At 42.5% G+C, this 60,948-nt stretch overlaps 4 protein-coding genes, 1 long non-coding RNA gene and 1 pseudogene across 12 annotated transcripts; 1 reads left to right on the forward strand and 5 right to left on the reverse strand.

Annotated features, from left to right (window-relative positions):
• LOC108931507 (cAMP-specific 3',5'-cyclic phosphodiesterase 4B-like) overlaps positions 1–6,274 on the reverse strand; it is a 10,007-nt pseudogene extending 3,733 nt beyond the window's left edge.
• A 1,540-nt stretch (positions 6,275–7,814) lies between these two features.
• On the reverse strand, positions 7,815–14,634 carry LOC114912038 (uncharacterized). Its single transcript, XR_003798042.1, has 3 exons — positions 14,415–14,634; positions 8,096–8,260; positions 7,815–8,009 (listed from the first exon to the last, which is right to left on the reverse strand). It is a non-coding gene; the product is annotated as an uncharacterized LOC114912038 (long non-coding RNA).
• Positions 14,635–18,085: 3,451 nt separating this feature from the next.
• Positions 18,086–23,883, forward strand: fastkd1 (FAST kinase domains 1). Of its 8 annotated transcripts, none has more exons than XM_018741509.1 (15): positions 18,086–18,439; positions 18,812–19,274; positions 19,415–19,483; positions 19,587–19,712; positions 20,002–20,400; positions 20,673–20,783; positions 20,873–21,004; positions 21,254–21,743; positions 21,951–22,062; positions 22,165–22,293; positions 22,444–22,575; positions 22,702–22,815; positions 22,996–23,140; positions 23,356–23,470; positions 23,587–23,883. In XM_018741509.1, the coding sequence occupies exons 2-15, from the start codon at positions 18,940–18,942 to the stop codon at positions 23,686–23,688; spliced, it is 2,511 nt and encodes an 836-aa protein (XP_018597025.1). In that variant the 5' UTR covers positions 18,086–18,439; positions 18,812–18,939; the 3' UTR covers positions 23,689–23,883. The 8 variants fall into 8 exon arrangements, with proteins under 8 accessions (XP_018597025.1, XP_018597023.1, XP_018597027.1 ...); XM_018741507.1 differs by having other exon boundaries at positions 18,815–19,274; XM_018741511.1 differs by having other exon boundaries at positions 18,860–19,274.
• Positions 23,884–24,130: 247 nt separating this feature from the next.
• klhl41a (kelch-like family member 41a) lies at positions 24,131–28,271 on the reverse strand. The gene is made up of 6 exons (XM_018741537.2): positions 26,842–28,271; positions 25,996–26,153; positions 25,287–25,394; positions 25,008–25,193; positions 24,703–24,849; positions 24,131–24,416 (listed from the first exon to the last, which is right to left on the reverse strand). The coding sequence occupies exons 1-6, from the start codon at positions 27,949–27,951 to the stop codon at positions 24,305–24,307; spliced, it is 1,821 nt and encodes a 606-aa protein (XP_018597053.2). The 5' UTR covers positions 27,952–28,271; the 3' UTR covers positions 24,131–24,304.
• A 611-nt stretch (positions 28,272–28,882) lies between these two features.
• Positions 28,883–36,531, reverse strand: LOC108927893 (Bardet-Biedl syndrome 5 protein homolog). The gene is made up of 12 exons (XM_018741515.1): positions 36,144–36,531; positions 33,882–33,964; positions 33,719–33,784; positions 32,435–32,484; positions 32,192–32,319; positions 31,866–32,001; positions 31,178–31,273; positions 30,929–30,991; positions 30,567–30,701; positions 29,970–30,053; positions 29,711–29,734; positions 28,883–29,617 (listed from the first exon to the last, which is right to left on the reverse strand). Exons 1-12 carry the CDS (start codon positions 36,203–36,205, stop codon positions 29,516–29,518), a joined length of 1,029 nt encoding a protein of 342 aa, XP_018597031.1. The 5' UTR covers positions 36,206–36,531; the 3' UTR covers positions 28,883–29,515.
• Positions 36,532–38,109: 1,578 nt separating this feature from the next.
• LOC108927895 (collagen alpha-1(XXVIII) chain-like) lies at positions 38,110–60,687 on the reverse strand. Its single transcript, XM_029256718.1, has 36 exons — positions 60,546–60,687; positions 59,492–60,078; positions 58,428–58,448; positions 58,233–58,292; positions 56,139–56,192; positions 55,821–55,865; positions 55,614–55,640; positions 55,473–55,517; positions 54,865–54,909; positions 54,716–54,769; positions 52,145–52,213; positions 51,990–52,058; positions 51,730–51,798; positions 47,667–47,735; positions 46,757–46,825; positions 45,643–45,711; positions 45,465–45,533; positions 44,651–44,722; positions 44,282–44,350; positions 44,121–44,192; positions 43,642–43,710; positions 43,492–43,560; positions 43,338–43,406; positions 43,154–43,222; positions 42,852–42,920; positions 41,418–41,486; positions 41,220–41,288; positions 41,009–41,089; positions 40,804–40,839; positions 40,670–40,706; positions 39,815–40,372; positions 39,345–39,544; positions 39,123–39,128; positions 38,769–39,003; positions 38,285–38,476; positions 38,110–38,148 (listed from the first exon to the last, which is right to left on the reverse strand). The coding sequence occupies exons 1-36, from the start codon at positions 60,685–60,687 to the stop codon at positions 38,141–38,143; spliced, it is 3,612 nt and encodes a 1,203-aa protein (XP_029112551.1). The 3' UTR covers positions 38,110–38,140.
• Positions 60,688–60,948: the final 261 nt, after the last annotated feature.

The raw sequence follows: 60,948 nt of genomic DNA on the forward strand, positions 1-60,948 counted from the left end.
TTTTGATCTGGTCATGTTGCACTTCAGCAGGTCTCTGCTACGGAGGCCAGGTAGCCAAATTGAAGAATTCTTTAATAGAACAGGTCACCTCAGACACACATACCTGAATGGCATCTCACTAATTGGAAACCCTGACTTTAATTACCGTGCTTGCTAGAGGTTCATATACTTTTTCCCTCCTTGATCTTGAATATTTAAACAATTTGAATTACACACACAGACGCCGTTTGTACCTGACTCTTCTCCACAGATGCGGTGTGTCTATCACACATAGCACTGATATCCATGCTGATATCACACATAGCACTGATATCCATGTTCGCTCTCCTTGTCCCCGTCTGAAGAATTTTTCCATGATACGTTCGGTGCGCTGGTGGTACACAGCCAGTGGCTTCGTGGGATTGCTGAGGTCTGCACAGTGCACCATGATCCTCAGTACCTGCAGTAAGACCCCACCACAGGATCCCGGTGGTTATTACAGCCTTATACACATTAACCCTAATACAGACACACACTCGTACAAGACCATAGTAGTATTGTGCATAGCACAATAGCATAGCATAGTAGTTATTGTGATTTACATATATAAATACAGAAACATGAAATGTCTGAATGACTTTTATACACATACCAAGAGCAGAATGTTTACTTCAGTCTTATAACAGTTTTGAAGTTGTTTCATTCAGTTCCATTCCGTCCAATTCAACGTATTTTTATAGAGTGCTATTCTCATCATAGAGCACTGAACAAAGTTTCAAGTCAAGAAACAATACAGTATAACAGGGAAAATTGTAGCTAACTCTCTGGAAGAACCAGCTAGCAGCTGAGGAGCAGAAAACAAACAAAAAAAAAGCTCCCATTGCAAAGAAGGGGATGCCAAAACGTGCCATGCACACATAGAGCACACTCAAGAGGTTACAGCATAGAAGCCCATACTCATTCTCTGTGGTTACCGTAGTCCTCAGTCTACTGGTCTATTCTTACCTCTATGCGGTGAGTGTAATGGTCCAGTAACAGCACTCCTCAACTTGTCACCTTTTTATTCTCTACCATTGTTTTCAGATTGGCTAACAGACTCATGTGTTTAGACATACCAGTTGCGAGGACCTACACGGGGAGCAGAAAATTAGTTTTTCAATTAACTGAACCAGAAGATAATCCAAACCAGCATCTACAAATGCTTTCATGAACATGTCAGTGCCCTCTGCCCTCTTTTGCTGGGTTGATGTTGGTCTCTTAAGACATGATATGCTGTTCGGTTCTGTGCTATGTGTTTTGGTGAAATGAGTTGGGTGTCCATTACTTTATTCCCTATTCCACCAATCTTTCAGTAGTGTGAGTCCACTACGAGTCCAAAGTGACGGCACTCTGATTCCCAGGAGTTTCACTGGTTCCTTTCTTTGGGGCTGAATCCTTCAGTTTAGCAAAGTAACCCTCTTGACAGGAGTCTGTGGTTTGTTAGACTCACGCATTTTTCAGATGCGATTAAAGCCTTCACCAAGAGTTTTGGTTTGATATGATGTATTATCAGCAGTCCTTGCTTGTAATTTACAGTATGTGTTACAAGAAAGTCATGCCCAGAGTCCAGTATCGCACTGTTGTTGCGTTGATTTGTTGTGCTCTGTTTATGCACATTGTAGAGTTACACTTTTCTACTGCAGTGACTCACTAGTGTTGATGAGGAACTGGTTAGAGACTCCAGGGTGATCCATATCATGAATGGCAGCTGCAAAGAGAGCAGCGAGAATCTCGAGATCAGTAAAGACTGCCTAACAAAGGGGGGGGGGAGAGAAAGAGAGAGCAAAACACATTCACACATGTTCATTCAGGGGGTCCTCTTTAAAAGAAGCACCAACATGGCATGTGCCTACAGGTCCTTCCTGGTGGGTGTTTCAGTTCTTCATAAGAAGTTATTGGTCTGCTAACGACTCTAGTGAAAAAAACTAGAAGTGTGTGATACCGCATGGACTGCAGGCAGAGTGTTTGCCCCAGCAGAGATCACGAAAGAAAAAACATCAGGTGGTATAGCGGACATCATTGTCCACGGCGGATTGTCCCTACTGTGGTGCTCTAGACAGCCATAGAAGAATAAGGTGTCCACCCGTCACATCCGGACACTCGTGAGATAAAAAAGGAGCTCGCTGTGTAAAGGCACATACTGCTGTTGTGTGGTGCTGGAAAGCGTTTTTGTCCAACATTAGAATATTAACATTTAATGAGATGTTTGCTCACTTTGAGGGCAGGCGTGGAGCGCAGGGCATGAGTGGACTGCGTAACATCTGCTCCACGCAGACTGTTGTGGTAGGACACACTTGCGTTGTAGTGGTCCTCTACGGTCATCACACAAGCCATCAATGTGTCCTCTGGCATTCGGAAGGTCTTCATGACATCCCTTTCCTTCTCACAGCCATGCAAACACCCACAGAGCCACGTAAACTTGGCCAAGGTCCATTGAAGATGTTGGAATGAAACATATGACTGCAATCCCAAAGGTCTGAAGGAGCTCTTTCTCATCCTGCTCTCTCTGAAGTACTGACTTTGACAGTGAGTCAGTTTATATATTGAACATAAAATGAAGTACATCAGCACAGACAAGCAAATGCTGATAAAACTAACTGGCAATTGAAAAATAGAAAATAAATCAATAATGATACAAATAAAATTGTAGCTGGAGCAGATGGACATCCATTCAAGTTGACTTGAGGCCTGCCTTTGACTGGTCATCTTGCAAATCTCCACACACACCTACCTGGAAGATGGCAAACATAATGCAGCTAAGTGGCCGGTTACAGGACAGCTGAGCCACAGTGAAAATGTTGAAGTTGCATTTATCCAGATTTCCCAGTTCCTGGAGAAGTTAGAAAAGTGAAACTTGTCACCACTATTTAAAAACTCCAAGTATCACCTAAGGGGATGATGAAACAGGGAAGTGTCACTGTCACGTCCCACGGGGTCACTGCCCCTCCTGGTCAGAGGCGGCGCCACTCGGTGCCGCTAGGTAACGCTCACGTATCACCTCACAGTCTCATAAGACACGGAGGTATAAAAGGAGCCAGCGGAGCAGAACTACTTGCGGATTCTTAATCAGCGGTTCTATTGTGCTCTCTTGGCAATTCGTAGTCTCTTGTTCCCTCAGTCTGTTTCCTAGGTGTTCATGTTCCAGTCCCGAGTGCCCGTCCTGTCAGTTCCTGCCTCTTGTTCTCCAGTCCTGGTCCAGTGTTCCAGTCCGGTATTTCGTCACGTCTCGGGGTTGCGGTCACACTCACAGAGTAGCGTTTCACTGTTCGCCGTAGTTCAAACACTGTGTGTTTCCTGGTCTCGTGTTTCCTGTTTCACTTCCACCGAGTGTTTTACAGTACGCACAGTGCACTTTTAACATCACACTGCACGTGAGGTCATTTTACGTTTCGTCCATGTTCGGACGTAATAGCAACGCGTGTCCGTGTCGGACTCCTGTCCGGACGCTACAGTCACAATAAGCAGACGGCCACGGATGACTCGCATCGGCTTCACCTCCATCAGTGCAGCCACAGCAAGTAGTGCAACGAAAGATGGGCCAAGTTTAAGTTACAAGAGAAGTCTGCAGATGTTTTATCCTTCTGCGAAGGAGGAATTTGAAAGAATAATGCAAGTGTGAGAAACAGGAGTCACAGAGTGAATGTAATAGTCCCACAGAAGCCGAAGACTGTTCGTTTCTGTGTTAAAGCACAATAAATTGATTTTTCTCTAATTTCAATGTGCTCACCAAGTCTGACACACACACACACACACCTACCTACCTTATCCTCCAGGTGGATGCACTGTAGTACTGTCATGATATGATACTGGACTTAATACGTCTCAGTGCCTGTGTGTGTACTCGTGTAGTGGTATCCGTCTCTGTGAATAACTGTGCATGAGCACCTACCTGTGTGTGTTATTTAGTAGTGACACATGAATGTTGGAGCTCACCTGGGCCAACACATTTTCATGCTTGGTTTGGACCCCAGATCGAGGCAGAGTTGCCCTGGAGTCTTGGTGCAAAACCCCAACTCCACTGGTCTGACATGCTGCTGAGTTCTACTCCTTCTGGTTGGGGGGCAGGAGTTCCACCTCATTCTGCTTGTCTGAGGGAAATCACATGTACAGGTACGTAGGGTCAGTAGAGGTTGTCACACACACACACACACACACCCAGTTTCAGTAAGGTGTGTTTTTTTTTTTTTTTTTTTATAGCTTCATCTTTTAAACTTTCAGTGGAGCATTGAACCACGCAGCATAAAAATCTATTTGTGCAGAAGTCAGTCAACAAACGTTTGTTGCCACCACAGGAAGAGGAAACACAGGCGGAATGATCCACAGAGGTAGTACCAATTGAATCTCTGGAAAGTCACGCATTTGTAGTAAAGTTACTTTTCGTTGCATTCAGTGTTCAGAAAAAGAGAAAACTATATGTATAAAAATATAACTGATCAGAAGATATTAGCCGTGATATTAGATATTAGCTGCTTTAAAAATTAAAGGGTGTGTGTCTGAGTGGGTAAATATAAGCAGACAGGCGAGTAGCTTTCAGGCACAGGGGGGCTTGGTGTCACAGGAGTCCTTGTCCAAGTGCAGCAGCTGCACTCGCCAAGGAATGTGCTGGACATGTCCTCGGACACCTGGACTCCAGAGCGACTCATCTCAGACAGGTGGGAGAGCTCTCGGTTCAGCATCCGCTTAAACTGTGGGCGGAGTCAATCAGGATGAGAGAGTGTGTTTGTTTTGTGCTCTTTCTCTCACAGTAAATACACACACACAGCCCTGTGAAGTCCATTGTTCATGCTCATTCTCACAGACCCACAGCATTTCATAACCAGTCTCCATGGCAACAAAAAAAGTTTCCCTGGCAACCAAATCTTCACATTGTTCAGGATCAGTGTTGGTGTTTTGGAAAAACACCACAGGGGTGAGCAGATGGAGAGACATGACACACATCCTACAGAAGTGAGACTCGGAGAGAGACACCACACACGGTAGCACTCGGCGGGCATCTCTAAGAAAGTGCACAAAGAGTGTCCAGCTGGACAGCAGCGGGAAACGCACCACACACAGCTGGGTGTTAATCTAAGTGACGCTACGCACAGAGGGGGGGCAGTCTGAGTGAGAAAACACACACAGTGGAAGGATGACCGCAGGTCACATTTGGGGGGTTGTCACACACTCTCACATGGTGGTTGTCGGTGCTGCGGTACGAGTATCAGTCAGCACAGGTGAGATCTGCACCTTGGTCGAGGCCATGTCGCTGACGGAGCGGTGCGTTTGGATGGTCTCCAGCTGGTCCAAGCACCAGTCCAGCTCCTCCAAGGTCTCGCGAGCCAGCTGCTGGTAGGTCTCCTCTGTGAGGTCACATGACTGTGCTGATGTTTGTGTGTGGATGAGTGCGAGTGTGAATGTGAGTAATGCAAAGGGTATCGAACTAAACGTACCGGAGAGCACTGTCCTGGGAGTGGTTTGCTGCATTCCCAGTGGAGACCTCCTGCATGTTACAACAGGGATATGTGAACAGCGCCACTTACTGGCCATTGTGAGGAACGCAATATTATTTTGAGGCCCACACAAAGAATCATACTTTCACAGTTCAGTGACACAATGCTACTCACACACACTCTGTCAAACACGCTCTCACACACTCACAGACTGTCACAGAGGAGGTGGTAACATGGTTCTCACTGACTGCAGTGACAGTTTAGATTGGCAGGTTTCACCAAAAGCGAGACACCAACTTGACCGTAGGTGATGAGACGCTGGCGAGGAGGGCAAAGTTGATCCTTACAGATCGCAGACTTGCCAGAACCTGGAAAGAGAGGAGAGCCCGATGAGTGATTGTGAGCGATGCTCTAGGCTGGATGAGTCGTCCTCAGGGGTAAACCCAGCTGGAATTCAGGGCTCAAGAACCGAGGGACTCGGATCACCGACTCCGTGTGCAAAACAGCTTCACCTGAGCAAAAGGGGTGACAATGAAGTCTTCTGTGAGCCTGAGGAGAGGAACGACAAGAACATAAAAGTCAAGCGTGCAAACAACAATTAGTGAATAAAACGAAGTACATAAAATTTCCTCCCACAGTGCAAAGACATTCTGTTCAGGTGAGCTGGGAACTACAAACTGACCTTTCTGAACATCAGCGCATGTGTGAGAAACGTCCAAAGAAAGGTCAAGAATGAGGAAGGTGATGACATGTGAAGGTACAAACAATGGGACTTCAAAGTCACAGTGAAAGAAACACACAGTATTGGAGGAGAAGTGATTACTAAGCAGGGGGCGCGGTGGCGCAGTGGGTTGGACCACAGTCCTGCTCTCCAGTGGGTCTGGGGTTCGAGTCCCGCTTGGGGTGCCTTGCGACGGACTGGCGTCCCGTCCTGGGTGTGTCTCCTCCCCTTCCGGCCTTACGCCCTGTGTTACCGGGTTGGCTCCGGTTCCCCGTGACCCTATATGGGACAAGCGGTTCTGAAAATGTGTGTGTGTGTGTGATTACTAAGCATTTTATGCACAGGCTCCTCAGGTTTTGGATGTCTGAGCCACAAATTGCTAAAGGCAAAAACATCTTCCAGTTTATTTGTGATTGCACTTTTCTTTAACTCTTTTTTAAAAACATCTATGGAGGAATAAACATGACCTGCGTTTACCCTCTGAGCTGAGAGATGGCAGTAAAGAGCAGCCAAATGGAAGAGAAGTGCGGGACACCTGAATTCAGCTCACTTCCACAGTGTTTACAGCTCCTGTCTAGGGATCCTGAGTGTCAGCGATCAACAGCAAGATGAGGAACGCTACGTACGCTTATGGGATCAATCAATCAGTCATTACCTGGCATTCAATGGGAACTTGTGGAGGTCACATATTTTTATTTACATTTATTCAGTTAGCAGACACTTTTCTCCAAGGCGACGTACATCCCAGCAAAAATACAATGTGTTCATTACATTAGGAGAAAGAGACACGTGATTCTTAAGTACAGTTAGTTTGTTTCTTTCCACCATATGAACCAATGTTCAGTCATATTTTGAGTCATTGTTAAATTCTGCAACGGAGTGTCATCACATGCAGAGTGTACCCTGCCTAGCCTTGGGCTCTGTGCTTCTGGAACAGGCTCTGGACCACCGGGACCCCAAACTGGCCAAGTGGTTAACAACAGGAAAGGTGAAGTGGATCATTTTTCAATTGGAACACAGCTTGAAGTCCATCCAAGATGCCATTCACCAACATTATAATTACTTGTTAAACACTGGCTTACAAATTGTTATGTTCTAGAATGCCCAGGAGGGGTGGGCTACCACTGGCCCGTGGACCCCCAGAGGTTTTTTTCTCCCTCAACTTTCAGTTGGGAGTTTTTGTTCCTTTCCCCGGTGGCCAGTAGGTATACTTATAGCTCTATAATAAGTTCTTCATTATGGCAGCCATTAGTTGACCGTCTTCTTTGTTTGGATCCGTTTTTCTTGCCTTATGTCTGTATTAAAGCGCTCTGTGTCACTGCATGAGAAGAGCGCTTAATAAAAAAATAAAATAATAATAATAAAAATACTAATGTCTCTAAAGGTTTTTTTTTTAACCTATTATAGCTATCTGAGACATTTACAGAAACCAATCAGCAAATCAATCAAGTGACACCTCAATAACAATTAACCTTCCATGGATTGTGACTCGGTGGTGAAAAATGACTTTGGACTTACAAACAAAAAAGACTTCCGAACACACATGGAGCCCCAGTTGTGTTTGCAGCTGTGAGTTCCGAGGACTAGTCAGTGAGCTTGTGAGATACACAGTGCGTTTAGAGACTGTGCAGAGATATGGAGCGGGAGCCTCTTACCCTTCGCTGGTAAGAGAGGAGTTGTAGGACATGGCCCTGGGAGACGGGTCGTAGTCGGAGTCCGAGCGGTACAGGAAGGACTCGCGCCGCTGGCTCAGTGGGAAGTAGGGGTGCAGCAGCAGACCTGGACTCGTCTGCAAAGCCAGAGGACTCCGTTCTTGGGATGGAACATTGTCCACCTCCAGGCTGTGAGAAACACGCAACTTGTGAGACCAGGGAGGGACTAGTGGAAACATTCACCTGGCCAGGTGCGCCTCCCGCATGGCTCCTACCTGTCCGAGTCGGCGTGAGCGATGGCGATACGCGTTCTGCCGTCAGACGATACATTCGGGATGGAACTTACGTCGGACAGGGACTCGATTCTTTCGAAAGACGCCGTCTCGGCTACCGTTGTTTGACTCCTTGCTCTGGACGCTCTGCATGCTCTGCCTCGCTCTCTAAAGGAGAGATGTAATGCTGCACGCTGTATGAAGGAGCAGGAACTAACAAAGACAAACTGGGTGAGAAAACTGTTGTGTTGATGCTCTCATACACAAGTAGAGACTGAAACAGGGCATGGTGACCCAAAGCTGGAAAAAAGATAACGCGTTTGCGTCAAGTGCGGAAAACAGAATAAGGTTCAGGTGTTTGCAAAATCCCCAGAAAAGAAAAAGCCCGAGAAAGCGGAGAGTTCCAACCCTAACCCTAGCTCCAACCCTGACTGTCACATCCTGAGCTGTGACAGGCATGCCGGTAGCAAAGAATCAGTAAGATGCCAGCAAAAATACCATTGAAGTATTGACTCTTGCTGTTGCTGCTGCCTGTTCACATGCATTTCACTTTGTGCTGTTACACTGTTTGTTTTGGTCCAGTATTTCACTTAACATTTTCTGTTTGAACCAGGTTTGCTGCTGGGGGAAAGGCCTACCGGTATCCGTTTGTCCTTAACTATTAACATTTCTTAAATTAAACTACGACAAGTACATCATGCAGTTTTCAAGGATCATTTCTGTAGTTTCTTTCCTTAGCCTTCAGCAGTTTAACATTTTTCTTGTGCTGGTTAGCCTGTATTGCAAACCAGATGGACTGAACCGCTTGGGGTATTTCTAGGTGGGAGTCCTTGGGCTCCCTAGGGGTGATTTACTGTGTAATGGGATAAATGTTTTTGTATACTGTAAGATAGGGATATTTATAATAGACAAATGTTTCATATGGTTTGTATGGTTTTCTATTTATGTTGGGTGTTATTCTTGAGAATATGCATTTTGGAATTAGTTGTTGAGGCTGTTATGGTGTAGCCAGAAGGGCGAAGTTTCTGCTATAAAGCTTGTATTTGGTCACTAATTAGGAGACTCACGCAGACTCATGGGGGAGACATTACTCTGCAACAAAAAACTAAAAAAATTCTCTGACAACACATGCGATTCTCCCACAACTGGACACCCCATAAACACACACAACTCCTTTACACACCCCCCAGCAACGCTTCATTCACCAGCATCATTCCACCATGCACAAACACACCGAAAACAAAACTGACATGTTACAACCTGGAAGAGAACACATGTTGCCAGAGCAACCAAAATACAACTGTGCAAACGAAGTCCATAACTCTCCTCAGCCTAACCTTAACCCTAGCCCAAGCTCACACCCAAAGACGTGCTCCGAACCTAGCCCTAGCTCACACCGTAACCCAAGCTCTATGTGTAGCTCCAGCCCTAACCCTAGCTCCAACCTTAGCCCAAGCTCCAACCCTAGCTCCTGCTCTATCCATAATTCCAACCCTAAAACTAGCTCCAACCCTAACCCTAGCTGCAGCCCTATCCCTAGCTCCAACTTTAACCCTAGCTCAAACCCTAACCCTAGCTCCAAACCTAAAACTTGCTCCAGCCCGAATCATAGCTCAAACACTACCCCTAGCTCCAACCCTAACCCAAGCTCTATACTGAGATCCAGCCCTAACCCTAGCTCAAACCCTCACCTAAGCTCTATCCCCAACTCCAGCTAAAACCTTAGCCTCAACCTTAACCGTAGCTCCTGCCCTATCCATAGATCCAGCTCTTACCCTAGCTCCAACCCAAACCTAAGCTCCAACTATAACCTTTGCTGCAACCCTATGCCTAGCTCCAAATAACCCATTTTATTATACCTTCATCCCCTAATAACATTACGTGACAGACAGTACAAAAAAAAAAAAAAATGGAGGCCTGGATGAAAAGTAACATGTATATACTCCAGTCCCATTATGAAGGCATAATACACACACAAAAACCAACTTCTGACTTAGCCAGTGTGGCAGAATGGGAGGTGGTGGTGAAGTTGGCAAAAAGTAGATACAGACACCAATTAAAAGAAGAAACATTGATCAGAACGATGTATATCCTGGGTCTTAATAAATGAACGGAAAACAGTGAGGAAAAAGACAGGGTCAGAACAGTAACCTGTCTGAGGCCAGCAAACAGCCACCGGACATACGCACAAGTAAGAAACATGGAACAGAACAGAGTAGGAACGGGTAGGACAGGTAAAACAATAGCAGAAGTACATAGGGAAGCAGACACACCACCTAGGGCTCCACAGGATGGACAGACAGAGCGGGACAAAAGGAAAAACAAAACAAACAGAAAGTGGCTACAGTGAAGTAAATAAACAGAATGACAAAGGGAAGGAGACGGAAGACACAGGCAAGGGAACGGGAGGAAAGGGACAGAGACGTAGAGGACCTATAAGAACCAGCACCAGCGTAGGGTCCCAGGAGGTAGCAATAATTGAGGCCCTCCCAGAGAGCAGAACAGCTGTGGAAAAACAGACAAGCGGGGAGGGAAACAGACAGACTACAGTGGAAAGGACACACAATTTACTGAAAGTAGAACAGGCCATAGGCGGCAGTGCAATACTCAGTACAGAAAGGGGTGTGGAACAGGAGCAAACAGATAACATAAGAAACATGCACAGGAGCCGGAGCCCCCCCCCGCCCGTCAATTCGGAGGAGGAAGAACTGGTGCCACACACTGCAGTAGCACTTCAGATACCTGCACAACACTCGGCCACGGAGAGGAAGATTGCAGAGTGGGAATCAGAAGTAAGGGAACCGACCGTAATTATAGGGGATAGGAAGAATCGCAGGCACCACGCCGAACGGGGTTCAGGTAGACAGCTACCCAGAGGCCAACTTCTTTCACATAGCCAAAATATTAGGAAAAAAAAAAAGACAAACATACACCTCCAGACATAACAGGTAATATTAGCTGCAGGACTTCATAACCATCTGCAACAACCGTACAAGACAGCTATCGAGCGATTACAGCACATGTGGAGGGCGGCAAGGGAAACTTTCCCGAATGCCTCCATACACACGCCCCTGATACAATACTCGGACACGTTACCCAGGGAGCAAAAGAACACACTGGACACCATCAACAGACACACTGAGCAACACGGGAGTTCATTACTGATGATCAACAAACTTCTCTTCAAAATTGACCGTCTTAACGTAACACGGTGGACAACAGGAACAGTGCATTTGACCGTCAGACACTGGCTGGACCAGTTAAACTTTTAAGGGTGGAGACGTGCGACAAAACACAAAGCACACCAACATTATCAACTTGTCCAAAACGTTCACCCTGACAAAACCGGAAGAGGAACTTCTGGAGAGAGGCCTCACTTCCATTCCCACACCAGATGGACCAGATTTGGGGGAACTCCTCAGGGACATCCATTCATACAAGAGAAAATTAAAACTATTAGACCACTTCAATTTCCAACAAAAGAAACGGCTAACCCCATTTACCAAATCATCTAAATAGGAACCAAATTTGAAACAAGTCAGTCCCAATATTCGGAAATTAATCAAATACAACAATAAAATAATACGATCCATCACATACACACACACACACACACACACACACACACACACACACAACCAAAAACGTAACCTCAGCCCACCCTTAAAGGGGGCAATACAGACACTAAGGAAAAACAAACATATAGTTTTTAACCCGGCAGGCAAAGGTTCTGCAATCGTAATAATGGACACACAACAGGACAAATACGAAGCCACTCGACAACTAAGTAATATAGAATACTACACTCCGCTCCCGCATCCACTGGGACCGGAAACAAGTCGAGATTTTAACACAGTTATAAATCAAACAGTACATAACAAAAAAACAAAAACATTACTTAACGGGACCTGAAATTCTGCGGGACTGAAATTTCTACCTCCTCCCAAAAATACACGCAGACCCCGAAACATGGATGATCCCTGGAGAGATCCCCAAAGGAAGACCTACCGTGTCAGACTGCAATAGTGAAACGTACCATATAGCAAAGTACATTGGCAGCTACCTGAACCCTCAGTCCCAGCTACATCCCAGCTACCTGAAAGGCCCCATACGACTTCATTAGCAAGCTGGAGAACGTTTCTGTTCCAGAGGATGCAATTTTATTCACTACTGACATCAACAGCCTGTACACAAACATTGCCACAGATTTGGGCCTAGAAGCAGTAAGGAGACTCTTCAACAAGTATCCAGACCCGAATAGACCAGATGTGGAAATACTAAAACTACTGGACATAAGCCTAACCAGAAACGACTTTGTATTCGACTCCAAAAGCTACTTACAGATCCAGGGCACAGCAATGGGCAAGAAATTTGCAGCACCTATGCTAACATATACATAATATATGGCAGACTGGGAGCAAACATTATTTGACGAATGCCCAATCAAACCACTTCTCTACTATAGATGTCTAGATGACATTTTCACAGTGTGGCACCACAGCCTCACAGACTTCAACACTTTCACAGCTATAATGAACACACACCACCCAAAAATAGCAGTAAAACAACACTGGGACACACGGGAAGTAAACTTCCTGGACACCACTGTATATTACAGTGAATCTCAGAATGGCCTTAAATCTCAAAAAACTAAAGTCTTTCTCAAAATAACAGACAAACATTTTCTGCTACACAAATCCAGTTATCACCCTAAGCACACATTCAAAGGAATAATAAAACTGCAGCTGATCAGGTTCCACAGAATCCGTTCAGAACGAATTCACGACACGGTGGCTCAGCGAGTAGCGCTGCCGTCTCTAACCCCAGCTCCAGGCAAAACCTTAGCCCCAAGCTCTCGTGCCTGGGTGGTGTGACAGAACGTGGGTTTGATCCCTGCTCAGTCTGTATGGAGTTTGCATGTTCTCCGTGTCTGCGTGGGTTTCCTCTGGGTGCTCCGGTTTCCTCCCACAGTCCAAATACATGCTGTTCAGGCTCCCCCTTAGTGTGTGTGAGTGTCACAGAGTGAGTGCTTGTAAGTAGTGTATCTAGTAGCATAGTCACCTTGGTGAATAAGGTGTGTGGGTTAGTACACTACATAATGTTCGTTGTAAGTCGCTTTGGAGAAAAGTGTCCGCTAAGCAAATAATTGTAAATGTAAATCATCGTGCTCCAAAATGTCATACCTCTGATAAAGTACTCTCAACAGCAAACTAAAAAACTGTTTCACTGAAATCAAGGAAGGGTATCCAGCCCACCGCTGCAAAACACACATACATTGTCTGAAGCGCTCGTCCCATACGGGGTCCCAGGGAGGCCTAAAGCAAGTCTAACCCAAGCCTAACCCAACAAGCCAGCCATCCAGCCAACCCACTAACAATACATTGTCTCACACACATTGTCTGAACCGCTTGTCCCATACGGGGTCACGGGAAGACGGAGCCTAACCCGGCAACACAGGGCGTAAGGCTGGAGAGGGAGGGGACACACCCAGGACAGGACCACACGCCAGTCCATCACAAGGCACCCCAAACGGGACTGGAACCGCAGACCCACCGGAGAGCAGAATCCGGTCCCCATTGCACCATCATGCCCCCCACTTGCTATAAACTGATTTTTTTTTTAAAAAAAAGTTCACATTTTTTTCCCACAAACTTAAATGTGCAGCATAGTTTATAATACACAGTACGACAACTACAGCGGAGCCTCAGAACTCGAATGCTTCGGAACACGAACTCTTCGACTGGGCGAAGCCTGCAGTGCTGCGGCACCACGCCCCCGTGCTGTAATTTTTTTTAAAAAGTTCACATTTCTTCCAAGAACTTAAATGTGTATACATTGTGTAACACGTGGTGTAATGTTTTGTTCTTAGGCCAGTAGGTTCGCCTGTGGAGGGGTAAATAAACTGGACCACTCGATTTGGGGCAATTATTAAAATTAACTATTAAACTTTACCAAAAAACTGTGTTTCTCTTGTTTTCTCATATATATATACACAGGATTTTCAGTAAAACATTACCTTAAATAACATGAAACTGAACTCTGATAAAGCAACAAGGAAAAAAATAACAATTTGCTTACACACAATACACACCATACAAATTGTAGCAACTAAGAGTTAGACTAGGTCAGGTGCACCCCAATATTATAACTATTTAGGCATACCCAAGCTAACACTTTAACAATTGGAGTTTAACACACCAGTGTGAAACAATCACCAGTGCCAGTTCAATATTAACAGTTCAAATATTAATTTCTCACTGTTTCCAGCTATTCCCACTCAGCTACTGTACGAACTAAACAAATCTGCGGGCAGAACACCTACCACACTCTGTGGAAATCATGCGTCTCAGTCACAGTCAGTCCTCCAAGGCTCGGTTCTTCGGGTGGTTCGCCATCATCGTCATAGCGTAGAAGTTCGTTGTTGCTCCATGGGGGGGAAGTAAAACTGACCGAATCCGTCTGCAACCGAAACAACAGTGGAAGGACTTTCTCAAATTCTTTAACTTTATCCCACTAGAAAAAAATTTCGCTTGTCAGCTCGATTCACGAGGGAAGGCGGGACTTCCAATTGTGCTCCCACCCTATTAGATGATTGAAGAAGTCAATCAACTCAATAAAAAAAAAGAGGAAAAAAATAAAAAAAATTCATCCCTATCATAAATTTACTTCCCTTAGTTTATATTAAACCTGCTAAATCATGTAATATATTGTACAATGTATTTACAGGCATACAATTCCAGCAGACATATACTACACAAGAACAGTGGAGCCTCTGCACTCGACCGCTTCGAAACTCGACCGCTTTGAAACTCGTACTGATCGGACCTGGCCAAGCCCGCTGAGGCACCACGCCCCCGGCGCGCTGTGAATGGATTTCTTAATAAAAGTTCACATTTTATCCAAGAACTGAAATGTGTATACTTTGCAGTACATTTATAATACACAGCACAGTACATAGCAAGTTAAATGGAGCCTCTGCACTCGACTGCTTTCAAACTCGACCGCCTTCAAACTCGTACTGATCGGACCTGGCCAATCCAGCTGGGGCACCACGCACCCGGCGTGCTTGGATTTTATAATAAAAGTTCACATTTCATTTAACAACTTAAACGTGTATACTTTGCAGTACATTTATAATACACAGCACAGTACATAGCAACTTAAATGGAGCCTCTGCACTCGACTGCTTTCAAACTCGACCGCCTTCAAACTCGTACTCATCGGACCTGGCCAAGCCCGCTGAGGCACCACGCAACCGGCGCGCTGTGAATGGATTTTAAAGTAAAAGTTCACATTTGTCCCAAGAACTTAAACGTGTATACTTTGCAGTACATTTATAATACACAGCACAGTACATAGCAACTTAAATGGAGCCTCTGCACTCGACTGCTTTCAAACTCGACCGCCTTCAAACTCGTACTGATCGGACCTGGCCAAGCCCGCTGAGGCACCACGCAACCGGCGCGCTGTGAATGGATTTTAAAGTAAAAGTTCACATTTCATCCAAGAACTTAAACGTGTATACTTTGCAGTACATTTATAATACACAGCACAGTACATAGCAATTTAAATGGAGCCTCTGCACTCGCCACCTTTGAAACTCGACCGCCTTGAAACTCGTACTCATCGGACCTGGCCAAGCCCGCTGAGGCACCACGCCCCCGGCGTGCTTGGATTTTATAATAAAAGTTCACATTTTATTTAAGAACTTAAACGTGTATACTTTGCAGTACATTTATAATACACAGCACAGTACATAGCAACTTAAATGGAGCTGCTGCACTCGACTGCTTTGAAACTCGACCGCCTTGAAACTCGTACTCATCGGACCTGGCCAATCCCGCTGGGGCACCACGCACCCGGCGCACTGTGAATGGATTTCTTAATAAAAGTTCACATTTTATTTAAGAAAATAAACGTGTATACTTTGCAGTACATTTATAATACACAGCACAGTACATAGCAACTTAAATGGAGCCTCTGCACTCGACTGCTTTGAAACTCGACCGCCTTCAAACTCGTACTCATCGGACCTGGCCAAGCCCGCTGAGGCACCACGCCCCCGGCGTGCTTGGATTTTACAATAAAAGTTCACATTTTATTTAAGAACTTAAACGTGTATACTTTGCAGTATATTTATAATACACAGCACAGTACATAGCAACTTAAATGGAGCTGCTGCACTCGCCTGCTTTGAAACTCGACCGCCTTGAAACTCGTACTGATCGGACCTGGCCAATCCAGCTGGGGCACCACGCACCCGGCGCGCTGTGAATGGATTTCTTAATAAAAGTTCACATTTTTTGCCTTGTCCAATAGTGGGTCATGATGGTCCAGAACCAATCCCAGTACAAGAATGCTAAATTGGACAAAATACACTGTAGAAAGGAAAATGAAGTGGACTCGAATTCCATTATATTTGGTTTGTTTTGAGTTGGAAATCACTAAGTTCTCACAGCTCTTTATCCATTTTCTCTATTTTGCCAAATTATGAGCTCTTGAGACCATATAAATATGCTGCTAGACAGATAGACTTCTAGATAGATCCATGTGTTGACCTCACACTGCTCTACAGACTTTAAAACATTCAGCTTCTCACTTAAGAGTAGATTTTCTTTTTTCTAATAAGTTATATAAAGATACCCAATAAGGTGTTAAAGAAAACAACAAATCCACATTCTTAAAAGAAATAAAAGTGTTTAGAATGCCCAGGAAGGGTGGGCAGCCACTGTAACTTGGACCCTAGGAGGTTTTTTATTTTGTCTTTCGGTTGGGGAGTTTTTTTACTCCTTTTCACTGTGACCAGTTGTCTTATCGATAGCTTTAATAATTAATATAGTTATTGTAGTACTTTAATGCATAGCCAGCCTTTTAGGTGTATTATATCTCTGAACAAATGTTCAGTGCTCCATGTGTGCCTTGCTTTCTTAATCTTTACAAGCTCTTAACTCTTAATATCATTCAGTTTTCAGTAAGGTAAATTAGGTTGAGGATTTTACCATTATTGCTTCTGTATATGATCATATTTACCAGAAATTATACAGAGATTTAAGAAACATTGTATGTTGAGATCAGATTTGCCGCGTAAAAACAAGGAAAATTTCTTTGTTTCTGTGAAATCCACTTTTACTTTCAAGTATTTAGTTAGATTTTCCAATTCACAGTAATTAAGCATGTGTTGTAAATACAATTGACGTATCGTTGGTTCTTATCCTATAACTCAAATACGGCTACGTCCAGTGTTTTTTTTGTTACTTTTTTACGTTTTTTGCGGAATCGTCCGTGTTTCCAAATTAGCGCGGCATAAAAACGTCAGTCAGGACCCCGCCAATCAGCGCGCAGAATGACGTCATACGATTGATCATGTCGTTCAGTTTCCCGAGTGAACCGTGTATTTGGGGTATCGTCCGTACCTACGGTGGTACTATCCAAAGTTGGTGTTTTTACTTAGTGCAGCATTTCCAAATGATTTTTTTCATAACCGAAACTTTTCGCTAGAAAACTGTTAGGACGTAATGCTTAAAATATAAACGTTGATCAGATTATCACGACCTTTATTTGGCTTATTATGCTTCATAATGTAGTTGGTGGATACGACAGTTTATTTTATTTATGTTATTACAGTGTAACATTCTTGCCATTTGAGTAATCGCGAAAAGTGCAAAATGTCCTGTACCAGGATGCTAAGTGCTACAACGTAAAGTGCAGGAGGAGGAACTAGGGACTGTGTTCTGTTTTATCTAAGGGTTACGGTAAAAGAGTAAGGGGGTTAGGCAAAATGTATACTTTTTTGTTCCACCGTCAAACACAAGAAAGAGCATTTTTCCTGCAGTAAGATGATTGCTATGCTACGTGTACTTTAGGTAGCCAATTTTTTAAAAGAATATTTTATTTCCCTTCTTTGTTTTGTCCTTAGAATCAACCTCTTTACAACTGTCATTTTGGCGTTGTAAGATGATGTTTTGTTCCATGGTCCCTTAGCGATGTGTTCTAACAACACATAATCATGTATTCCTTAGTCAATTGTAATGGAATATCGCACATTGCTATTAAATGTTCACCTAAGTGAATACACCAGGTAAAAATGACAGATAAAATATCATATTTTATATTTAAATGAAAACAAAATCCGGACGACGAAAGTGGCGGATGTAAGCGTTCTCACGTGGGGCCCCAGCGAAGCGCCATGCTGTCGGCGCCGGCGTGACTCCACTCGTCAAAGTCAGACTTGAATATCGTTCCGGAGATCGGAGTGCCTCTTCTTGTGGCTGTAGCTACGATGTGGAAAAGTATACTTATGCTCTTTGCTTTGTGTGTAATAACTTAAGGAATGTGTGACGTGAAGGGGTAAGATACACGACTAGATATTGTACAGCTGAACAGAGAGATCCTCATCATTTGATTGAATGACAAATACGTTTTTTCAGAATTCTAGTGATTTCAGAGAGGAAATGTATCATGTATGTTTCTTCGAAATATAAAATCCCTGCACTGAAATAAACATAAAACTTGACTGCATAATGCTCACAAGATTTCTAATGTAATTTCTGCGCGGCGCTAGTATGAAATTGACAGCAGCAATTAAATAAATATCGCCATTCATAGTAGTTTTGTTTATTTGTTTTGATTGACTTTTTTGCAGCTCACCTTTCCTCATGTTCTGTCTTTTAAGTTGAAATGTTTGACCGCCTTCCTTATGTTGCTTTTCGTGTCATTCAGCAGATGTTTCATGACGCAACTATTATGGCACTCATTTCTCCTGTTCAGCTGCACACCTGTGAACTCGCCTTCTTAAGATGTGGACTTTTGTCGGAATCCGAGTCTGAATCCGTGCTGCCCGTCCTGCCATGCTGAGACTGCGGGCTTTGTGGCGCCATCCTTGCCGGGCTCTCCATGTTGGCAGAGCAAACCGGGACCAGATTTTGGAGCAGCTTCGCGTCTGCTCTGCAGAAGTCCAGGTGTTCGACGTGGTAGGCAAGCACAAGGCCAAGTTGGGGGCCGGCCATGTGGCCGGTGCCCTCGGGATGCTGTGGCAGTTCCAGAAGGAGAAACCTCACATTCTGCGCACCCTCGAGATGATTCGGACCCACCCGCAGTTCCTCACACTCTGCGTGCTGGCTGAGAACAAGATTGCGGTGATGGATGATTCCGCTGTTGTGGACATGCTGTACAATGTCCTGAGGTATGACGGAGGACTCACTTAAACACTTTAACGTGCACGGCGTAATGGCATTTGGATGGTAATACACGTTTTCTTGGAGCATAGTTAATATCAAAGTTTTTTTGGCAAATCTGTCAGGGGAGCCTGCTTTTGATCTGCAGGCTCACGGTGGAACCTCATGATTCTCTGGTCCAACAGCTGGTTACCGAAGCTTGGAACAGATTGGACAGGTAGGTAAAGACAGGAATGTAATATCGCATTTATTTTCAGTAGTTGCATTTGCATGCTATGGTCCTTGTGTCAAGTGTAGGTGAATGATGTCTTGTTTTGAAGATTGCAGTTGTCGACACTGTCCAAGTTTGCCGTCTGCCTAAGTGATCAGCACCTGCATCACAGCCCCTTAATGGGTCAAATCACTGACATTTTAAGCCAGAAACTGGAATCTGTGGAAGATATCAGGTATACATCACGACTTATCAGTTCGCCTCATCTATTTGTTGCCATGTATTTTATTAGTCTTGTTGTTTTGTCGATACTTTTATCAAAAGTTAACTATTTTTAAATGTGGATGTGTTACGGGACCAAATAAGGACCTTGATAAAGGATGAGACGGCTGGTTCCCTCGTGAGATTTAAGCCTCAGCTGTTGTGATAACTACTGCCTAACAAGTAGAATTTACAGCATTATTCAGTCTTGTGAACAGGCTTAGCAAAATCTTAACATATTTCTATTCTTGCCACTTCTGCAGGGTTCTGACTAACCTAATGGTCAGTGTATCCACTCTGGCCTCTCCGCATTTGAGGGACAGATTGATTGAGCGGGCAGATGCTCTTCTGGACACCATGAACCCATCCCTCCATCGCAACTCCAGAAGGGTGGTCCAGTTTCTGCGCAACATCAGATACTGCTACCGCCCCCTGCTGGAGAAGTGCAATCGTGTCTTTCTGCACGGCATAGGGGACATGGATGCCGAGAGCATTGGCATCATTCTGGGGCTGTACCAGTCCCTGCAGTTCAACAGCTGCGACTTCCGCTTGGCTGTCCGGGAGAGGCTCGCCGAACTTTCAGACACTTGTACAGACCCCAACTCCTTCAGCAAGTATTTTGCTGCCCTTGGACCCCTTGCCAGGCTGGAAACCAGAGAGGGGTAAGGTGTCATTATTGTACTAGTGGTAAAGCAAAGTCTAAAAAGGTTTACGTTGTTTATGGTGTCTTGACATGCGGAGAGTTCTCAGTTATTGTTGCATGTTTTCTAAAATGTTTTTCCCTCCAGATTCTTATGTTTTTGTAACCAGGCCAATGCAGTGTATGATTTCAAAGGCAGTTCTGTGTTTCATACTCTCAGAGACGGACATTTTACAGTATCTCCCATAATAAAAATGTTTATGATGCATAATTTTAACTTTGTTGGTCTTATAGCTTGGAAAGTTCAGCCCTGCTGTTGGTTGATGAACTTAACCCCCAGCAAGCATTGGCCGTCGTAGAGACACTGGAGGAGACTCAATGCAGGAACCTGCAGCTGATCACCAAGTCAGTTCAACTGTCGTGGTGTGGTTCACGTTGTCTGCTGTTCTGCTATGTGCTGTTGCTGCCTCTGGAACCGGGTTTTCCTTTTCCAGAATTGCGTCAGTGCTGCATAGGAACTTGGATGTGTTCCGGCCAGCAGAAATCGCCAGAATCACGCAAGCGCTCATTGTACTTCACTATCAGAGCCCAGAAATGTTCACCAAACTGAGGAGCAAGCTGGTGGGGTGAGTGGAGGTCCAACAGTCACTCGCATCAGTCTTTGTTGAATGTTTCTTTTTTTTGTTTGCTTGGGATTATGTTTCGATGTTGGGCGGACAGCAGATGTCCACAACAAACCTTAAACATCAGTTTAGGTGGGCTAGATCCCCTTACAGTGGCTACAGCAGTAGACGCAGTAGACATATTAACCAAGAGACACTGACTCCTTTGGGAACTAGAACTCCCCTGATTCTAACGCACGCTGTTTTTCACAGCCACTTGGAGGTTAGCGTGATCCCCCAAGAGGTGGCCATGCTGACACGCGTGCTGTCTATGCTGCCCTGCCCTCGCGTGGAGGAGACGGTCACGTCCCGTGTGAAAGCAGTACTGCCCCAGTGTAACCTGAATGAGCTCAACAGCATTGCCCAGGCTGCAGCCCGGTGGGCACGTGGCAGCATCCCGTCTTACCATCACAGCACACCTGGCACCTATGTCCAGCTGCTGCAGGTGCTCAGTCGCTGTGGACTGGAACGTGTGCGCATGGCCCACAGGCTGGACCTGCTCCTGGAAGAGCTCAAGTATGTTTCAGGGGAGTGGTTTGAGGAGGTGCTTCTGGAGGAGACCATGGTTACCCTCCAGAGACTGAAGGGGCAGATTACTTTCAATGACCTACCTGAGTTGTGCATGGTTCTAACCAGAAGCGGCTATCTTTTCCCCTCACTTATGGATCACATTGCCAGTATAACCATGGAGAACATCCACAAGGTACGACAAGCAGGACAAACAATTCCAGTTTAAGACTGATATGTTCATGAGAGAACATTGCCACAAATATTTTTTTTACATTGAATTTATTATATGAAGGTGTTAATTCCATTATGGAAAAGTTTTTTAAAAGACTTTAACATGATGCTCACAAGCTAAATTTCATAAACGGGAATTAACGTCATGCTGTTTTGAATTTCTGTCCAGATTCACTATTCCACGACCTATTCTATTCTGCTTCCATTTTCCGTGCTGAACTATGATCCACCGAACGGGGAGTTCTTTGAGACCTGCATCGAGAATTTCACCCCTTACATTGGTAATCACTGCACATGTTTAAAAAGAAAATCCTTTTGCAAGGTTTGAATTGAAGTTCCGGTGATTTTACCAGCTGTGTACCCGTCTGTCGCTCTCCCTCCAGGCTTATTTGACCCCCACCTGTTGGTTCTGCTGGCCTGTTGTTTGGCAGTGGCTGACTACTTCCCCGAGAGCCTGATTAGGGAAATCTTCACCGTGGACTTCTTGACCAAGTTGGACTCGCAGCTGGAAAGTACGTTGAAGCGTTTTCACAGGATAACCTCAAGAAGGAGCATGTGGTGCACCCGCCCATTTACCTTTGGGTTTCAGTAAAATATGCAACTCTGAGGCTGTCAGCTCTTGTGGTAAAACCACTGGCTCTCCTAACATGTCACCTTTGCAGCCCTTCCAGACACCCTGAACATGCGGATTCGCCTGCGCCTGATGGAGCTGAACCGAGCAGTGTGTCTTGAGTGCCCAGAATTCCAGGTGCCTTGGTTCCATGAGCGCTACTGCCTGCAAATGCAGAAGAAAGGTAAATGCACAGATCTGAAGAGTTACACATGGCGGTTTTGAACTGAAAAGAGGCCAGTGTTCATTAGCAGTTATGTGTTTGTATGCATATAAATGTACTCATTTCATCTTGGGTATGTCATTTTAGGCCATGGTGTCATCAGCCCTTTTCAACAACAAATCCACAAGATGCTGGGAGAGGTTCTTGGAGGAATGAACTATGCCAAAGTGGCTGTCTTAACTCCCTATTTCTACACAGTAGGTATGTTGACTGAATAAATCTGATTTTTCAGAGTTGAGGATTCCTCTTCACAATTGTTTCACAATAACCTATGAGCTGCAAATTGAAGGTATTTAGTAACTTAAAATGGACTGTTTCCTTTGTCTAGAAGAATCTCATTGTGACTTGTGTAGTGTAAGCCTGTCGTTCCTTCCCCTGCAGACTTTGAGTGTGTCCTGGACAGATATATGCGACCAGTACCCATCGCTGAGCATAGCCAGCTGCAGGTCACAGAGGAGGAGAAGGTCCAATGGGGACTAGGTTCTGCATGGAAGGAGCAAAATGAGCTGCCAGCTGGGGCACAGCGGTAGGAGACCATAAAAAAACCAGCTGCTGTTTTACATGTGGGTAGCATGACCAGGAAGTTGGGATTTTCTTCAGGACAACAATCAGAACATTTCTCTTGTGTTCCACTAACAAAGGACAGAAAAGGGTAGACCATTATTTGGGTATAGATAGCTTTGAGTTTTAGTGTGCTGTTTTTGACCTTTTATTTTCTTACCTTGTTTGCTGTCTCCTCAGCATTGCTGTGGACTTCCTGGACTCAAGGTCCTTCTGCAGGAACTCGGGTCACATGAAAGGAGATGCCGTGATGAGGAAGAGACACCTGGAAATTTTGGGTTATCATGTTGTCCAAGTGTGTAGGATCAGTCAATGTATCAGACTGTGTTTTGTTTGGAAGTCTAGAATTTATGCCTTTTGTGTCTTTTGTCTTGTATTTACTTTGTCTTTTGCTTTTACTCCTTACTATAGATCCCTCACTTGGAGTGGAATTCAATGGAACTGTCCAACATGGAAGCTTGGAAGGAATACCTGAGAAAGAAGATATTTACTGAATACTCCAAATGTGACTAGTGTGTTAAAACACAGGAAAAAAAACATCCATATTTATTTCAGATGTTTTATATTCTGGAATTTTGTCATTTAACATGGTGACTGTATGAAGGTATGTGTATTTAAGGGACAGATGTCACATTAAGTGCTTCTTGAATGTTCTGAAATATCAGTACCGCTTTCGATGTGTACTCCCTACATCTGATTTTATAAATGTTTTATATTTTCAGTGTATAGTCTTTATAATAAAATGTTTATTTTTTTTCAGTTGTTTTAACTGTTTTCACTGGGTGCTTAAATACAAATTCACCTTCTCTTGCACAGTATGCGGTGAATCAGAAACTGACATAACTGATCTATTTCTCCATAAATGAAACTTTGTCATTTTATAAATTTTTATTAAAAAAGGAAACACAAATACCATCTAGGCAAAGCTGTTTAAATTTAATACATTTTTGATGTATTCATGTGGTGTTATCTAACTATAGAAAGCTGACTCCGTTTGAAAAAATCTTGCTTAAAACTGTCCTTTGCTGGTACAGTATCTAATGGTCCATGCTTTAATAAATAAGCATATCTAACAGTAGTAAGAGGCTCTGGACAGTGAATTCTGGGCATTGAGTTCAGGGTGCGGTGCTTAGAGCTTGGGCATCTTGATGGGGTTGAGGCGCATGGAGACGCAGGAAGCCCCAGAGGCATAGCGCATCTCTCTCAGCATCCCGCACCACTGCTTCTTGTCCTCCTCATACCTGGCACAGAGTGAGAGGGTAGGGTTACAAGTACATTCGAAATCAGCAAACTAAAAATGGGAAATGGTAAAGAATCCAAAACAAGACTGAACACCTGCCACTTTTTACAAACAAGTGTATCATTATTTAAAGTGGTTAAATTTATCATACAAAATGCATATTCTTAATCAGTAAATTGTCAACCACAAAGTTCAGCTAAGTTTTACAAACATTTTCTTATGGGTTCTCAATACCACAATTTGTGATTCATAGGACACCACTGCACGGGACTGATGTTGAGACTTACTGCCAGATATCGGTGACCTCTGTGGGGGCACACTCTTTATTCTCCACCTGAACCATGGCGAAGCCTCCCACGGCATACAGAGCACCTCCACTGCTGACCAGGTTGATGGAGCTCCTCTCCTGGGGGAACTCAGTGAAGGGCTCCCACCTGAAGGGGACCCATTAAAATTCTGAGATATCCTTCCATGACAAAGTTGACCGGTAACTTCTAAGACATTGGTGAGTCTCAGTCACAGAGAATATATTTGAATGTAACTGGAATTAGGACATGCATCTACCAGTATGAATAACATAGATCAGATTTACTTGTTGGTCCTAAAGTCATAGACTTCAGAAGCAGCTGTGAGGCCATCTTCGTTGACTCCACCAGTCACCACAATTTTTCCATTGTGAACGACAGTGCCGAACATCGCCCTTGCTGTTTTCATGGCGGCCAACTCTCTCCATTCCGACTGCTTGTGATTGTATGCGAACATCTTGTTGATGACTTTGCTATGGATGAGTTGAAACAGTGATTTCAGAACCCTTTATACAATCTATAGGCATGTCCATACAGACCTCTCCTACTCGAATTATGGCCCTTACTTGTCATCTGTCTTTCCGCCAATGCAGTATAACAACTCATTGTGGGAAACCACAGCATGACCATGGATCCGGAGAGGCAGCTTTTTGGCCTCAGTCCACTTCATTTTCCTATGAAACATGAAAAATAATAAAGGTCAAGTCAGTATGATCATAGTAAAAATATTATTTAATGACATTTAATTATTTGCCATGTGGGCATTTCTTTTTTCACACACATGGAATTGCTAAACATTTAATGGGGACATCTAGAAACCTTCAAGAAGAAATTTTACAGAAAGGTATTAATTTAGAGAACATTATGGTGATTTATGATATGCTTTGTTAGAAAGTAGTTCTTTTTTGGCCATTATTGTGAATAAGACTGATGGCCGCATATGTATAAATATCATAGTAACATACTTCACGTACGTTAAACATCTAAAGACATACAATAAACAACTAAACATCTAAAACCATATATATAAACAAGACATACCTTAAATGTCTAAACTGAAAAATTATTTATTTTTCTGCATTTTCCTTAGGTGTATGTGTCTAAATGTATTATCATGTGATTCTTCAACAGAATTTTGAGAATTTATGTTAGGTATAGTGCATATATTAATAATTTTACAACTGTTGTCATGGGCTAAATTATATGATATGGCTGCTGTTCCGTTCTCGAGATGTCAATATTAAAAATAAATATAGATGACTATTTTTTTCTTACTCTGTATCATAGCACATCACTGAGTCAAGAGACTCGTCAGTTTGCAGGTCTTTTCCTGCCACTGCAAAGAGAAGGTTCCCACATTCTGCCATGCCGAAGAGACATCTAGGAGAGGGCATTGGAGGGAGAGCGATCCAGTCAGCAGCGAGACTGTCCAGCTGCAGCACAAAGTGTTGGGTGGCAAAGAGAAGGATAAGGGTTTAAGTCTGCCAAAGGACTGCACATCAGTTACAACTGATGCCCAGGTAAAATAATAAGCTCAATCAGAAAAACATTTGTTAAATTAAAAACTCATGCTCCAGATGTAGGAATGCACATTTCCACCCTTTAATTCACTTGCAGTACTATGGCCTGCTTTGATGGAGGTATCATATATACGAGAATTTGACTTTGTACTAAGGAATGTTCCCATCATGCAACATAATTTCTGACACATAATTTTCCTTATATGAAGGCTGCAAATGTAATGTAGTAAATTATGTACATGCAAAAAGTTTAAGCATTAAGCTAAGTATCATTTACAGCCCTTCTTGTATTATGTTTTAATATACACACATTTCTGAACCGCTTGTCCTGTAGAGGGTTGTGGGGAGCTGGAGCCTAACCCGGCAACTCAGGGCGTAAGGCTGGAGGGGGAGGGGACACACCCAGGACGGGATGCCAGTCCATCACAAGGCACCCCAAGTGGGACTCGAACCCCAGACCCACTGGAGAGCAGGACCCGGGCCAACCCACTGCGCCACTGCACCCCCCCCACCACTGTTTTAATATAGCATACATTTAAATTTTCAATTTTTGAGTAAATCAGCAATTTGTGCAGGTAACTGTGGAGCTGTGGCTGATCACCTGATAGAAGTAGCACTGCAGTGGGGTCTCCTTGTTCTCCTCGTCCACAAACAAACCCCCAAGAATGTACAGATGGTTCTTCTTGGAGGTCAAGCTGACGTGATTACGGGGGATCTGCTCCGCCATGGCAGCCAGGAAGCACTCGTTCTCATTGGCATCGTAGGCCACTGCTGCTGTGTCATTGATCATCAGGATCAGGTCTCGGGTGTACATGCCGTGTCTGCGCACATCATTCAGATAACCAGGAAGCAAGTCTTCCTTCCCAACATCCTCATCCCCCACAGCTTGCCCAGAGTCCCCTTTCTTCTTCTCCTTTGCAGGGAGCTTTCCTGCAAAAGCATCTCTTATAACCTTGACCTTCTTCAGGAGCTCTGGGTCTGCCTTGATGATGTCATCCTTCTCCACCTTCTCTTTGAAGTACTTTTCAGGCATAAGGCGGAATCGAACACAACTGAAGGCATCATTCAAGGTCTTGACCCGTCTCTCCTTGTCAGTCCTGACCCATTTCATCAACGCCTCAAAGACCAGCTCCTCCTTCTCCACGTTCAAGGAGTCTCCACCGATGATGGCAAAGAGTTCATGGGGTTCCAGCTGAAGGAAGTCCTCCTCTTGGGCCAGAGACTCAAAACGGTCTGCAATGTAGTCCCGAGCGGCTACTGCCAGGCGTGGACAGTTGAGGACTAACCCTAGTCGGAAAATAGCCAAGCAGTTGCCAAGGGACAGGCTTCTCTGCAGGTAATTCACACATACTGTAAATACCGAAGGGATCTGGAAGCGGTTCGCCACTGCAAAAATTTCCTGCACATTCTCATCTGTCAGTTCGATCTCTGCTGAATACAGGTAGGTCACAATCATATCCATGATGGCAGGGTCCACATTTTCCAGAATCACTTCGTTGTTTCCCTCTGCTTTACCCTCCTCAGAGAAGAACAGCTCTCGGAAGTAGGGGCTGCACGCCGCCATGATCAGACGATGGCAGGGCAAACTGCGATCCCCCACCTTGAGTATGCAGTCCACAAACTTGTTCTCATTCAGGAGCTCCTTCAGGCCATCCTGGAGGAGGGTGCTCTGGTACAAGCGTAGGTCTTCCTTCAAGCTCTTTGGGTCCATGCTGGCGGGAGCGTGGCTTTCAGAGGAGAGATGGCCGTGCTGCTTCTCGTCTCGCGGTCTTGGCTAGAAAGGGCTGAGCAACGTAGGAAGTCCGGCTTGAAGCCCCTGCAATTTAATCCCACTTCTCTAAATATAGACCCCCAGCACAGTCTGCTGGAATTCAGGCTGGACAAACTGGAAAGAGGTCCCAGCTCATGCAGCTGTCACTGACCGAAAAAGCAACTGTGGGCCTTGTGGGTCACCATGGAAATAAAGCTTTGCGCTCGCAGCACATGCAACATGTTAGAAATATTCACAGAGCTGAGAATTGCCTAACTGGTTCCGCTTATTTGTCTTGTGCTAATGTCTCAGTTACATTGGGATATTAATGACCATAAACCAAATTATATTTCTTACCTTTGAACGGTGAATGTTTTTCAAATTCACCTTGGTTTAGTTAAAAAAGGAGTCTATCCACTTTACACATTATTAAAGCAAAACAAGACATTTTCAGCAACAAAAAACTTGAAGCTATTAAATGAACAGCAGAGAAATATACGTAAGAGTCATTAATAACTGTGAGTAAGGCAGGAGTAGGCAGGTGGGTGTGAGAGTGACAGCGAGCTCTACATCGAGCCGTCGTTTGTCTCAAAGTAGAAATGACACAACAAGGAGCTATTTGTACTCGTATCTCTGGAACAAAAATCACCAGGTAACTCAACATTCCTTCATGCTGATTCTGTCACAAATTAAAACTTGCTATATGCAGCTACTCGTGTAATGTGCACTGGTATTTATGGTGGAATGTGACAAATTGGCTTCATTCAAGAGTCACATGTCTGCATTCAAGTCTCCCCTTTTGCGTTGATTTAATGCACTTGTTGTATTGTTCTCTGACATGTATGTTGCTTTGGAGAAAAACATCTGCTGAATGAATAAATGTAAGTATAAATGTAAATTCAAAGTTTTATTTTCCAAAGTACAGCCCCGCTTGTGAGCAAGGTCAAGGAACAGCTGCTTCGCCTAACAGGTGACGGTCAATCCTCTTTACCCAATTGTATCATACTTCATCCCCTCAGATGCGTTTGTAAATAGCCTCTGGGTCACTGCTTGCAGAGGGGGACGTCACATCTCTAAAGCGAATAAATCACTCAGCTTTCTTTTCATACACTGAATTAGGACTTGACATTTACAAGCCAGATACTTTCAAAAACTACAATAAAAATACAAGCCAAATAACAGACACAATTTTGACACAATAAAAGTTTGCAAAACTTAATACTAAAACTTTAGCTGCAGTACAGAATTTTGACACAAAAATGCAAATTAGTTTACAAATGCCGGTACCAATAAAACAACTATGAAGAAATATACTAGTCTCAATTCAAGTAAGGTTCCTTTTGGAGTTTTTGCCACAAAGCAAAATTTTAATACTGTTTATGTGGGTATTTATAAAATTTACTTATAATATATTTAGAACTGACAAGTTTCTTGCTATTTAAACAGTGTTAAATAACTGGCCATATTCTTTAACCTATTCAAATGACACTGAAAACATACAATAAAAAAAATTCCAACAGTCTTATTAAGACATAACTTCCCAGAGTCCCTGAAGAGTAAATCCTTCTTTCGGCTTTTCAACGGCCAAGCCAAGCTCTTCAGAAAATACTGGCTCTCGGTCTTGTTGCTTTTCAGCAAAAGAAACAAATATTTATGTTTTTGCATGTACCATAATGAAAATTAGATTAAAGCTGTATACATTTAGATATAGTGGTATTACCTTATTGCCATCTGCAAAGTATGCCTATAAAAAGACAGAAAACCATAGAGCAAACAAATTAAAGTGTTATTTTTATTTTATCATTCAAAGGTGAGTGTTCATAAATTGAATTCCCTGAGCCTGAAGCTGACACAAACATTTCAGAACCCAGGCAACTGCAGCATGTTTGTGTGACACTGCTCTACAATGCTTTAGCAACCTGCTATTTTGAGAGCGTGACAAGCAAACAGAGGGCTCCGCTCCATAGATCCACACTCACCGTGAAAGCATCTGTCTGCTCATCTGGCTCGATCTCCACGTCGTCGGCAGGCTGCTCCACTGTTAGCTCCTCTAGTGGCTGGGGCTAGTATTGCAAGGGCAAAAAATGAGCAACTGTTATCTATTGTTGGTAGGAGACTGCAGTCAGAACCTGAAGCTTGGGGGGGGGGATGCCAGGGTGTGGAGGAGCGGTAAGAAACCATGGTGCAGCAGCTGGTAGCGTAGTGGTTAGTGCTGCTGCTTTTGGACACAGAGGTCACAGGTTCAAATCCCACTACCAGCTCCAGTAGCCTTGACTTGAGCTAAATTCCTCCAGTAAAATTACCCAGAAGTATAAATAAATAATTGGAAGTTGCTTTGAAGAAAATTGTCAGCTAAATGAATACAAGTCTATGCATACAAAATGAAAAAGACAGGTCCCCTTCAGTTTTTTAAAGAAATTCGCACAATTATTGCCCACGCAGATTCGCAAGACATGTTAGGAAGTTAAAAATACTGTCAGGGAGGTCTAAAGGACATTGCATATTTAGAACGGGGGAACCAACAGTTTCCTAAGGATGGGGTTAATTCAGGGACAACAGGCTGTCAGAATGCGCACCTTCTCCTCCATCTCGTAGTCCACTCCAAAGATGGGGCTGGCAGAGTAAACTTTGTGCAGTGAGTTAATCTCTTTTACCACATCCTGCAGTTTATCCAAAGGGTCAATCTTGAAGCCAAGCACATATCCCCCTGTCTAAACAAAGTTAAACATGAATCCACTTTAAAGAAAAAGCAAGGCATTCAAAATAGACACTTTTTAAAGCATATCGATATTAGGGAGGGGCAAATCTGATCAAATGGATAGTAGCTATTGGATAGTATCCACTTGGCAATAAAGCTCGTTCTGCTTCTGATTCTAATTCTGATCAGGTCAATCTGAGAATGATGTTCGGACAGTAATTCTCTGGAAATCAAACTTACTTGTTGAGAGCTCTCAATCACCAGTGCCAATCCAAATTTTGAGTCTCTGATCTTAATGGAGCGCTTTGGGAGAGAAACATGGAGCATTACGAAATAACAAGAAGAATTAAAAATTAACTGCCAAATGCGGTGTGTAAGCAGACTAAAGCAAAAACAAGTGAGGAGTTTGGATCCTTTTTGTACTCATTAACCAGCAGGTAAGAGCAATGCTTCACAACAGTACTGGTCATGCTGACTGTTCCTACATACAATCTGCAGGTAAGGAATGCTGACGTTGAAGCTCTCGTTCATGTTTGCATGCCACACAATTCGCACGTTGGTGATAAAGAAGGTTCCCAAGTTTCCCTGCAAGGAACAAGATTAAGATGACTTAGGACAAATTCACACTCGGAGACAGTAACCACATATTTATACAGATACGGGAAGAAGATCACCGTCTAATTATCGGGAATGAAACCATCAGCACTTAGTATTAGTAAAAGTGGACAGATGCCATGGTAGTTCCCAAGGCAAAACAGTCCTGGGGTTTGTGTCGGGTATAACACGTATGGAAGGAGGTAGCAAAAAGTCCTCTAACGAAGGCTACTGGAAAATCTTCAAGAATTAGTGTGTCATTTAAGGAAAGAGCTGCATCTACATTTTCCAGATGCATATAATTTAATGTAACATCTGCCCTTGGAATTCATTATGATACCAAAAACTGAGGTGTCACTATCACAATGGAGTTCATCTGCTCTGACATGAATCATGTTACTGAATCGATGAAAACCTCTGCCTTGGGTGGAATAACCTTACAATGGACATTGCTAACGTGATATATTCAGAGCTTCTTGGAACTGATTCTTCCTGTATTTTGCTGTGGCTCAGAGCTGTCGGAATGAAAAAATGGACATTGTTAGTAGGTAAGTACCATAAAAGGTCAAATAGGGTCATGTACCTGGTCACTAGATAAGTTCCACACTCCGTTAATTTTGTTGTAGAGCTGCTCTTGAGGCAAGAGCCTCAGGTGCTTGTTATGAATGAGAGCCGCTCGTAATTTCAGATCGCGGTACATTTTAGACGTTTCATAAGCCCTTGAAAGGAAAGAAAAACGCGACAGATGAACAACTTCGCGAGCCTCTATTCGAAACGTAAAACTGAATATGAATGGTCAGATTATAAAGATTTCACCCTGCCTGTAGTGAGAATAAACTCTTGAGACCAGATTTCAAGTGTCAAGGACACAAAAGAAGGACGGCTTTGTGGACGGACTTGAGGAACCACCTGTGGACTGCAATGACGGAGGTGAACAGCCGTGGACTTCCAGGAACAACACTGGTGAAAATGAACTCAAATCTGGTATTATTGCTCTTGGTTAATATGTAAAGTGCTTCGGTCTGCCCTCGTAGCTTCTGAAACACACGCGAGACACATCTCAACGCATACGAAACACATGGGAATTGTTTCAAAGCAGGCTGGAAAAATTAAAAGGTTAAAAAGCACAACAGCATCACTGGATGTACTTACCGAATTAGCAGTTCTTGTTGTGATGTTAATAACAGAATTGTATCCCACCGCTGAAAAAGAGTAATCGATAATACGCATTTTTTTCCCTCCAAATTAATACATGCATTTGACCAGAATCATAAACACTGATAAACATATTTGGTCCAGAAGAGGGCAGCAATGGTTCTGAGAAGCTGAGTGACTCATATTACATTTACTTATTTAGCTCACACTTTTCTCCATACCTACTTACTACATGAAATTAAGGTACCTGCAATTATTTACCCATTTATACAGCTGGGTAATATTTACTGGAGCAATTTAAGGTAGGCACCTTGCTCAAGGGTACTATCGGTGGAGTTGGGAAACAAAGGTCCAACCTTTGGATCCAAAGGCAGTAGCTCTAACCACTATGCTATTGTGTCAAAGGCACCAAATTCTGAATTTATTTATATATATAAAATAGAATTAAGTTGGTCAGTGAAAACACTGAAAATCTTTTCTTTGTACTTTTGTCAGTTAAATAAAGGTTCAATAGAACTGACAAATCACAAATTCTTTCTAAAATTGCATTTTAGAAAATATCCCAACTTTTCTGGAAATGGGGTTTGTATTTGGAAATAGCAGAAGCCAGTTTTGTACCAAAACTTCATTTCATACAATTTTTTTAATGGCATTTTTTACATCAGCAGCCTCAAATTAGATAGTCACCACTTTTTAGGAAAACAATACAAAGCTGTTTTCAAAATGCAGGGCGGTGTTATGCTTTTCCTTTTAATTATACTAGTACTGGGTATTAGTGTGTTTCGGGTGATGTGGGGGCGAAAAAAGAGAACCGCAGCACAAACAGCCAGGTCTAGATCTGCGCAGGGATCTCGACTGGACTTTCTTATTTACACCATGCCATAAACACCTCTGCCAAGGGACACAAAACACACAGGCATGTGTGCAGCTCATACAGACAATTCTCAAAGTACAGTCACTTTGTCTAACAGCTCCGTTTCTGCTGGTGTGCATCAGATAAGAACCTGCGTATAGAACTGATGAGCAACCCTTCACCTGCTACGTTTTACATTTGACTTACAAACTTTCCGAGTAACGAACCAACTCGGTTCTAATTAAGTTTGTAAGGAAGGGACCAACCGTACATGAATACCTCCACTGATCCGTTACACTCCAGTTCAAAGCTCACCTCAGTTTGCAAGACATCCCGAGGGACCTGTGTGTGAAACTGAACTGTTGCGTGATCCTTGGATGAGAATGTGCGCTCTCAAGTGTCACGAGTGTTCGCAGGAGTGTTCTTACACAGGTTAACTCTGGGCAGAGCCAAAGAGTGCCAGATGATCCTCAGGTTGGTCACAAGAAGCCTCCCTGCAAACCGGAACCCAGATCCGAAAGCAAGGTCATTCAGAGGCGGTCCATACTGCAGCTGCTGTGTGCACTGATGTGCTTCGTACTGCTCTTTTACCTCTGTCCCCGTTGTTTCCTTTCGTATCTTCAATGGAGTCCAGGCAGTCGATGAGCACTTCACCCGGCCTCGTCTTCATTTGCCTTCACAGACATCGGTGTTAGCAGCTCTAGCCAAACTCTCTCTTTTACCTTCTTCTGTGCACAGAATTAGAATGTAGACTTCATACATACTATGCAGTGGCATTTTACGTGAGTTCAGAGCCCAGGCGAAAATGTTGGAGAAAATATGCAAAAACTGGACTTCAGTGCTTCAATGATGCTTCTTAACCCACCGCATGCCAGCTGAGTTAGGGTTCCTACAGGGGCCTGTTCCTGAGTGACTGAGCACAAGCGTGGAAAAGGGTGAGCGCTCTGCTATTGCACGATGAACGTCTGGACATTTCTCATTTTATTACGTCACTTCTGATCGTAATGTTTCTTTAAATTTAAACTACGCCAATCTATTTTCAAAAAGCGATAAAGATTGGAGCGAAAACAGCTCTAATGAGCACTACAATGAACCCAAACTGAGCAGGACTAAGACTCACTCTGGACTCATTCCACTTGTTTCCACAGTATTTACAGCTCCTGTATGAGGTCTGAGAGTGTCTGTGATCAGTAACAAGATGCGGAATGTTGGAAGTGTTTATGGGACAATGTGGTCAACATCTGATTTTTAAATGTGGTTTAATGTACTCACTCACTTCCATTAATCATTAGTTCTTGTCAGGGTCGTGGCGGGCCAGAGTATATCATGGAATCACTTGAGAATAGGCAAGAAGTGGTATACCCCGGACAGGATGCCAGTGCACTGCAGGGCAGCCGCACACACTATGGGCCATTTTAATGTCACCAGTTGATTTTAACTGCATATCGTCAGACTGTGGGAGAAAACCCACACAAACTGAGCTGGATTCAAACTTAAACCTAAACAGCCCAGGCACTGTGAGGGATCAGTGCTACCCGCTGTGCCACCATGTCACCCAATTTTACTGTAGCAAAGAAGTTCATTAACCTAAAAGTCTTACAGAAAGGTTTCTCTTTATTAAAGCTAATGAGTCTAATTCATTCTGTGTCATTTTTTACACACAACCTAATCTGTGAATAAACTGAGGGACATCTGTACTGTTAAGGTTTCATTGATCATTGTAACGAGGTGTGGTGGCACAGGGGGCTTGACCAGGGCCTGCTCTCTGGCAGGTCTGTGGTTCGAGTCCTGCTTGGGTCCTTGCAACAGACTGGCATCCTGTCCTGAGTGTGTCCCCTCCAGCCTTATGCCCTGTGTTGCCGGGTTAGGCTCCGACTCACTGTGACCCTGCCTGGGACACGTGGTGTGTGTGTGTTCATTATAAATTGGTGGGCTTTACAAAAAAATTGAGATATGAGCTGATTTCCAGTTTAAATTGCATTCATAATTGGAGGACTTAGTGTATTGTTGTTTCCTTATTCATTTTATCAGTAAATACAGAGTATTTCTCATAAATGTGTTTATTAATGGATAACAGGGTGGGGTAGCAAGTAATACTGTGTCTCATACCCCCTGACTGCGAGTTTGGGCGTAGGTTTGAATCCGACTGCGTAGAGTTTGCCTGTTGCTCCTGCTCTGGTTTCCACCCACAGTACAAAAAAATTGCTATTACAGAACTTTTAAAATCAAACTTACCAGTCCAGCAGTATGTGTAAGTGAATGAGTGTGTGTCTGATTGCACTGTGATCTACTGGTCCCGTTCAGTGTGTACATCCTAACGCCCTATCCTTCCGTGACAGGCTCCGGACAACCGCGACCCTCACTGGACAAGCGGTTACCGGGAAATAAGCGTTAATCATTATTTACTATATACTCCCCAGTCGGACAAGCACTTGACTTGTTCCCATGGCATGAGATTATTGTTTTGTATGCACAAACGTACGATACCACACTCCAAAGGTTCAAGGCGACCTGTCCTGTTTAAATAATTTATATGCGACTTCACGCGCTGACTCACTCACTGTGCCCCCGCGTTTGTTAGCGTACAGTCTCACTCAACTAATCTTGAGTCTTCAGTCTCAGACAAACAAAGTTTGTTGCCACCAACGCCGGCCGCCGGGTCGGGAAAATCCCGCACACGAACGAACCTGGTATCTATTACAACAATATCTACCTGAATCAATCATAAGCTCTCAACACACTGCAAAGATTATAGTCGCTGAAATTCTGCAGGTTAGCCCCGTTTAGCATGATCTTGCTAGCTCACTAGCTGCTCTCTCTCACACACACACACCCCCGCGAGTCCGTACTTACTGCGCGGTAATATCGAATCTGACATCTCTGTCCTCCCAGAGAGCGTCCAGTGTGGATACCATGGTAGTCTGCTATGTTCTGCTTATGTATGCTTTAGATTTTCTACGGATTTGTATGGGATTTTCTACGGATTTGCAGTAGGTTTAAAATGCCTTAGCATAGTTCTAGCCGTCATGACGCTCTGACGTCCCCTTGGCAACAGAGACGACGGTAAGCAGAAAAGACCAAATTGTCCGAGTCAAGATTTGGCATCGCGATTTAGTCAAAGTACCCCTGACCGAGGCTCAGTATTTGCAGTATCTTAGTACAGTGTCATTGTAACAATGATGATGTAACACTGTAATTTGCCTTGTACAAAGGATGGCAGCTAAATATAGATTAATAATACACACACACACACACATTTTCAGAACCGCTTGTCCCATACGGGGTCACGGGGAACCGGAGCCTACCCGGCAACACAGGGCGTAAGGCCAGAGGGGAAGGGGACACACCCAGGACGGGACGGCAGTCCGTCGCAAGGCACCCCAAGCGGGACTCGAACCCCAGACCCACCGGAGAGCAGGACTGTGGTCCAACCCATTAATAATAATTATACTTATTATTGGTATTATCTAAATTTAATTTATCTGCAATATTTTCAGCAGGTAACCAAAGAACCATATAACAAATCATAAAAATGTATCTTATTTATAGAAATGGCAATCCTAAAATGAAACAAAATATAACATAAAATAACAAACGTGAAATTCGCATTTTCTTACATATCACAAAAATGACTCTGCTCAAGACATTACAGCATGTATTTATACCAGCCTCACATACTTTGTGGATACAAGATTTGGATTGATAAGCAAAGTCAGGAAATGTTTGATTTATTCTTTGTCAAACATGAAAAAGTCCTAAAAATCGCATAAAAACTAGCATTTATTCATAAATGTTACAATATGAAGAGGTGATGAAAGCTGATACTGAATCAGAAATTTCCCCAGCAGAAACATCAAGTTACAATGTTACATTACTGTTATTGTCCAAAATGGGTGATTCTAAAATTTACATGAGGTAAATATTAGGTATACATGGCTCAACAGGCTGCCTGTATACATGGGGAAAATGTATATTCTGCATCCCAAAAAATTAATTAATTTAGTTTAATTGATCAATTAAAAATGAATGAATTTAGTTTAATTTAGTTAATTGAATTCAATTATTTGTTTATTATCAGACAAAAAATATATAGAGAGTATCCAGTGTTTCAGCCTAATGTCATCAGTGCAGAAAAAGTATTGCATAACTTGAGGAGTAGTGTATTATTTATATCTGCATATTTCATACCTCACATGTTGGAAATTACAGTTAAATACTAGGGTACTGCATAATTCTCGGCATGAAATTTGATATAACCTGCTTTAAAGAGACCTGCAAAAATGGCGAAAACCTGGAAACAGGAAACAATTCTGGTGTATTTCACCGAAAGTACTCCTGTAAAAAATATTTTTGTCATACTTTATATTTACATGTAAATAGCCACATAGATTGTCTGTGCATTAGTGCCCAATTCTGGTTCTCAAAGTCCACAGCCTGAGTTGGCTTTTGCCGTACATCAGCTTTTAACATACTTATTTCGAGAGCACAGTGCCGATCACCTGGTATTTCACATCAGTTAAGAGGAGATTAGAATGTATGAACAGGTCAAAAGAGAAACACTCAGTAACAGGTGTATAATTCAAAGTTCCCTTTCACAATGTATAAGACTAAATAAGTCCCATTTATCACACACTAAAACAAGTTTTTATACAGAAGATGATTCATGCTACGATAGATTTTGTAGACTTTATAAAAATACCATTTTGCAAAAGTCAAACTGTTTAAACCTAGAAATGAAATCTTAAAACTCAGAAAAGATCTGCATTTTAGTAGTCACGGTTGAATGGCCATACTATTAACAGAATAGCATGTAAATTGTGTGAGATATAAAAGCTCTGTCGCCATCCCATTTAGCCTCCTGGTGAGATAAAAAGAGAGAGAAATAGAACGCATATGTTAAAAGAACTGTTGGAAAAATATACAAAGAATGATATTTAACAGTACTGAAGAGTATATGTAAAACATAACTGCAAAAGATAAAAAGAATACCACACCTGTTCTAGATACTATACAGTTCTGGTTGCATTCCATCTCTGTGTCAAAACGATTATCATTTCCTTCGCAGCCTCCATACCAGAACTGTGCACAGGCATTTGCCTGCTTGTCATAGTACCAGCGAATGCTGTATTCACGGCAGGGACCCTGGTCCAGGATTAGGCCGCAGTGAGGGTCCGCAGGGATAAACTCTTAAAGATCGACAATGGGATATGTTTATGAATGACATTTGATAATAAATTTTGTATAAATTATCACTCTGTATAGATGATCTCTGCATAAAAACTGTCCAAAAAGTCAAGCAGCAGCTAATTCTCCAACTTTTTCAAATTTCAACGCTGCATGTTGGAGGGAGTTGCCAGTTTCCCCAAAGCTCACCTAATCTCCCACAGTTGTATTAAACGTATAAATACACAATGTTCTCGGACTGTGTTTGTGCAAAACACAAACATTAGTGATCTTATTGCCAGAGACGGCTGTTACCCTTTGGCAGAGCAGGGCGTGGTGCAGGCTTGAGCTTTGTGGAGACTGAGGTAGAAGAAGAGGATGATGTTGACAATGAAGATGACGAAGAAGCGGAAGGATCTGTGGCACCTGAGATTAAAGTTTCCCTTACAGGAGTGATGGGAGGAGGGGACCCCATGATCTCATTCACCACGACCACACTGTTGCCTCCCTGAACTGGTGTCTGTACGATCACCTCTCTTCCGTCTTCATTCTGGGAAATATCAATTGAACAACATCATAAATGTATGTAAGCATTACAAATTTAACTATAAACATCTACTGAACTCATGGGTGAAGAACAGCCCATACAAATACTAAGAGAAGAATAACCTCACAGAATCACATGCCACTTCACCTCACAGACTGTCAACGAGAATACCGCACAGTTATCATCCCTTCTATGGAGAACAGGAACAGTTAAAGACTGGGAATAACTAAATCAGTGACTAGACAGTGTTCTGTTACAAAATTATTTAGATTAAGTATTTGTCTTAAAGTGAGTGTGAAAAAACGTGTTTTGAATGAATGGTAGTTTTGTGCAAAGACCCATACTGTGCTTGTGTCACGGCTGTGAGGCAGAGGTAGGCTGTCCCCTCTTCCGTGGCCTTGATTCTGAAGCCTGGTGCTCTCATAGCCACTGTTGCTGTAGCCATTGTTCCTATAGCCATTTCCAAAATTGTTTGCAATGCGGTTGTACACCACTGCACCATTCTCATCTTCACAGAACTGGCTGACAAGTTTGGACTCCAAAGCTGAGAAAAGACATTGACAGCATGTGTCAGGTTTTTTCATGCTGGACCGAAAAGAAAGAGCTAAGAGAGATGGTAAAGACTTCAATGTAGAACCTAACACTCATTTAGTGTCCAGATTTTAAACAGGGCAGCTCATGAAAGCTTTATACACATACCGTAAGTTGACATATTTTCTCTGATTTGCTTCATTTTCACCTATATACTGTACATTCAATTGTTAAGCTTCCTTGATACTGCTGCAGTTAAAGGTAAAAGAAATATAATAAACACCTGGAAGTGTGTTGAAATCATCAATAAGATACATGTGTTCACTGTCAGGGTCAGAGGCAATAAGGTTCAGCTCCTGCAGGAACTCTGCCTGGGTAGGGTCAGAGGTGTTTACGATGCCCAGCGCATACATCTCAATGTTGGCTGCGTGAGCCTCTCGCACAGCAATGTCCAGCTTTACTGGCTCCCTTTTGTCTGTCTGCCCATCGGTGATGACAATGGCCACTTTGCGGACCCCGCTGCGGGTGCTGTAGAAAGCCTCTTGGGTGGCCCGGCGGATGGCGGTGCCTGTGTAGGTGCCTTCGCCCATATAGGGCATCTTCCTGATGGCCTGTTTGATGTCGTCTTTGGTCATGTAACGGGCCAGGTTGAACTCCAGGTGGATGTCCAGGCTGTAGAGCACCAGGCCTATTCTGGTGGCATTGCGGCCCACTGTGACACGGTCCACTAGAGCCGTGACAAAATCCTTCACAATCTCAAAGTTCTCCGGGCCAACACTCTCTGAGCTATCAATGACGAAGACTAGCTCCATCGGCCTCTCTTTGCACTTGATTCCACAGCCTTGTGAAAACAAACAAAATGGGCAGTTAATCTTAAGAGAAAGATTCAGGGATTTAAACAGATGAAGTTAACATTTACATTTACATTTATTCATTTAGCAGACGCTTTTGTCCAAAGCGACGTACATCTCAGCAAAAGTACAATTTATGCATTACATTAAGAGAAAGAGACATAGCTGCAGACATGTGACTCAAGTAAACCTAGTTTGTTACCTACCACTTGATCAAGTTGATCAAGTCCAAAGTATATTTTATGTGTATCCAATCTATTATCATCATTGAACTGCAAGAAACTTACCACATATCTCTTTGATAATTTTAATAATGTCCTCTCTCTGGAAACAATTAAAGCATGAAAGTTAAATTTTTCATTTTATTACATGATATTCACATAGCTATAAAGAATTTTCTGCCTAACAGTTGAGTACTTACTGTGAGACCAGCTTCACCTTTGACCCCCGGTTGTCCCTGAAACAGCATATTTTGATATTATGCTTGTATTTATCAGAAAATTCAGAAATTTCAGTGCTATTTATACATTATTACAGTATAACTAATTAGCTTTGTTCCTTCTTGCAAAATTTTAAAACAAAGTATCAGTTGCATGAAATCATAATGTAATAATGAAGGTACTCACCGGCTGGCCAGGAACTCCAGGGTCACCAAGGCCACCCTTTGAGCCTTTCAGCCCTCTCTCACCCTGCATACCTCGATCACCCTGAAACAGACAAACACACAACATCATTGTCACTACATAGATGCAAATGTTAGTATGAGAATTGAAAACTTGTTCTAGATAGCGGAAACCAGATTAAAACATGTGAGGTTATACTGTTCAACCACCCCACCTTGACTCCTGGGAATCCTTCTCCTGGGGGTCCCCTTGGCCCTGTCACACCCTGGGATCCCTGCTCACCCTAGAAATGATAGAAAAAAGACATGGAGTACCTACCTGCCTTTGCTTATTATAGGGATATTAGCAGCCAAAGTTACATCAGCTGGATGAGACGCATGCTAATAGTAAGGAATACATATTGACTGATTACCTTCGGACCTTGTAGGCCCTCCCCTGGAGGTCCTCCTGGACCTGGTGGACCTGGCCGTCCCACAGCTCCCTGGAACAATAAGGCAGCAGTGTCAACTAAATGAAATAATGTAAATGTAATGTAAAGTGGCGAGCCTCAACCCATCCTTGCTTGTAAATGACCAAGCCTTTCATGGATGCTCCTTTTATACGCAGTTACGATAGCATCACCTGTTACCTATTCACGTACTGCATTTACCTGTGGAAAGTTCCAAACAGGTTTTTTGACGTAGAACTACGTCTTTCTCCTCGCTAGGTATGGGGGTTAACTTGGGAATTGACCGTCACATAAAAATACAACCCCCTCTCGCCACTACTGCTCGCAAATGAAAAGACACAGAGAGACAGTGCATGTACCGTTGGATAGAGGAAGGAACACCGCATCAAACGAGATATGAACGGCCACTACCGGTTCAGCCTGAGCGCACTGGCAATGTTGCGAAAATGTCCCACATTTGGCTCGTTATGGAGTTGCCGTGCATTGCGCTAGATGTCACCACGTTCGAACCACATGTCATAGTGTTGATGTCAGCACCTCAGTTCGTCGCTACGGAGCCGCGCTATCGGACACGTATCGCGCCGGCAGGAAAACCTAAATTTAGACTGAGGTAGGGGGCCCGAAGGCGGATCATCGAATTAAAAATTTCAGAGATGCCTTCTCTTAATGTAATGCATAAATCGTACTTTTGCTGAGATGTATGTCGCTTTGGACAAAAGTGTCTGCTAAACGAATAAATGTAAATGTAATGCCCAAGAAACACAACGCAAAGTACTTTTGCGACCGACGGGCTGCACTTAGGGAGCAAGCCGAGGCCTCCGGGACTCAAAGGATACCAGCCAAGACACCGGCTCTGCGAAAGCGTGAGCAGCATGCGCGGGAGAAAGCAACGCAGTAGGCTGCAAAATTGACTCAGGTGGCCTCGGAGCCACAACTATCAACTTCTTGCCATGCAGCACGAGCCCATGGACGTAGATGCAGCAGTGACCGACCTGATATCTGGGCCGACTGGGTTGGGGTTCACCACCCACGCATTGTTCTACGTAAAGATATGCAGCATAGTAAAGCTATGCACCTGAAATTTTTTTTTGACACATTCCACAGGTAAGTAGGTGCCTGTCTAAACTTTTTTGGTATGTGTTGCAGGACAAAATTAGAATTAGCTTATATTAAGAAATTTATTTTAAGTTTATGGTGTAAAACATAAAATATCTTGTCTTTGTACTGTTTTCAATTAAATATGGATAAAAGAGCATTTACAAATCACTTTGGTTTTTGTTTACATTTTACAAATTGTCCCAGCTTTTTTAGAAAAGGGGTTGTACATACATGCAAATATGAGTGGGATAATTAATGCTGGGTGACTGACACTCCTCTTTACTGGAAACACTGGCCTACCGGCAGTCCTTGCAGTCCTGCACCAGGGGCCCCTGGAAGACCTGGCAATCCTCTGAATCCAATATCTCCCTGGGTCAGAGTACACAGGCTGATATTAACAAATCATGACAGAATGTATATACATACATACACATACCTACATCCTTATTGGCACTTAACCACTAGAAAAATACCTGATATTAATCCATTTTGGAAGGAAAAAGTCATTATAACATAACTCAAAGAGTAAAACTCAGTAAATACAAAGACCTGCAGACTTGTTCTGAATTTATGTAATGTTTCCTCCTTTCAAAAAGACCTACCTTTGGCCCTGGAAGACCCACTCCTTCAGGGCCTGGCTCACCAGGAGGTCCAGGGAGTCCAGGAAGACCCTGTAAAAGAAGAAAATATCAGGATCTCTCCGTTTTGTATATGGAAAAGGCATTTTTGATGTATGCGTGTGGAAATGCTTTCACCACAAAATTGTTAATAAGCTTATGCACTCACTGGAGGACCTGGGTAGCCATCACCTTTTGGACCAAGTGGACCTGGAGGCCCAGGGCTTCCGTGGTCTCCCTGGAGACAAATATTTATTCAAGGTTACTGATACCAAAATGGAAACTCACCACTTTCCTTTGTTAAGTGAGCTAATGCTACTTACCTTGGGACCAGGCAGTCCATACCCAGTCTCCCCAATAGGTCCAGGAGATCCAGGTGGACCAGCACCACCCTAGCGTAGACAGCGATGTAGCCACATCTTCACTTGGGCAAGATGTTAAGGTGGAATAGTTAATAAAAATGAAAAGGTTACCTTGGGTCCAGGGATAGAACGGCCTGGAAGTCCAGGCATACCAGTACGACCTTGAGTTCCAGGCTCTCCCTATAACGGAGGGCAGAAAGTCATTCAGCATTCTGTGTAACTTTACCTTATTTCTTTCTGGCAGCAAAATCCTTCCATCCTGTGTCAATTAGGAAGTGCATGTACATCAATGTAATTACAAAAAGAGTCAGAAACAACAAAAGCAATGTTTTGAATTGCAGTAAGACACTTTCAAAAAATTGTGATTTCACCATGCAGAACACAATTTTATGTTGAAATTTATATTTAGTTGACATTCTTGCTTTGATATGTACATCAAATAGAATCAGTTCTTTCTGCTTTGTGTTAGTTAAACTAAGTCATTTATTTAAACATTTTACTGTACAAATGGAAACAGCTCTGAAATGATTTTTCTTGTGAATGCATTACACCTTCATATTAATGGAACTGCAGTTATAAATATGGCTCACTTTTGCACCTGAAGGCCCAGTGATGCCAGGAGGACCAGGCAACCCACGAACGCCTCTCTGGCCCTGGTCTCCCTGGGACAGGATTTCAACACATCACTTACATTGACAGAGCATGCAGGTATGATCCGCTGCAACTGACATCAGGTGGAATCTCCTCTCACCTTCTCACCCTGGGTGCCAACCCCAGCTGGTCCCTCTGACCCTCGCAAACCTGGCACTCCGGGCTCTCCCTGTTGTAGAGTAGAGGACACAGTGAAGTGTATATGAACTGGTGTGAAAAATGTGCCAAAACTCTGAAGAAGCGCAAAGTACATGCGCATAAAAAAAAGTGGCAGTGCCAAGCAGAAAAAGCTAGTACATCAAAAGATAAAAGTCATGCTTGCTGGTATCGCAGACCATTAAATAGCATCCTAAAGAAGCACCGCAAAAAACCTGAATCCTATTATAAATCTGTTTCGTATTGAAAATGTTTTAGTGATATGGTTTTCTCACTACAAAAAGGAGAGAAGTGCCTGGAAGGGTTGGAATACCTTTTGCCCTGGAGCACCATCCTCTCCAGGAAGTCCTGGTAGACCACCTAATCCTGGAGACCCTGGATCACCCTTGAAATGGATTAAAATGCATTGGCTTCCCTCCATCACCCCACTCGCCTAATGGTAACAAAAGTCTATAAAACATCTCTTTGCATGAGAACAACTCGTGACTAAAATAAATTAAGCTTCTTTCCCCTCTCTGGTAATCACAATCCCGTGGTGACTAATTCAGGATACAGGAATTCCTCAGCAATCAGGATTTTAATATTTTTCATTTTTTGCAAGTCTGTGTACAGTATTCAAGCGACTGCATTTTGGTGGTTTCAGTTTCTTCAATCTTTGCTGGTCACTGAACCCTTATCAGTCAACAACAGGAAGGTGAGAAAGCAGTTATGCATTATGGGAAAAGGCCAAAATGTAACTGCTGCTCAAGATGACATTAAACCATCTTTGCTGGGTTGGCCCATTGCATAAATCAAACCCTGAACCTCATTGCTGAAGACAGTGATTTTAACTGTATTACAAATCATTCAAAGCCTTTTTGCAAGGCCTTTGTGACTGCTGATATATTGGAGTCTTTTTGCTTTTGTACACCTAATCCTTATTCAGTGTTCCGTAGGTGAAGTGTACATTTTCAGTTTTTGCTGAAGGTTACAGTTAAAAATCTGTTTATGGATTTAGTCTATAAAAAGGATTACTTGCAAAACATTGAAAATTGCTACATTATAATTTACTACAGTTTGCTAAGAGTAACATAAGATGTAACACAGTGCACGGTGAACAGGGTGAAGCACGATAGTTTAAATTGTACCTTTGGTCCGGGTTCGCCAATCCCTCTCTCCCCAGGGGCTCCAAGCTCTCCTGGTAACCCTTGATCACCCTATAAGTGATCGTAGACAACAATGTGCACAAAAAAAATCAATCTCAAAATAATAATGCGGATATCAGTCGTTTGTTGGTTTTGCATAAAAAAGGTTAACCTTACAAACCTTAGGTCCAGGATATCCTTCTCCTGGAGGCCCTCTGCTTCCTGGTGGCCCTCGAGGCCCCTCAGTTCCCTTAAAAAAAGACAAAAAGGTTGTTCTGATTGTGTACGATGTAGGGACAGCCAGTAGCACAGTGGTTAGAGTTGCTGCTTTTGGACCCAAAAGGAAATAGCTGTAACCATTACAATGCCAGCTGCAGGTTTGAATCTCATCTGCAGTTACATTACATGTGAGCAAGGTACTTACCCTGAATTGCTACAGTAAAATTACCCAGCTGTATAAATGGGTAAATAACTGTAAGTATCTTAACATTGTAAGCTGTTTTGGAGAAAAGCATCAGTTAAGTGAATAAATGTAATGTAAAATGATAACTGGAACTTGGTTGCTCAATCTGGATGAGAAGCACTGAGTGCTTGCAGATCAGACTCTGTGTATTATACAGTATCAGTTTGTAACCAAAGGTCTGAGAACACTTGCTGGAAACTATTTTTAAAATTATTGACAGCGTTTTACATCTAAGTTTTATGAGCTGTCATTCACTTTCCTTCTTTGCCTGATGTTTGCCATGTCACTGTCTTGCTAAAGAATGATGAACTGTCCAACTTGTTGTACTCCTGATGAAATGACTTGCCTTTTAAGTTCATCATGATCACCATTCTTGTTCAGATTGGAATGGACTTGGTTAAGATCACCAGCCCCATCACCAGGAAAGCAGCCCCATGCCATGACACTGCCTCCATTATGCTTGGCAGTATTGACTCATCCTCTCTGTGTATTTCAAATACTCAGATTTCTCCCAAATACTGTACTGTCATTTTACTTAGAGTCCATAAGATTGATTTCCACTCTATGTTTTTGGACTAGCCAAGTCTAATTCAAAGCAGGTCTACTGAAGCTCTTGACTGCTGGTACTGTACACACTAAGACTTTGTAGGTCAGCCAGCATGAGAGAGAATTTACACGTTAGACTCTGAGTATTCCACTCAGTGACAGTTTGCTGTTATGTTGGTTTGTATCAATTGCTGAGAAATAGGAAATCTAAAAAACATGCTCTCTGAAATTTATCAGGTCAGCCTGTATTTGAGACTGAGTGAAAAACACACAATGTTTAACCTACCTTCTCACCCTGGATGCCAGTTCCAGGCAGGCCAGTGGGACCATGTAGGCCTGGTGGCCCAATTTCTCCCTGTTGGTCAAACAGAAAATGATCGTGGTGGTCAGAGGAAGACCTCAGGAAGAACAGGAAACACTTGCAGATAATGATTTATTATTCAGCAAAAATCAAATCCAAAAACTCAAATACAAGCTAGGGACAATAATAAAGTAAGAGAAAATACTCAGTCTTCCTACGGTAAATGAACTAAGTAATAAGGTAACCTGTCATGCTTGATCAACAGTGTTTCTTCATACAAAAATCTGAAAAATGTTCTGCCCTTCCACTGTTTTTTCTTTCCCTGTGATGGACTGTTGCCTCATCAGGGGGGGTTTACCCTTCCTTTCACTCTCTGTTTCTAAAATAGGCTCCAGGTCACCCTGACCCATTTAAAAAAAAAAAAAAAAACACTTACTGATAACAAATGAATGAATAACTGTTACACAGTAGTTACTATTGCCATTATATTGTGGTATTTTTTATTTTAGTGTATTTGAGGTGAAAAATGGGTGACTTGGTGGTCCTGGAGCGTATCAGACTTTTACACATTTAAATTAATGAAGAGGTCATTTGGTAATGAGATCAATAGAAAACAACCAGTTTATCAATGTAGATTTATTGTGGACAAGCTTTATTGATTGATTTAGAGGTTTTAGAAGACATTCCCAAACCGCTGAACTTTCCGACACAGTCCATAGCAACCTTTCAATGCTTCCTTGCAAATTTTTCTTTTCATTTAGGCTGGTTATCTGTGCCTAACACCAACAACCAAAGTTTGCCATAAGGTCTTGTTTACACAAATTAAGCCTGTGGTCTAGAAAAGGCAGTATGCTCATAAACATGCCATTCATTGGCTGACGTATTTGTAGCCCACCTTTTCTCCTTTCATTCCAATGCCTGGCTGGCCCTGAGGGCCCTTCAGGCCAGTTGGGCCCCGCTCCCCCTGGAACACAAAGATTGTTCTGCATTATCAAGCAGTCCCATGTCCACACAGACACCAGGTCACAGAGAATTGTACCCATTTCACAACCTTTGTCAGTGAGCCCGTTATCTAAGGGTTCAGTAAACACCTGGTTCTTCCAGAACAGGTCAGAATGTGTGGAGAATTGCAAATTTCTCATTCTTTCCATTTGATTTTTATTTACACTTGACCTTCATCAGGCTTTACCTTTTTCAGGAATCCAATTATTGACTGATTGATTATTGCAAACTATTATTTTTCAAATTCAAATTTTATTTGTCACATACACAACTATACACAGTACGACGTGCAGTGTTATGGCGCTGGTGAGGTCGGCTGCCATCACGACTGCTCCGACTATACCTTCCTTGTTATCAATGTAGATTTATCATTATTATTATTATTATTATTATTATTATTATTATTATTATTATTATTATCATCATCATTCATACATATTGTAAGAAAATTATTGGACTAAAACTAAATTTCATCTGATTGAACTTAGTGTGGTAACAAAGTTCAAAGTAGTGTAGTCTAGTCTACACCCATTGTCATCTTCCACTGTAACTTAAAATCTCTTTTGCCTTCCTGCCTTACCTCTGCCATGCTGTCCGCTCTCACTTATGCTGCGCAATTCTCAGATCTATCAACAGACAATGCTACTAACATTATCCTCTCTGCCCTATCTTCCTTTCTTGACTCTCTCTGTCCACTATCTTCTAGACCAGCACTCCCCAGTGCCAACCGATGGCTGACCAAACTCTGGGCTGTAGAGCTACGATGGCAAAAATCCAAGACTCGCATGGACCTGGATGTCTACAAACTTCTCTCAGCTACTTTTCACTTTGCCATCTCCTCAGCTGAAACAACCTCCTTCCACAATAAAATACAGTCCACAACTAAAAAAACTTCCATTCCTACTATGTCCTCCACCGCCCCCTCCTCCTTCTTCTCTCACTGCTGAGTTTGCTTTGTTTTTCAGAGACAAAGTCAACGCAATCACGGACAAGTTCTTCACATCACTACATCACCCTGCTCTGTTCACGCTGGACTTCCCTGTGAAGTCATGCTCTCCAAATTCAAGCCACTCTCAGAATCTGAAATCTCCAACCTCCTGATATCACACAGAGCCACATAACCTGCTTTCTAGATCCGATCCCATCGTCACTCCTACAGACCATTTCCCCGCAACTCTCCACCTTCATCTCTAAGATCATCAACTCCTTGCTCTCCTCTGGCTGCTTCCCATCTGCTTTCAAAACTGCTCTAATTTCACCTCTGGTAAAGAAACCCTCTCTGGATCCTAACTCAGTCCAAAACTACAGGGCAGTCTACCTCCTCTCCTTTCTGTCTAAAACTCTAGAGCGGGCAGCCTTTGATCAACTCTCTGAATTCCTCACCCAAAACCATTTCCTCAATGGATATCTGTCTGGATTCAAAGTTGGTTACTCCACGGAGACGGCACTCCTGGCAGTGTCTGATGCTCTCCAGTCAGCTAGAGCGGCCTCCCTCTCCTCGGTCCACATCCTCGTCAACCTGTCTGTAGCATTCGACACTGTCAACCACCAGATTCTACTCCTCTCTTAGTCAGCTTGGAATTAAAGGAACGGCACTAAGATGGTTTAAGTCCTACCTATCTGACAGATCCTATCAAATGGGCTCGGTACTGGGTCCTCTGCTCTTCTCAATCTACACCTCCTCCCTCAGCCCGGTCATTGGCTCCCATGGATTCATATACCACTGCTACGCTGATGATACCCAGCTCTTCCTGTCCTTTCCACCTGGAGCATCAGACATTTCTGCACGCATCGCTACCTGCCTGTCGGACATCTCTGCATAGATTTCTGATCACAGCCTACAACTCAACCTCTTCAAAACAGAGATCCTACACCTCCATCTGGCCTGTCTTCCTGTCATAATCTCTCGATGAAACTGGACAACTCACACATTTTGCCTACCTTCTTAGCTAAGAGTATGGGAGTGATGATTGACTCAAGTCTATCATTCTCTCAAGACATCAAAGCCACAATCTGGACCTGAGGCTACATCCTGCATAACATCCGCAGGAACCGTCCTTACCTCACTACTGACTCTGTGCAACGACTTGTCCAGGCCATGGTGACATCCCGTCTGGACTACTGCAACTCTCTCCTGTCTGGCCTTCCTGCTACTGCAATCAAACCTCTACAGCTGATACAGAATGCTGCTACATGCTTTGTGTTTGACTTGCCGAAGCATTCCCATGTATCTTTTCTACTAATTTTTCAGCACTGTCTTCCTATAGCTGCCCAGATCAAATTTAAGACCCTGGTTACGGCCTGGAAATGCATCAACAGAACTGCTCCCAGCTATATACAATACTTGATCATCCGCTACACCCCAACCAGACTGCTACGCTCTTTCTCAGCTGCTCGCCTGTTCGTCCTACGCACAAAAGGCAAAGCAAGGAGATTCTTGGTCCTGGCTCCGTTGTGGTGGAACGACTTCCCCCTCTCACTCAGAACTGCTGAATCTTTGTCCACATTTAAAAAGCGTCTTAAAACTCAATTCTTCCAGACTCACTTCGCTTATGGTCTCAGAAGTTCATGTAAGGTATAAATGTTCATGCACTGTAACTTTAAGATCATGCCCATATAAGTCCTTTACACAGCTACTCCTGCAATGCAACATAAATGTTTATATGTATCTCAAAAGAGATGATAGGAAGGTGACCAAGAATCGTTGATATTCTGATAAAGGTTAATGCAGCTACTCGTGGGATAAACACTGGTGCATGTGGTGAAAGAAACAAACTAAGTGTACTTAAGAATCACGCATTTGCATCTATGTCTCTCTTTCTGCTAAGGTAATGCACAAATTGTATTTTGTATAAGATGCATGTCGCTTTGGAGAAAAGCAACTGCAGAATGAATAGGTGTAAATGTAAACAAGGTGTTCATTCACTGTATTGATACTTACCAATTACTTTAATTTTATATTGCTTACCGTAAACAACAAATACTACCCAGACATCTGATTAGAAGATTTTCATTCAAGTTAACTGTAACTTTAAGTACACATCAACCACAGTTTCAGCACATCTTATGAAACATTTATGATATAAGGGCAGGGCTGCTTAGATGGATGTGATGTAAAGTATGTGTGAAGAATACTGTAATGCCAGCCACACCTAAGAAACTAAAACATGGAAGTGATTTATAGCAGTGGAGACACCTGACATTCCCAAAGAACAGACAGGTCAGAATATATGGCTTTGTTATCTGTATGCCAATGATTTTCAAAGCAGATAGAGAGTGTTGGGGTAAAGACATGTAGCAGTACAGAAATCATATTACAATTAATGTTTTGGACACTTGAGGACAGGTTAGCCAGTGCAGTTTATATTTGCAATGGTGCAATAACGTATTGATGTTGTACCGTTGCTCCTAGCGCCTTTGTTGTATTTTATCATGCTAAACTTAAAATTACCTGCAATTATAGATTTTCATTCACGTCACCTCCCAACAGAGTTTAAGTACTCACTTGCTGCTCTCTAGTATGTCCTTATGTAAACCTATCAATCATATTTCTGCAGGTTGTTTTTACAGTTACAAGTTTCAACAAAGAATATTTTTACAAAGGCAAGTCAGGCACTTCAATGCACCTCTCCAAAAGTGGGGGCATGTGTTGGACAGGACTGCTCTACACAGATGCAGCACACATTTGCACAGACTCGAAAAGCAGATGGATTCAATATTTTATCCCTTCTCTTACTCTGTGACTCACTACTTGGTTTGGAGGAGCTATTGTGCGTTTCCTAGGTATCCATTTAGAGTAAACAAATCAACTTAAATTCAACCTTCACCTCACACTCATGCCCGCTTCTATGCTGATGTACTGTATAGAAAATGATACTCTGATTAATTATGAGGCATACATGAAAGAGTGTTCAAGAGAAGAATTTTGTAAATTTTGTAGATGTAAATGGTCATACCTTTGGTCCAGGAAGACCTTCTCCTTGTGGTCCTTTTTCACCCTGGGCCCCAGGAGGTCCCTGAGGCCCCTAAAGAACTCAGAACAATCAGAACCAGAACCTTTGCATCATTGGTAATGTTGACAGTGCAAAGTGGTAATATTTCACAAGCTGTATTGACAGGGCAGAGAATACTTAAAATCTCTAAGATTGTTTAGGCTACTGACAAAATAATGCAGACTTATATATTGAGCATCTCTTGTGAACCTCTGCATACTCACAGGAAGGCCTGGTTCACCAAGACCTGGTGGGCCAGGAGGGCCTGCTCGCCCCTGGTACCCAACGTCACCCTGCAGGAAGAATGCACACAGTGAACCAGAGCCATTACCATTCAAGTGTATATCAATGACATCAGAATATAAATGATGCAGTTTACCTTCTGTCCAGGAAGACCAATCCCAGTTTCCCCCTGAAGGCCAGGTGGACCAGGAGAGCCTCGTTCTCCCTTTAAAAGTATAAAACTTTAGTGATCCTGGCACGATTGCTATGTTATTCTGAGAGGCAGGCAAGGCACACCACCATTTTACCACAAAGGGGCTTCACTGCATATAACATGGTGAAGAAAGAATAAAATGAAAATCTCAGCCTGGCCTCAGAAACATTCTCTGTAACTATTATTGATAATAGTAGGGTCCCAGAAATTATGATTCATGTTGTGTCTGAAACCACATCTTCAGTTGATAATACAGTCCAGATGAGGTGATGTAATTTCCTTTGAATGCCTTTCATCAGTGGATTTCAGACATTGACCTTATCCAACATCTGTATTAACAAGTTCAAAATACAAAGTTTCCACAAACCTAACTGGTATCATCAGGAAGTTAAGAAAAGAAGTCGTTAATAAAATAAGTTCCATATCAACACTGCTTTCTGGAATGTGTGTAATTACTCAGACAACTGTTGTAAATGGCAGGGCTGCTGTGCTGACAAGATGTTACAATGACTGATAGCTGATGCAAGTCAGGACAAATCCAACAGTCAGACACCAGTCCACACTGAAGCTAATTTCTTGGAAGAGAAAAAAAAAACCACAGACGCTTGATACCATAAAAAATATTGTGGATTTTCAAGGGACTCCTTCATTCAGATCTGACACAACAGTAATTATAAATTCAAATATATCACTTTCCATGAGGTGCAGTTCATGTCTTCAATGAAACATAGGATTGTGATTGTAATTGAGGAATGTGACTGACTGAACACTTACAGGTGACAAGGTTGTTGATATTTATCCTTTTCTTCTGCTACAAAACATGCTAGTCAGAACCAAATTAAACACTTTTCTTTCAGTGATAACTTTATGATTCTTTGCAACAAAGGGAGTTCAATTTGAGCTATGGCTGCACATCTGGGCTCTTTGGCCATAGGTCTGAATTGAGATCTTACGTGTTCTCCTCATGTTCAGTCCAAAGACATGTGTTTCAGGTTAATTGATTACTCTAAATTGCCCTTACTGTGTGAATGTGTATGTTTTGTGGCTACCCTGTGACAGGCTGGCACAATCTGAACAAGGTTCTAATGTGACGAAACTGGACACAGTTCACAGCATGTAGCAAACTAGAGAAAGAAAAACACCATTGTTCTGCTGACAATAAGTTATAACAGTTAGCGTGGTAGGAGGGTGTGGTGGTTCAGTGCATTTCGCCAGGGCCTGCTGTATGGCAGGTCTGGGGTTCAAGTCCTGCTTAGGGTGCCATGTGGTGGACTGGTACCCTGTGTTGCCGGATTAGGTTCTGGTTTGCTGCAACCCCGCTCAGGACAAAGCAATTTTGTGTGTGTGTGTTATACTAATGACGCCTGTGGTAATATTCAGAAGAAATAATGACAGAACACCTTAGAGGGAAGGTGAAAACTTGCTTCTAGTTGCTCAATACCTCAGTCTTCACATGTTGCATAAAAATCCATACATGACAAATGTGCTTAAAAAGGATTTTTTTTAGATCAAATTCTCTTGAGGTCAAGTTGGTTTCAGACATCAACTTTAAAATATAATTCTAAAACTTTGGTAAAAAGTTAATTCTCCTTAAAACTTTGTTATTGAAAAAAAGTAATTTTTCATGAATTTGGACCTTGATAATCATTAGCCAAAATCCAATAAAGGACAAAAGGTACAAATCATTATACTTATCCCTAGTTTTACTTGTTCCATTTCAGGTAATGATTGCATGTATGAAAATTAAAAACATCAGGCAATTGTGGATCTGCAAAACTGCTGCGTCCGCAAAGCCACCAGCATTGTGGATGACCCCTCTCACCCCTTTCATGGACTCTTCGCCCTTTTGCCGTTTGACAGAAGGTACAGGAGCATCCGCGCCACCACCAGCAGACTCTGCAACAGTTTCTTCCCTGAGGCAGTCAGATTACTCAACATCGTGCTGCCTCCCAACGCTCATCTGCTACAGACAAACAGCTAACCCAGCATGACTCCATACACTACAAACTGCCTACAGTACAGCCCTTGTTTTGTTTTGTCCTGTGTATTTATTGTCCTGTACTCCTGTTCTGTGTTGCACCATGGTCTCCAGGGAAATGACATTGCATTCCACCCTCTACAAGCTATATAGAGGAATGACAATAAAAAAACTTGAACTTGAACTGGGATGCTCACATCTCTAAAAATTTCTTTGTGAGCAATTAAAGGTGCTGCCAGAGCAGTTTATACTTCCTGATGTGGGTTTGGAGAAAGAATCTGTCTGTTGAAAGATGCCAAAGGAGTATGATTAGATGTATTTGCTATAACTTTCTTTGTTACCCTATTAATAAAGTGGAAGGCACAAACAGATGGACAAGCTCCCAAGGTGTTCTGCAATACCTGAGGCACACAGCACAAGTTCATCTAGAAAATCTAATGGAAAAATTACATGAATCTTCATAATAATTTCACACGCATATAAGTCTGAGGTGTGACTGAAATTTGCTTTATGTGTAAGTCTGGAAAAACACTCACTTTCTTCCCTGGAGGACCTTCAGGCCCAATGTCACCCTGTTGGCCAGGAACCCCCTTGTAAAAAAGAGAAAGAATAAAAAATGAATAAAATATAGTGATGCACCAAATATAGGATTAAAACTATGGCTTGATTTTCCATGCTCTCTTACCTGTAGACCCCTAGTTCCTCTTGTACCAACTGGACCTTCTGGTCCCTATAAAATTAAGTCCACATGTAAAAAAACATTTACTTGGCATAAGAGGTCAAAGGGAGTATTGTATATGTTTTATTTATCATCTGTCTGTGTATTTTTTTACATTTATTTAGCAGACACTTTTCTCCAAAGTGATTTCCAATGAACTCTATGTAGTGTTACCAGCCCACACACCTTATTCCCCAAGGTGACTTACACTGCTAGATACACTACTTACAATGGGTCACTCATCCCTACATCAGTGGAACACACACTCTCTCTGTCACTCACACACTATGGGGGAACCTGAACAGCACATCTTTGGACTGTGGGAGGAAACCAGAGCACCCACAGGAAACCCATACAGACATGGGGAGAACATGCAAACTCCACACAGACTGAGCAGGGATCAAACCCAGATCCCCTCACACCACAGAGGCACTGTGAGACAGCAGCGCTACTCATTGTGCCACCGTGCCACCCATGTTTAATGGTTTAATTCACATCAAACATGTTTTAACCTTATATTAATTTACTATTAAAAAATACTGTAGAAAGGAAAACCCCAGCTGCCATATACATACTCTGTCTCCTTTATTTCCAGGAGTGCCGCATTCTCCTCTCTCACCCTTCACCAGAAGAACAGAAAATAATTCAGTGTATCATATTTGCAAAATAACCCCATAACTCATGGATGTGACTGAGAAATGGAACTTATCTAATACCTTCTCTCCTTTGTAACCAGGTTTTCCCTGCAAATGAAAAACAAAAATAGTATTAGGGAGGTTCAGGGTAACAGAAAAAAAAAGAAAAACAAGCTGTCAGACATGTCATGTTAGTGCATTGAATTCCTGGAATAATCGGATAATAAATGTCAGCATCTATCACTGTGAACATTGCAGGATCTCCCTGGAGAACTGTGCTCTGCTGACCTCTGACCCCTCTCGACCTGGAAGTCCACTCAGCCCTCTGTCACCCTGTCGGAAACAGTTGGAAATCACTCAGGACAGCCTATGGTAAACGACACATAAAAAATAAGCAAGCTGCCGTTGACTATACTGACACTTTCTGACATCTACACAGTATTTGATCACTTTAAAGATGTAATTCCTGGCAGTGTGCTGGAAGATATTCATTGCTTTGACAGAGCGAGATTTGGGTTGCAGATATAACTCTGCATTGTTCTATAATAAAACAACCCCTCTATACACCATATTATATAAGAAAATAAGAAATGTGAGAATAGATACCTTCTGTCCCTTTGGACCCGGGGCTCCATCATCACCTGGACGGCCCTTCTTTCCCTGTGGAAATAAGACGAAATACATTAGCAAGAGAGAGCAAGAAAACTCATAATCACATTTTTTTTTTTTAGTTGTTTCTAACTGACCTCATGTATTATGAAAAAAAGCACTGAAGCTGATCTAACAAGAACATGTAAGTCTCAGAGTATAAGCCTCAGGTTTTGTTTACTGTATGTAGGGCTACTCAGCTATGAACAGACATGGACACAAAGTATGGAATAGAGCAGGAAAAAAGCATGAAGTGCTGCTATGAAAAAATATTTGTTGGTTTCATCTGGGCATATCAATCTGTGCTCAAAAATGGACATTTTAATAGCAAACAGAGATCAAAAGGCCAATGGACACAAGTTTAAAGGCAGTTAGCTTGTCCAGATGGTGCTTTGGTGTATCCCTGGCTGAAAAATCACTGTTTCTGACAAATAAATTAATAACACCCCTTTTAATAACACACACACACACACACACATTTTCAGAACCGCTCGTCCCTTACGGGGTCACGGGGAACCGGAGCCTACCCGGCAACACAGGGCGTAAGGCCGGAGGGGGAGGGGACACACCCAGGACGGGACGCCAGTCCGTCACAAGGCACCCCAAGCGGGACTCGAACCCCAGACCCACCGGAGAGTAGGACTGCGTTCCAACCTACTGCGCCACCGCACCCCCCCTTTTAATAACAACTATTTGAAATTCTGTTGCCAAGAAAGATAAAAGCATCTACAGTACAATCATACATGTATGTTAGCACTGCACTGACATGCTGACACTGCCTGAAGCTAATGCCCTATAATTGCCAGACAGCGGAGCTCTTATGAACAATAAACATTTTGTGATTATATTTTAATAACTTCATAACTAAAGTAAAAGTAAAAAACTATCTGATTATGGTAAAAACAGTTAATACAAATGAAATTTTTAGTACTCCTATTGAATGTTTATATCAGACTAAGAATTTCTTTGATTATATAGTTAATTACAGAAAACAACAGGTCATGGTTATTGTTTGCTAAAAACTGAAAAAAAATTCTTTAGAAATTATGAAAACCTCTGCTGGTTAATATAAAACACAAAGAGCATTGACTTTTGTTTAACTTGCAGTTGTATAGAGAGTCCAGACTGTGAACAGTGCACACATTTTATTAGTAAAACAAAAGCTCAGTTTTCTTAGGAAAAGAGTCCTGCACAGTAAGATGAAGAAAAGTAGCTTGGTTTTACTGTCACTGTGAGCAAATAAATGCAAAGATGTTGGTTAGCAAATATGCTCTAACCAAAACAGTCAAGCACAGCAATAGCAGGTGAAATGATACTAGAAAAGTTTCTAAAAGTACACAAAATGGGCTTGTGACTTGTGTGGTTGGCTGATCATAAATCTATGTGTTATGTGTTAATCTCTTAATTGTGCAATTTCCGTTGAGATTACTAAGATTACTATTCCACTGAGATTACTTTTATTCATCTGTCTTCACAGGAACTATTCACTAAGGTATATTGCCAAAGCAGGGGTAGAGTGTTCGGATGCTGTTGTTGCAGGAATGGTTCAATTCTGTTTAATTACATCAACTTGCAGCGCCTTGTGCTACAAGATTCTGCTCAGGGGCTTGCTTTGCCACAGTCTATTTATAACAACGGGGAGAAACTTTTGCATTGAGTTGCTTCTTTCTGTTTTATTAATGAAATACCGAATGCAATTTTCTTTCTTTCGTTTGATTTGGAGAAATGTATGATGCCTGTTTTATTTTCTAGTCACAGATTTGTTAAGATAATATGTGACACGGCTGCCACTTTCTTTTGGTTTGAGCAGCCTGTGCTTGCGGTCCTTGTTTCGCTTGTAAATGTGCTGAGAACTGAGCATATATTTGGCTGAGACTAGGACTGTTTTCCTACCCAGCGCTCGTGTGAATTTTTTATGCTGCAGGCAGCAGAATTGAAGAATAAATACACCAGTCCCACAACTGTGTGTGCAATTGTCCTCCTTTCACTTGGTTACACCGTGACTGCGTATCTGAAGAATGTCTGTAGAAAACTTCAGGTGACAATACTTACAGCTGGACCAGGAGGGCCCTTCTCCCCCTTTTCACACGCGCACTTCTGGGCCAAAGGACACTAAAACAACAACAACACGCTTTAACATTTACTCAAGTCCTCACGCAGTTTTCTTTAATTTAAAGTGCATCGATATTCAGATAATGTTGTGGGTGGGCATGTATTACGGCAGAAGTTAATGGAAAAGGACCTTACTCCTTCATCAGCCACCTCTGCCTGCAAAACAGAAAAAGGGATGAAAATGCTGAAGCTTAACCTGAACAAATTCATCAGCTTTAGAAGTCATTCAGTCTTTGCAAAGAAAAGTTTTTTGAATTTTATAGAGTTCAGCAATGCTTCATTTTCACAAGAGAGAACAAAATCAGAGTTTATAATTTTAACATGTTAGTGCTGCAAACCAATATACCAAAATAAGTTTAAACAGTGACAAAGAAGAAAAGTATAATTAATCTTGCCATGACACAAACAATATTAAAGTTACACAGATAATTACATCAGTAGACAATGGTTCATGTAAAGATTTAAAATTTATATCACATTTATGTCATGTTTTAACATCACTGACTGTATTTTTACACCTATTTGCTTTCTATCAGTCTTTACACCTATAGTTGTAAAGACCGATAGGAAGCAAAGTTAACATACAGTATTTTACTGCAAAATTCTGCACCCCAGTGGTTGGATTCATGGCTGACTATTAATATACTTACAAATTATTGCAACCTGCTTAACTTATTGCAACAATATGGAAAGAAAGTAATTTTAAAACATGGAACATTTTAATTAAAAAGTCGAGTTCATGGCCATTTTTAAGGTGAAAATGTCCTAAAACTAATTTTGTTTACACATGTACATTCATTTTTCTGCCAAAAAGCAAAATCGGGTTCTTAATTGCATAAAAATCAAATCTGGAAAGAAATAAACATATATATATATATATATATATATATATATATATATATATATATTTTGGTATCATATTAAACACTCTTTGTGTTAGAATACAGTTTTAATAGTTTATGAATAAGATTTCGAAAATATTAATTGGTGTGAAGAAGAAATATATTTTGCTAGTCCTAAGAGAAAATTGAAGGATAAAAACAATAAAAAACAAAAAGTGAAAAAGCCTGATGTAACTTTTCAGTGACTATTCGCTCCACCCTCTCTAGACTCTCAGTGGTCTTCAGTCTTTCAAAGGCAGTATGGTGAAGACAGGAGGTGTCATTTAAGATTCATATCCAATAGACTGCAACACTCACAATCTCCTTAAAAATGGTATCCACAATGCCAGCATTTTGCAGGTTGTGAAGATAGCGGGATGACGGAGAGCTGGCCAGCAGTCGCAGCTTCTCCATGTTGCTGGGCTCATTGGCTGCTGGGGTAATGCCCACTATGAAGAAGCGCACTCCCTGGTTCTTGGTGTTGGCTGTGGCAGCAAAGATGTCCGGGTTCCTGGGGTGGAACACGCCATCAGTCAGCAGCACGGCCACCTTGACATTGTTAAGGCCTGACTCCTTCAGATAAATCTGAGTAAGGTTTGTGATTGCATAGGTAGCGTAGGTGCCATGGCCAATGTAAGTGAGGGGGACCGAGGATGCCTTGAATATCTCTGCACCCCTCCACTGCTTGAAGGTCTGCTCGATGATCACATGGCTGCTGAACTGCAAGAGAGCTACCCTCCAGCTCAGCCTTCGGCTCGTCTTCAACTTAATACTGGATAGCCGGTCCACCACATCCATGACAAACTTCTCCTCTTTCTTATGGTTTTCCTTGGCACTTTCTGAGCTGTCCACCAGAAATGCCAACTCTAGGCTGCAGTCCTCCTCTAAAGCAAAAGCAAGAGAGACTATCAGATGTGCACAAATATATCCACAAGAAAGCATAAGCAGTTGGCTTGTTTTGAAAAACACTCAAATAGTCATAAGTCTTTCCATTCAAATTCAACATATCATTCCAACCTACTACAATGTGCTCGGCTAAGAATTACATATGAATGATAGAAGTATTAACCTCACTATATTTACATCACTAACATGTAAAATCTGCTAAGAGTTGGATGATACTGTATGTACATTCTTAACCCATAATAAAAGACATCTGTCCACACATCAGCTTTTGGGTTGAGAGATATATGGTTATACAGCTTATTTATAATGTTTGTGCTCAAGGTCATGTAACACAGAGAATCTGCCTCAGGAAACAAAAACAAATGCCTTGGCAAAATAAGACGGAGAAGTAAAAGAAAGACATATGCCTCCAGTAATCAGACCACATAAGTTCAAGTTAGGTCACTCTTAATTCAGCTTCTCTCACCTTTCCCATACTTTTGTATTGTGTTAGCAGTCTGTAACTTGCTTCTAACCCTCTTCCCCTCTGTTCTCTTCTCACTGTAGCCTTGAGCCAAAACATTGTGGAGTCCCATCAGCAGCAGGAGCCAGACCAGAGCTGGCAGCATTTTGTTATCCTTTAGGAGAAAGAGTAGGACAGTCACAAAAACTCCAGTCGACCCCAAAGAGCTCTCCATTCACACGCGCTACAAGTTTCAACAGTGTCCTGCTTGAATACCATAAGTTATGTGCAATTACGCCTATACAGTTTGAATTTTAGTGAAAGAAATTTGTACTTTAGTCAAAAAGAAATTGGAATGCCCTTCCACCAACAAAACTATTCCTGCACAGTCCCCAGAAACCACATGAAAATCAGCACATAGCCCATG

The sequence above is a fragment of the Scleropages formosus genome, chromosome 12, assembly GCF_900964775.1.
Source record: "Scleropages formosus chromosome 12, fSclFor1.1, whole genome shotgun sequence".
Classification (NCBI taxonomy): Eukaryota; Metazoa; Chordata; class Actinopteri; order Osteoglossiformes; family Osteoglossidae; genus Scleropages; species Scleropages formosus.

Excerpts from the sequence above, each read along its gene's own strand:
- fastkd1 (XM_029256874.1), top strand. The coding sequence starts at position 18,940 with ATGCTGAGACTGCGGGCTTTGTGGCGCCATCCTTGCCGGGCTCTCCAT. Across the intron at positions 20,784-20,872 it reads AACCTGCAGCTGATCACCAA|AATTGCGTCAGTGCTGCATA; the intron begins GTCAGTTCAACT and ends TTCCTTTTCCAG. Across the intron at positions 21,005-21,253 it reads CTGAGGAGCAAGCTGGTGGG|CCACTTGGAGGTTAGCGTGA; the intron begins GTGAGTGGAGGT and ends TGTTTTTCACAG.
- klhl41a (XM_018741537.2), bottom strand. The coding sequence starts at position 27,951 with ATGGACCCAAAGAGCTTGAAGGAAGACCTACGCTTGTACCAGAGCACC. Across the intron at positions 25,395-25,995 it reads GTGATGTGCTATGATACAGA|GAAAATGAAGTGGACTGAGG; the intron begins GTAAGAAAAAAA and ends CATGTTTCATAG. Across the intron at positions 24,417-24,702 it reads GAGGTCACCGATATCTGGCA|GTATGAGGAGGACAAGAAGC; the intron begins GTAAGTCTCAAC and ends ACTCTGTGCCAG.
- LOC108927893 (XM_018741515.1), bottom strand. The coding sequence starts at position 36,205 with ATGGTATCCACACTGGACGCTCTCTGGGAGGACAGAGATGTCAGATTC. Across the intron at positions 30,054-30,566 it reads ACTACGAGATGGAGGAGAAG|CCCCAGCCACTAGAGGAGCT; the intron begins GTGCGCATTCTG and ends TTGCAATACTAG. Across the intron at positions 29,735-29,969 it reads AGCAGACAGATGCTTTCACG|GCATACTTTGCAGATGGCAA; the intron begins GTGAGTGTGGAT and ends GTCTTTTTATAG.
- LOC108927895 (XM_029256718.1), bottom strand. The coding sequence starts at position 60,687 with ATGCTGCCAGCTCTGGTCTGGCTCCTGCTGCTGATGGGACTCCACAAT. Across the intron at positions 55,641-55,820 it reads CAGGTCGAGAGGGGTCAGAG|GGAAAACCTGGTTACAAAGG; the intron begins GTCAGCAGAGCA and ends TTTCATTTGCAG. Across the intron at positions 54,770-54,864 it reads GAGGAACTAGGGGTCTACAG|GGGGTTCCTGGCCAACAGGG; the intron begins GTAAGAGAGCAT and ends CTTTTTTACAAG.